The 72,089-nt window shown below is 40.6% G+C and overlaps 3 protein-coding genes across 5 annotated transcripts; 1 reads left to right on the forward strand and 2 right to left on the reverse strand.

Moving 5' to 3' along the window:
• Positions 1–4,347: 4,347 nt before the first annotated feature.
• On the reverse strand, positions 4,348–7,740 carry LOC148978361 (UDP-glucuronosyltransferase 1A1-like). Its single transcript, XM_089133299.1, has 2 exons — positions 6,624–7,740; positions 4,348–5,110 (listed from the first exon to the last, which is right to left on the reverse strand). Exons 1-2 carry the CDS (start codon positions 7,485–7,487, stop codon positions 5,093–5,095), a joined length of 882 nt encoding a protein of 293 aa, XP_088989425.1. The 5' UTR covers positions 7,488–7,740; the 3' UTR covers positions 4,348–5,092.
• Positions 7,741–23,035: 15,295 nt separating this feature from the next.
• On the forward strand, positions 23,036–39,398 carry nxph2a (neurexophilin 2a). Its single transcript, XM_039655777.2, has 3 exons — positions 23,036–23,472; positions 23,575–23,722; positions 36,420–39,398. Exons 2-3 carry the CDS (start codon positions 23,678–23,680, stop codon positions 37,170–37,172), a joined length of 798 nt encoding a protein of 265 aa, XP_039511711.1. The 5' UTR covers positions 23,036–23,472; positions 23,575–23,677; the 3' UTR covers positions 37,173–39,398.
• Positions 39,399–40,438: 1,040 nt separating this feature from the next.
• On the reverse strand, positions 40,439–49,934 carry spopla (speckle type BTB/POZ protein like a). 3 transcript variants are annotated; one of them, XM_039655776.2, is made up of 12 exons: positions 49,767–49,927; positions 48,945–49,075; positions 48,233–48,369; positions 46,196–46,317; positions 45,953–46,104; positions 45,665–45,792; positions 44,124–44,301; positions 43,628–43,683; positions 43,402–43,524; positions 42,302–42,444; positions 42,150–42,203; positions 40,439–41,729 (listed from the first exon to the last, which is right to left on the reverse strand). In XM_039655776.2, the coding sequence occupies exons 3-12, from the start codon at positions 48,308–48,310 to the stop codon at positions 41,585–41,587; spliced, it is 1,179 nt and encodes a 392-aa protein (XP_039511710.2). In that variant the 5' UTR covers positions 48,311–48,369; positions 48,945–49,075; positions 49,767–49,927; the 3' UTR covers positions 40,439–41,584. The 3 variants fall into 3 exon arrangements, with proteins under 3 accessions (XP_039511710.2, XP_039511709.2, XP_088989426.1); XM_039655775.2 differs by lacking the exon at positions 48,945–49,075 and having other exon boundaries at positions 49,767–49,931; XM_089133300.1 differs by lacking the exons at positions 45,665–45,792; positions 45,953–46,104; positions 46,196–46,317; positions 48,945–49,075 and having other exon boundaries at positions 49,767–49,934.
• Between the last annotated feature and the right edge of the window lie 22,155 nt (positions 49,935–72,089).

The following is a 72,089-nucleotide window of genomic DNA, read 5'->3' on the forward strand; positions in this document are numbered from 1 at the left end:
TGTTCTCTCCTCAGTTCACAGTAGGGCAACCGTGGATTAAAGGATTACTTTATCAGCGTTGCTGTATACTTCTGGGCTCAAACAGTAAGTAGAACAGGTGAGGATATTCACAGTACCCAGTACTCTCTCTTCAGTTCACTGTATCACTCTGGGCTTCTGACGGGGGCAGATATAATAACCTTCCACGAACGTGTAAGCATGGATAGGGCTACTTCTCAGCAAAGACACATCACACTCGTGTTCACTTCAATTCCACAGGCAAAAATCAATGTGTATTTATAAGGCAAAAACACTGCAATTCACTCACACTGTAGGGCTGATCAGAGGCCTCGCTCTGTTTGTTGTGCTCACTTTACATGGGGTTTCACTTCCAATTCCTCCTCCACACACTCTGAAACACATAGCTCCTCCAACAGTCAGATCCACCCTCACTGTATCCTCTTCAAGCGGTTTAAATGTTCATAAGATAAAATCAGTTCACTTATCTTTGCTCTTTCCTTTCCCAGCACAGATCCAGTCGATAGCTCAGACCAGCAGGCTTCCTACAAACAATCACTCTGATCCAGCAAGCTTAAATGGGCGTCTCTCCCTTTCCCCTGTCCTTCCCTGTCAGTGGGTCCTCCATCTGAGCCTTCCCCGTCTGTGTCTCCCCCGTCTGAGCCCTCCTCTCCCCTCTGTCTGTCTCCTTTTATCTTGTTTATCTTGACTCGTCAAACAGGAAACCTGTGTGAGTGCCGCTCCTCTCTCTCTCGCACCTGCAGTGCATTAGCGCTAATCAGTGCGGGCATGATTCCATCACGCCCGGAACCGCAGTGGTGTGTTGCACACAATCCGCTCCCCTAGGAAACTCGGGACTCTCAAGAAGGTTCCGTTTACTGAGCAATTTTTGTCACCCGTGACACTTGCGCACACTAAGAAGCAAGCAACCTAGCCCCAGTAGTGGAGAGGCCAAGGTCATAAAATCTGACAAATGTATGCAGAGAGGGCATCCTGCCGCATTACAAATATCGAGAAGGGAAACACTCGGAATAAAGGCCGTAGAGGCCGCCATACTTCTAGTAGAATGGGCCCGAACAGCCATAGGTGAAAGCTGTTCAGCCACTTCATAAGCAAATGATATAGCCTCGACTATCCATTTGCTCATAACCTGTTTAGATGCAGGGGACTCTTTCTTGAGTGACCCAAAGCAGACAAATAATTGTTCAGGCTTAAGCCACAGGGCAGCTCTGTGAACGTAGGCATCTAATGCCCGAACTGGACATAACAGGTTCAATAGTTCCTGATCTGGGGTATTAAAAGGTGGAGGATAAAAGGCCTGCAGCACTATAAGGCCCCCCAAAATAAACTGGGACCTAAGGAGTATAACCCGGTCTAGGGTATAGAAATGCTTTCACCATACCCGGTGCAGATTCCAGGCATAAAGGAGCAACCGACAGGGCATGCAAGTCTCCTAATCTCCGGTAAATGAAACAGCAGGGAGAAATGTTTTTAAAGTGAGGAATTTTTCTGAAACCTCTTCAAAGGGCTCAAAGGGAGCCAAAGCCAGACCCTCAAGTACAATGGCCAAATCCCAAGCCGGTGCTCTGAGTGCAGTGCAGGTTTCAACCTCATGTACCACCGAGAAAAACTAGTAATTAGAGGATCTCTCCTGATAGAAGTACCCCCAGAGTCCTTATTTGTATCCAGCTCACACTACATCACATTCCAACCAATACTATATCAACCAAAAAAAAAAAAAAAAAATAGTGTTACAGGACAGAAAACCTCCAAACCAAGGAGATGTGAAAAAAAAACTACACCCAGCAGTAGTGAGGTATTTATCAATATATACAATATTGCAAATCTTACATGTGAAATATTAAAACTTTATTATTATTTTCCATTTTATAATGAAGGAACTCCTAACAATCAAACACATGCTTCTAACTGTGCAATGAATACATTGGCTGTGCAATGAATACATTCAACAGACGTGATCATTGGCTCCATGGAAGAGCTTCTAACTATACACAGAGGACTGGTATATGTCAATAGATCTTAAGGACACGTATTTCCAAATACAAATAGCGTCACGTCACAGGTTAATCTTGAGATTCATCTTTCAGGGGCCCCAGAGCCCCAGAGTGGAACAACTCAGTAGTCTCTCTCACTATTCCTCTAAAGTTTGTACAGTAGACAGCAACTGGAGACACGATACATTTCAGATGCCTGAATGTTTTCAAATGAGGAAGTGCTTCTAAACAAGACAAAAGGGGAGTGTGTTGATCTCTGGCTCCATGTGAGTACAGCACAACTAATAAGCTCAGACTTGTATGCTACGTCACTGCACTGTGGTTTAAAGTCTATGGGTTGAATGTGGCTCTGGGTTAATATTTCAAGAAAGTACAAGCATTAAGCAATTTTACAGTTATCTAGATAGCTTTGGTCATACAAAGTGTAAGGATACTGGGATATTAGCTCAGAATATAATTTTAATAACGAATTATGAAACATGATCACCTACAAATTATAAAATTACCCGTAAGGGAATAAGTTGCCAATGTTCTGTATGAACGACTGAATGCAATGAACAATTGCACTATCAATAATCAGTCACAAGAATTATAATTAAATATTAATATGTGAATTGTCAAATATTAATAGATCGATTGTCAGAATAACCGTCAAGGGGATTAATTTATTTATTGAATCATCTGCTTGTCCAGCAAAACTGATCATTTGATCTCCATCAAACCTCACAAAAATCATTGTCCTTTATAGTCTTTCAAGAGAAGCTATTCCTCTCCACAAGAATAAAATTTCCTGTTAAGGCCTTAACTCCGAACAATTGGCCAATGAACCAGCTGATAAAATCTTCCGTTGATTGCGATACGTGAAATCTTACAACTTGACACACCAAATTAACCTATCGCATTTTACTGATGCAAAAGAAGTGCAGTTAATCTAAAAGTTGATGAGTGTGTTGTGTTAACTATATTTAGGCCTATCAAAATAGTTTACCAAAGAAATAATTTACCAAATAAAAGAAAATGAAAAATCAAACAAGGTGAAGTTGCCTACTTTTCATTTCTAGAGTATTATTATTATTATTATTATTATTATTATTCAACGCATTCTCACCCCAAGGCGTCACCTTTGACCATGCTTCAATATTTGACGCTTTAGGTGCCCTTTAGCGTCACTTACATGACGCGATCCTACGGCGTCATCTAACTGACGCTAAAGGAAAGCGTCAGTTAGAGGACGCGGTTAGGTTTAGGTGTGGGGTGGGGGTAGGGTACACGCGATCCTAGGGCGTCATCTTACTGACGCTAAAGGGCGCCTAAAGCGTCAGATATTGAAGCATGTCCAAATGCTTCCCAAGGCGTCAGTTAAGTGGGATACAGTGGGATACAGTGCAAGCGGCATGGAATCACAGACCTGCATTGATGAGGTGATGTTATACAGCCCATTCTCACCCCCAAGGCGTCACTTAACTGACGCCTTGGGAAGCATTTGGACATGCTTCAATATCTGACGCTTTAGGCGCCCTTTAGCGTCAGCAAGATGACGCCCTAGGATCGCGTGTACCCTACCCCCACCCCACACCTAAACCTAACCGCGTCCTCTAACAGACGCTTTCCTTTAGCGTCAGTTAGATGATGCCGTAGGATCGCGTCATGTAAGTGACGCTAAAGGGCGCCTAAAACGTCAAATATTGAAGCATGGTCAAAGGTGACGCCTTGGGGTGAGAATGCGTTGTGTTATAAGATTGGTCATGATTTTTTGAACTTTCTGATCATTCACATGTTTGTCAATAATATGAAATATTTAATCCGGAAAGGACAAAACAAATGATAATGAATTAACCCAAAAGGTTCCGTATAGAACCTTTTTCCTGGTTACAAAGAACCCTAAAGGGTATTATTGAACCCTTAAAAAGGGTTCTGTATAGAACCTTTTAGGGGTTCCATATAAGTAGCGCTTTCCCAAGACAAGAGATATAATTTTTTCACGTTGTTTGTTGCGAGGGGGCTGTGGAGTCTGCATGGGGAGAGCAAGTGCGGAGAAGAGCAGTGAGAAGTGGGTCAAGTGCAAATCATTAACATGTCTTTCTCATAGAGCCTGCAATGGGGCAGACGTTGACTATACATTTTATGTTGTCGAAAGTTCGAACTAGTTGAAGGCACAGAAGCGCTACTTTTCATTTCGTTGAACAACAAAATACTCTGGGACCTCACTGACCTGATTTCTTTGTCTTTTTTAAAATTTTGTGAACATTGTTGAAGCACACTTGTTAAAGTGAGCAATGATACTGTTAGTGCAAATGTACATGCAAGCATGCAAATGTAATTATGGGAGCTTACTTGTGACAATGGTTTTGGTTTCTTGGTTGCCATTCCTCCAATCATAATCATGTTAGGCATCAACGGTCGTGGGATTTCCAAGGCAAAGTCGAATCGCATAAACCAGAGAGCTGCACGGCTCATGATCTCAACCATCGATGCCTTTCTCTGCAGTAGACGTGAGGCGATCTCATCTGCACAAGTAAACAAATGTCTGCAAGCCATGGCCTGCAGGAGAGTCCTTACCAGGTTCACACTCCTTTGCCAAAGACTCATGTGGTCAGTAAAGTGAGTTAAAGGCTGTGGAACATAAGAGGCTGGAACTGGACATTGACTGGCGAGAGCGTCCACACCACAAGGAAGGTTTATTTGCATATAAATAGCTGGAACTGAGAGATATTCGCCAGCTATAGCTCCAATGGGCTCAAATGGATCTGTGAGAATAGCATCAAAATTTTAATCTTGTAGTTTCTTCATCAAGTCCCTGTTGAAGAGCAGACCCTCTGCGTTCCTCACTATGAAGCTTTGAAGAATATCCAGTGAAATAATGAACACCTGGAACTTGGCCAGGTCTGTCGACATATCAATACTTAGAATTGTGTTTAATTGATCTGCTAAGTCTGCTTCTAATTCATCCTTAGTGTAGTTCACTGGATATGTCAGAGTGGTGGTATTCTGTGAAGGACCCATACTCAGACTCGCCTCTGGGATGACGACCACCACCTGGTTTCCTCTCCTCCCCAGCTCCTCCACAATAGGCTTCATCCCTAACCAGTGACTGCCATCTGATGGAATAACCAACAGTTTCCCAGCTTCAGCTGAACCCAAGAGGAAGAGACTCAGGAGCAACCACACAACAGCCATTTTATCAATGGTATAATAAAATCTCTCACGCTGGCTTTTGAACAAGAAACAACCAGGAAATGTGTAGCTTAAACTACTCCAATATCTCACAATGTGTCTGGTTTATGCAAGCAGAGGTGGAGATCCTTTTAGCTGGGTGGGACTTTATCTGTATAAGGTGAAGCAACCAATTTGGGTGAAAGTTTAAAAATGTGTTTAAAAGGGGAGATTGGGGGTAAGGAAAATTACTTTTTATAAATGATTCTGGTCAAATGCAAAACTCATGGCAAGCAGGAAATGTCATAAGCTGCAAAATAATGGATGTGTTGGTAGAGTAACTAAAGATTTTAAAATGGATGAGGATGTGTTAAAATGTGTTTTTACAATTTTACCTCAATATTACCTATTACCGGTAAATCTATTTATCACTAATCTATAGCCTATTAAACAAACACTAACCAAAACCCAAGTTACTTTAAAATTTGAAACAGACACTAAATTCTGTGAAACAATGTCTAATTAAAGTTCATTACACTCTAAAAAATGCTGGGTTGTTTTAACCATTTTGGGTCAAATATGGACAAATCCATACATGTGTTTAAAAATAAACCCATAAGTGTGGTTAAACATTGAAACATTTCTTTTTAAAGAGTGAATAATCAAACACAGCCTGTCTTCCAACATTAGCCTTTTATCTGCATCTGTGTTTATAGGGATAGAAGCATTGTTGACCTAAGCTTGCAAATTGAGATCATGTATGGCATGATTGGCTTATACAATAACTAATGGTCCAAAACCATGCATGGCCCACAGTTTCCACAGTGAGACTTCCCTCTGTAGGAACTCCAAGGTAACTGCATCAGTTTACAGTGAGATTGCACACTGCTGAATTCTTTCAGTTAAAAGCTGAAATTAAGGATTTGTTAAAAAAGATAAATAATAAAATGAAATGATGGTATGATTATAATATTAATGACATCTAGAGTGAGAATGTTTTTATATATTTATGTTGATAAATGCATTCATTGGAGGAGCCCCTTTGCCCCTGTACACAGAAACTTGAACAAGTTTGTAAAAAGATAAAATTCCAGAAAGCATCAAAAATATTTTAGATTTGTTGTTTTCTGTTCTTACACAGACCTGTGAAAATGCTCAGAGAGATTCTTCCTCTTACAACATTTTAATGCATGAATTACTTTATCCTACATACTGTGCTGAATTTTACAAGTCACTTAAAATCTCAAAGTTCCAAACAAACTGCAGACTGATCAGAATATTGAGAAGTATTTCATTCCAGTTGAAAATATGAATGAGTTTATTTATATTATTTCTGAAGTGTCTTTCTTTTGAAACTGTGATATTGGCAAATTTTACTTTAGATTTGAAGATGATAACAGAAAATAGCACAAGGAAAATCAGTAGTAGTGGCAAAATAAGAGCTATTGGATTACTAACCTGTGACAAAGGTTTTGCTTTCATGTTGTCCATTCCTCCGACTATGATCATGTTTGGCATCAACGGACGTGGAAATTCCAAAACAAAGTCTGAATGCATAAACCAGAGAGCTGCACGGCTCAAGATCTCCACCATCGATGTGTTTCTCTGCAGTACACGTGAAGCAATCTCATCTGCACGAGCAAACATACGTCTGCAAGCCATGGGCTGCAGGAGAGCCCTTACCAGGTTCACACTTCTTTGCCAAAGATTCATGTGGTCAGTAAAGTGAGTAAAAGGTTGTGGAACATAAGAGGCTGGAACTGGACATTGACTGGCGAGAGCGTCGACACCACACGGATGGGATGATTGTATATAAATGGCTGGAACTGAGAGATATTCACCAGCTATAGTTCCGACAGGCTCGAATGGATCTGTGAGAATAGCATCAAAGTTGTAATCTTGCAGTTTCTTCATCAAAGCTTCGTTGGAGAGCAATACCTCAACATTCCGGTTTATAAGAGCATTAAGCAGATCCATAGTTTTGAGGAAACTCTGATACCTGGCCAGATCTGTAGATAAATCTTCACTTGTCAGAGTAATAACACCTGCAGTCACATGCTCTTGTAGCTGAGTCTTGGTGTAGGGTACTGGATATGTCAGAGTAGTGGTGTGCTGTGAAGGACCCATACTCAGACTTGCTTCCGGGATGACGACCACCACCTGGTTTCCTCTGCGGCCAAGCTCTTCCACCAAAGGCTTCATACCTGTCCAGTGGCTGCCATCTGAAGGAACTACTAATAACTTTCCAGCCTCTGCTGATCCCAGGCAGAAAAGACACAAGAGCAACACAGAAGCAGCCATTCTAACAATCATATCATACATTATCAGCAATAACTACAAGCAGATGAGCTTGTAGTATTGGTGAGCTAAGAAGATTGTCTTGTAAGTCTGCAAGCACTTATGAATTTGCACATCCTGTGGCACTGGCTTTTATCCTGAAAGGGGAGTTTCAACAAACAACAATAGGCTGGGCCTGAAAAGTTGAAAATCTCGATTCTTAAAGGGATAGTTCACCCAAAAATGAAAAGTATTTCATCATTTACTCACCCTCAAGTTGTTCCAAATCTCTATGTGTTTATTTGTTCTGCTGAACACAAAGGAAGGTATTTGGAAGAATGTTTTAATCAAACAGATCTCAATCCCCATTAGTATTTTTTTATTTTCCTACTATGGTAGTCAATGGGGAATGATATCTGTTTGATTAAAACATTCTTCCAAATATCGTCCTTTGTGTTCAGAGAGGTTTGGAACAGCCTGAGGGTGAGTAAACAATGATAGAAGTTTCATTTTTGGGTGAACAATCTCTTTAAGCAGCAAAGAATGCCCTTAGTAGAAGAGTGAGAAAAGTATCCAGATCTCATAAATGAAAAAAAGCATAAAAAAGTTATATTGTAAGCATATTTATCTAGATTGCAATTTGACTGAACATTAAAGGGGTGATGAACTGACACATTTTCCTTGAGCTTTTGACATGTAAGAGGTCATCATATTATAAAAATATCCTGTAAGTTTCAGAACTGAAAACGTTGTTAGTCTAATAAAAGCTTTTATTGACACCAGCCTCAGCAAACGACTCCTTTTTCAAAGTGGGGAACTATGATGACAAAGAGGATAAAACACCAGCCCCGCAGAAGAAGATCAACTACTTCAACACGGCCGGTTTAGCCCCTGTAATAGAAACGTCTCGGTTACGGATGTAACCCTCGTTCCCTGAGTAGGGAACGGAGACGTTACGTCAGAAGTGACGGAGATTGGGGGTTTCGCATAGAAAGCCAATCCTCTTAGAGTATTTAAAAACGAGCCAATGGCGTGCAATGCCTTGGGGCTGCGGAAATTTGCATAGCGTACTCCGCCCTACTCCGTGAGTATAAAAGGAGGAAGTGAACGCAACCGCAGTATGTCTTCGCTGAGGAGCCAAGATTGAACTCGGCGTCTACCCAGCGATACAGCAGAAGTGGCAGGGAGACGTAATGTCTCCGTTCCCTACTCAGGGAACGAGGGTTACATCCGTAACCGAGACGTTCCCTTTCGTAGTCACTTCGAGTTACGTCAGAAGTGACGGAGATTGGGGGTCTGTGCCATCACGCCATCTTCAAGCTGTCTACCAGTGCCCTGCGAAAGTCTGGACCCCTCTCTTTTTTTTTTTTTTTTTTAGGGATCCCACTTTAACACAGGATTACCAAGGTACACTGGGAAACATATCCCGGGAGGGACATGCTACCAGCTGCCTACCAAGGGGAGGACTTACAAATACACATATGGCCACATAGGAATGCATATGGAAACACTGTAGCACCAACCGTGGTGGCTACTAAAATTTAACTCCAGGGGTGGCAGATGGCTTGCCAAGGAAAGACACATGCTCAGAGAGGCTTACAGTGGAAAATACACATGAGACGGTTACCATGGGGAACCGTGCACATGGAGGCACCTTGCCAGCATCCAGAGCAACAGCAGTGGTGCCCGCATCGTCGGTGCTGGAGGACTCAAGACTTCAATGGAAGAACTGAGGAAATATCACACTTATCCAGTCCGGGGAGTGGAGTGGCGAGCAAGCGAAGACACCTGAGCGGGTCCAGTACTGGCGGAAGCGAGTACGTGAGAGGACACCGGCTCAATTCGCAGATTATAGAATCTGGCGAAGGTGTTGGGTGTCACCCAGCCTGCAGCTCTGCAGATGTCTGTTAGCGAGGCGCCGTGCGCTAGAGCCCAAGAGGAGGCCACACTCCGAGTGGAATGGGCCGTCACACCAAGGGGGCACGGACGGCCTTGCTGCTGGTAAGACAAAGCAATGGCATCCACTATCCAGTGGGACAGCCGTTGCTTTGAGAGAGCCCTTCCCTTCTGGCTCCCCCCATGACAGACAAAGAGCTGGTCTGAGGTCCTGAAACACCGCGTTCTGTCGACATAGGTGCGGAGAGCACGTACCGGACAGAGCAGTGCCAAGGCTGGGTCTGCCTCCTCCAGGGGCAGCGCTTGCAGGTTCACCACCTGGTCCCGGAAGGGAGTGGTAGGAACCTTGGGCACATATCCAGGCCGGGGTCTCAGGATCACGTGAGAGTAAGCCGGCCCGATCTCCAGGCACGCTTCGTCAACGGAGAATGCGTGCAGGTCCCTCACCCTCTTGATGGAGGCCAATGCAACCAGGAGTGCTGTCTTCATGGACAGAAACTTTAACTCTACCGATTGCAAAGGCTCAAAGGGATGCCTCTGCAGTGTACTTAAAACTACCGAGAGGTCCCAAGAGGGTACGAGGGGAGGACGAGGCGGATGTAGCCTCCTCGCTCCCCTCAGGAACCTGATGACCAGGTCGTGCTTCCCTAAGGACTTACCTTCCACTGCTTCATGAGAAGCGGCAATGGCCGCGACGTAAACCTTAAGGGTGGAGGGCGACAGCCTGCACTCCAACCCTTCTTGCAGGAAGGAAAGCACGACCGCGATCGAACATCTCCGGGGGTCTTCTCCGCGAGAAGAACACCAATTGACGAAGAGGTTCCACTTCAACGCATAAAGGTGTCTCGTGGACGACGCTCTTGCGGAAGTGATGGTTGCCGCCACCGCAGGTGGCAGCGAACTCAAACCTGCCTCGTCCCATCCAGGAGCCACACGTGCAGCCTCCAAAGATCGGAATGAGGGTGCCACAGAGTGCCCCGTCTCTGAGAGAGTAGGTCCTGTCTCAGAGGAATAGGCCAAGGAGGTGCTGTCGCGAGGAGCATGAGTTCAGAGAACCACGTCTTGGTGGGCCAATAGGGGGCTACCAGCAAGACCTGCTCCTCGTCCTCCTTGATCTTGCACAACACCCGTGCAAAGAGGCTCACTGGGGGAAACGCATACTTGCGTGGGCCCCGTGGCCAGCTGTGCGCCAGTGCATCTGAGCCAAGTGTACCCTCGGTCAGGGAATAAAACTGGGCGCAGTGGGATGAGTCCCGAGAGGCGAACAGATCTATCTGTGCCTCCCCGATCTGGTCCCAAATCAGCTGGACCGACTGGGGATGGAGTCGCCATTCGCCGGAGATGGGACGGACCCGTGACAGTTCGTCGGCTGCCAGGTTCCGGTCTCCAGGAATGTATACTGCACGAAGGGACCTCAGGTGCTTCTGACTCCATAACAAGAGGTGGCTGGCGAGCTGCGACAACCGGCGTGAGCGTAGACCCCCCTGGTGGTTGATGTACGCTACTGCCGTAGTGTTGTCTGAACGGACAAGCACATGCTGGCCCGTGAGCAACGCTCGGAAGCGGTGCAGGGCGAGCCGTACTGCCAGCAGCTCGAGGCAATTGATGTGCATGAGGCGCTGGGTTCCTGTCCAGGAACCCGCGGCTGCATGCCCATTGCACATGGCACCCCAACCCGTGGTAGACGCATCCGTGGAGACAACGAGATGCCTGGAAACTCGCTGAATAGGGACGCCGGTCCGTAAGAAGCTGAGGTTCGACCACGGGAAGAAGGTTCGGCGGCATGCTGGAGTCACTGGAACTCGGAGCGAACCGCGATGCCATGCCCACCTCGGGACTCGATCGCGAAGCCACAGCTGAAGCGGTCTCATATGAAGCAAACCGAGCGGCGTTGCCGCGGCCGCGGATGCCATATGCCCCAGGAGCCTCTGAAATAGTTTCAGTGGAACCGCACTCTTGCCCTCGAACTGTCGAAGACAAGTCAGCAGTGAGTACGCGCGCTCATTCGTGAGCTGCGCGGACATGGCGACCGAGTCTATCTCCATGCCGAGAAAAGAGATCCTCAGCACGGGGCAAAGTTTGCTCTTTTCCCGGTTGACCCGAAGGCCCAGACGGGCTAGGTGCCGGAGCAAAACCTGATCTCTGTGAAAATCTCTGTGTTCAAAAACCTGAGCTCGAGAGTGTGCTAGTATCAGCCAGTCGTCGAGATAGTTCAGGATGCGAACCACGTGCTCGAGAAGGGGAACAAGGGCTGCCTCGACGATCTTCGTGAAGACACGAGGGGACAGAGCTAACCCGAATGGGAGAACCGTGTACTGATATGCCTGGCCCTCGAAAGCAAACCGAAGAAACGGTCTGTGTCGAGGCAAAATGGAGACATGAAAGTACGCGTCCTTCAGGTCGATCGCTGCAAACCAATCCTGAAACCGAACGCATTCGAGAATGCGTTTGGCTGTGAGCATTTTGAACGGTAGTCGATGGAGAGAACGGTTCAAAATGCGCAGGTCCAGGATCGGTCGTAACCCACCGGTCTTTTTGGGGACAATGAAGTAGGGGCTGTAAAACCCGGACCTCATCTCGGCTGGAGGGACCGTCTCGATTGCACCCTTCACCAGCAGGGTCGCAATCTCTGCTCTCATGACCGGGGCATAGCCACCGACCATCGTGGAGCGAACTCCCCCGAAACGGGGAGGAGACCGTGCGAACTGAATCGCGTAGCCGAATCTGATCGTTCTGATGAACCAGCGGGACAGCCCGGGCAGCTCTAGCCAGGCTTCCAGGAAGTGAACCAGCGGGGTCATCCGAACCACAGACGTCCCCCCGGAGGGGCAGCGAGGCGGGTCGACCGGCATGCGCGCAGGAGTTAGCCCGCTCCCCGACAGAAGAGACCAGGGAAGGCAGAGCGTTCCACGGGGGTCTGTTCTGCCGGGGGTCTGGCGATAGAGGGGGAAGGGAGGGGCGTAGCCCGGGGACGACACACGCTCCCTTCCGCGCCCTCAGAGACAGAGAGGAATGAGTGGGCTGACGCACTGGGACGTCGAGCGCACCCAATCCTGTCTGTGTGCTCAGTGATGATGTCAAGTCTCTCTTTAACCAACTCAGGGTGCTGCCCACCTGTGGGTGAGCAGCGGGGAGCTGAGAACAAAAGATTCTCCCCCGGCCCTCCACCGGGGGAAGGAGGGGGCCTGCTACCGCCTCCTGGGAAAAACTCAACTTCATCACTGAGCATCCCGTGTCAGGAACGTTGCTTAGCCTGGCGTTTAGCGGGGCGTGCGGCCTGAGGGGGCTGTGACGCCTGCCTGCGGCCTCCTCCACGCCGTGGCCCGGATGAAGGCTGCTACTGGGGCCGGGCGGGAGGGAGGGGAGCTGCGGGGGGGCGTCCTCGGCGGCGAGCAGCGGGAGGCATCTGTGCCGACGACTGGGTGGAGGCAGCAGCTGGTCGTCGGGGCAGAATATGTTTGATTGCCTCCGTCTGCTTCTGGGCAGAGGAGAACTGCTGGGCAAAGTCCTCGACTGCACCGCCGAAAAGGCCAACCTGGGAGAGTGGGGCGTCGAGCAGACGAGTCCGCTCAGCGCTCCGAGTGTCTGCCAGGTTGAGCCAGAGATGACGCTCCTGGACCACACTGGTGGCCATCACCTGACCAACGGCGCGAGCGGCCACTTTCGTCGCCCGGAGAGCAAGGTCAGTGGCGGACCGCAAATCTTTGAATGCCGTTGGATCAGTCCCGCCCTCGTGCATATCTCTGAGCAGCTTCGCTTGGAAGACCTGCAAAGTGCTCATCGCATGCAAAGCGGTGGCCGCCTGTCCCGCCGCTCTATAGGAACGCGCCGCCATAGCAGACGAGAACCTACAGGCTTTGGATGGGTGCTTAGGAGGACCCCGGGAGGAGGCGCTCTGTGGACACAGCTGCATCGCAACAGAGCGCTCCAGCGGGGGCATCCCAGTGTACCCACGGGCGGCCCCACTATTGAGGGGGGGAAAGGCGGGGGAGAGATCGCGCTCTCGAGTGGACAGGGGAGCCCCCCAAATTGCACTTCTCACAATTTAAAGGCCCACTGAATTGTCTTGAAATGTCCAGCATTATTCAGTGTTGACATAATTTCCACTGAAACAGGAAGAGGGGGTAGGACCTATCGAACAGCCCCTCCCCTTTAAAAAAAAAGCCAATACCTTTAAATATATATATCACAGCTCGGCCAGAGCCGTTCAAGTAGAGGTAACTGCAGGCTGGAGCCATGGGGGTGCCATAAGGTCGGAAAGGAATGGGGCGTGCCGTGAGGAATGGGGCGTGCCGTAAGGTCTTTACAATTGGACATGAAAGCTTCCTGATCCGCATAAAACGGAGCCATAAACTTAATCACTACTGACCTACAAATAATTATACAAGACCAAATACATTTATTTCATTGTAAAAATAGCAATAATGATATTGAGAATACATTCAAAAGTACGTTACTTTTCAAACTTTCTATATGGTGTGGGTGACATGATGTCATCACATCCACGACGTTCAGTGCCTCCAAAATGGCTGACTTCCGGATTGATGATGTGTTGTGAACACCCTCTATCCACAAGGTTCCGGGGGCCGCTCCTGTAAAAAATAAAGTGGGTGAAACTTCTGGTAAGGCGGCGGAAGTGGCATTCCAATGGTATTTTGTGTGTTAGTTAGCGAAGAGGCTAGCTGTTTTTCTGAAAATTATTTTACTATTTAAAGACGCAAATCTTTATGAGAGATGTCGTTACGGAGCTCAGGGACAACATGTGCTGTTCGCGGTTGTATGTATAACCGGACTAAACTAATTCAGTGGCTTAAACGTGATTGTTTTGAACATAAGCCGAAAACGAAATCAGAGTGATCCTGCTAACTGTTACGAACTGCTCCGAGACTTGGAGATGAAGATCCAAATGCAGCTTTATTTAAGATTAGTCGTACAGGCAGGGTCGAGAATTAGCAGACAGGACAATGGAGAATACACAGTGGGAATCCGGGAAACAGGCAGAGGTCAGGGCAGGCAGCAGTAATCAAAATCCAAGAACAATCCAACGTCAAAAACCAGAAAACAAACACGGAAAACGCTCAGAAATGCAGTGTAACACTTAAACAAGACTTCGCGGTGAGTGACTGAATGAACAAGGTATATATAGCCAGACTAACAGGATGATGAGACAGGTGAATGCAATCAGTGAATGAGGTACAGGTGGATGTGATCAGTGATGATGAGTCCGGGCAGTGAGTTCTGGGAAACGTAGTTTGTGTGAAACATAGTCTTATCTGGAGTGCCCTCTGGTGGCTCAAGAGGGCACTCCAGCTGGTAACCGTTACATAGCCCCCCCTTTAAGGAGCGGATTCCAGACGCTCCTCAAAATGTCCAGGAGGGAGGCGGACCTGGGGGCGGGATGGAGGGCCAGGCCCGTGGAGCGGAAGAGGACCTGGAGACTGCGGCGGAGCTGGCTGTGGAGGCGACCAGGTCGGAGCAGGCTGTGCAGGCGGCCAGGGCGGAGCAGGTTGTAAGGGAGGCCAAGGCGGCGGAGACCCCTCGGGCGGCCACGCCGGCGAAGACCCCTCGGGAGGCCACGGCGGCGAAGACCCCTCGGGAGGCCACGGCGGCAAGGACCCCTCGGGCGGCCACGGCGGCGAAGACCCCTCGGGCGGCCACGGCGGCGAAGACCCCTCGGGCGGCCACGGCGGTGATGCCCTCTCAGGACCAGGCACTGGCTCAGGAACAGACACTACAACAGAAATGGTCACAAGGACAGACACAGAAACAAACACTGGATCGGGAGCAGACACTGGATCGGCCATCTTGTCCGGAGACAGTGGATCGGCCATCTTGTCCGGAGACACTGGATCGGCCATCTTGTCCGGAGACACTGGATCGGCCATCTTGTCCGGAGACACTGGATCGGCCATCTTGTCCGGAAACACTGGATCGGCCATCTTGTCCGGAGACACTGGATCGGCCATCTTGTCCGGAGACACTGGATCGGCCATCTTGTCCGGAGACACTGGATCGGCCATCTTGTCCGGAGACACTAGCTTGGAGGCGGCCATCTTGTCCGGAGACACTAGCTTGGAGGAGGCCATCTTGTCCGGAGACACTAGGTGTTTCTCAATGTCAAGGATACTTCCTTTGCAGGACGGGTCCTTCCAAGTCATTTCCTTCAGAGGCTAGGCAAGGGTCCTCTTTAGCGTTCGGAGAACATGTTTGGAACAGGCTAGCAAGTGCACGTCATTGCGTCATTCCATCAGTGAAAGGTCCGCTTCGGCGCTGCAAAAATCATAGTGCTGGTGTACTGCACTGTTTAAATACACTTGACAGTCCTTATTTTGTCTTGTCAGTCCTCATAGAAATAAATAAATAAAGGGATAATGTATAACCAGGCGGTTGTTATAGTGAATACAACCCCGCAAACTCTAAAGCAGAGGGGTCTTGATCAGCCGGTTGTATTCGCTGTAACAACCGCCTCGCTATACATTTTCCCACTTATAACATGGCTACCTACCAAATAAATCAATAATTTGACACAAAATATTGATTTAAAAAGGAGTTTATTCATTCAAAAACGATTATATTACCGGGGTTAACAGAACCTCCATAGCAACATGATCTAACGTTATAGCTGTTAAAACACATGCAAAATATGTGTAAAATATAAAATATGTGTGACCAACAAAAAAGGCTATGAAGTAAAAATTAAAAAGTTAATCACCAGTAAAAGGGAACAGCTTTAAATCCCCTCAGCAAATTTGAGCCGATATGTTAAATAGTTTAACAAACATTAAATAAATGGCTAAACTGAAATTATACTTGCTTACATTTGAAAGATATTGCCGTTATCACTCAGACTCCGCTAACGGTCGACATTTTTTAGTTTTTGAACAAGATAGCAAAGCTGCGCATAGGATTGTGGGTGATTTAAGAGCGCGAAGGCTACACATATGCATCCTTTCCTGTGTATGGGATATTTTCCGAACGAAGGACTCAGTCCTTGGTTGAAATTCTGAGGATCCTCGACATTGGAACAGTACTTCGACGGACATCGATGACGTAGCATCCTCGAAATTCCGGCTTCCGAGGATCCTTCCTTGACATTGAGAAACGCCTACTGGCTCGGAGGAGGCCATCTTGTCCGGAGACACTGGCTCGGAGGCAGCCATCTTGTCCGGAGACACTGGCTCGGAGGCGGCCATCTTGTCCGGAAACACTGGCTCGGAGGCGGCCATCTTGTCCGGAGACACTGGCTCGGAGGCGGCCATCTTGTCCGGAGACACTGGCTCGGAGGCGGCCATCTTGTCCGGAGACACTGGCTCGGAGGCGGCCATCTTGTCCGGAGACACTGGCTCGGAGGCGGCCATCTTGTCCGGAGACACTGGCTCGAAGGCTGTGACGTGAACAGAATCTGGATCAGCAGAAGTGATTTGAACAGTCTCTGAATCAGCCATCTTGTCTTTAGACACTGGCTTGGAAGAAATGACGTGAAGCATCTCTGGCTCGGCAGAAGTGACGTGAAGCGTCTCTGGCTCGGCAGAAGTGACGTGAAGCGTCTCTGGCTCGGCAGAAGTGACGTGGAGCGTCTCTGGCTCGGCAGAAGTGACGTGGAGCATCTCTGGCTCGGCAGAAGTGACGTGGAGCGTCTCTGGCTCGGCAGAAGTGACGTGGAGCGTCTCTGGCTCGGCAGAAGTGACGTGGAGCGTCTCTGGCTCGGCAGAAGTGACGTGGAGCGTCTCTGGCTCGGCAGAAGTGACGTGGAGCGTCTCTGGCTCGGCAGAAGTGACGTGGAGCGTCTCGGGCTCAGCAGAAGTGACGTGGAGCGTCTCTGTCTCGGCAGGGCTGACATGGAACTCTGGCTGGGCTGTCTCGGCGGGACGAGACTCTGGCTGGGCTGTCTCGGCGGGACGAGACTCTGGCTGGGCTGTCTCGGCGGGACGAGACTCTGGCTGGGCTGTCTCGGCGGGTCGAGACTCTGGCTGGGCTGTCTCGGCGGCACGAGACTCTGGCTGGGCTGTCTCGGCGGGACGAGACTCTGGCTGGAAGGTGAGCGCAGGCTCGGCAGGGCTGACGGTGAGCGCGGGCTCGGCAGGGCTGACGGTGAGCGCGGGCTCGGCAGGGCTGACGGTGAGCGCGGGCTCGGCAGGGCTGACGGTGAGCGCGGGCTCGGCATGAAGCTCTGGCATAACGTGAAGCTCTGGTTGAGTAGATACCACGGGTTCATGGAGCTCCTTCTCTACAACGCCCACAGTAAACAAGGAACCGCTTAGCAAAAGGGCCTGGTTAATATAGTCCTCTAATGTCCCGTGACGATTGTGTAAGGGCATGAGTGAACTGAGTGGTTCAGAGAGTCCGCCTCGGAAAAAGATCATTAAACACTCTGTGCTCATTGAGGCGAAATGGGCCAGTTCAATGAACTCAGAAACATAGTCCTCGACGGACCGATTCTCCTGACGGAGACGCAAGATCTGGACGTCTGGGCTTCTTGTTGGCATGGCTGCTGGATCTCGGTGTGGCGAAGTCTTCTGTTACGGACTGCTCCGAGACTTGGAGATGAAGATCCAAATGCAGCTTTATTTAAGATTAGTCGTACAGGCAGGGTCGAGAATTAGCAGACAGGACAATGGAGAATACACAGTGGGAATCCGGGAAACAGGCAGAGGTCAGGGCAGGCAGCAGTAATCAAAATCCAAGAACAATCCAACGTCAAAAACCAGAAAACAAACACGGAAAACGCTCAGAAATGCAGTGTAACACTTAAACAAGACTTCGCGGTGAGTGACTAAATGAACAAGGTATATATAGCCAGACTAACAGGATGATGAGACAGGTGAATGCAATCAGTGAATTAGGTACAGGTGGATGTGATCAGTGATGATGAGTCCGGGCAGTGAGTTCTGGGAAACGTAGTTTGTGTGAAACATAGTCTTATCTGGAGTGCCCTCTGGTGGCTCAAGAGGGCACTCCAGCTGGTAACCGTTACACTAACAACTGTAGTTTCCATCACCTCCCAAAAGACGACGGATATTCCTGTGTACATTAGTTTAAATTCTTAATATTCTATAAACTCTCTCAGCATGTGATTGGCTGTTCTCTGATGTTACACCTAACTCATGATCAAAGCCTGAGTTGACAGAAAACCAAATGTGCCAGTTAATGTATTCAAGTAGCACATTCATTTACAATTTTGAATAAACTCCAAAGCACAATGACTAAGTGTGTATTTTTTATTTTAATTGTTTGTCAGCTCACACAACTGCCTGTCACCATGCCTTGATGAGTATTGATTATTAATAATGTTATTATAATACTCCAAACCAACTACTGCGGAGGGTAAAGGTACTGTTATTTCACCCTTTTTAATTTCGTTGAGGTTGTGTTCCCACATCGTTAGCTATTTGGATCGCTATAACTTGAATGACTGTCAACTGTTGAATGAACGAATGTCAAGCATGTCAAGTCGCGCTTGTTTACTTCCAACCGGAAGATGCGCCCACTTTTGACGCAAGGCCTCATGGGGCGTAGGGAACTTGCAACGCGTTCTCATCAGTGATGCGCGGGTCAATGTATAAACAAACCGCAACCGACCGACGTTTTCAGCTACCCGCCCGCAACTCGGACCGCAAAAAAAAAGTAAAAAAAAACATTGTACCCGACCCGCTTCCTGGCCGCATTTTTTAAAAGTAGTAAATGCTCATCGGAGCGTTATTGGGCCATAGACGTGTAACAACACAGCGTCACAAGAAGACGTAGGCCTACACATAACAAAGGCAAAGCCAGCACTTTGGTCATCATCTTTCATTATTTCAGCAAATGTCTCCCACACTTTTACTCTTTCTATTTGTGTATTTGCGGAGCTTCCACTCCCCAGTCTTCACCTTTTCTCTTGCCGCCTCCATCTCTCTGCAGACTGTAGTGATCGTAGACATGGCCGGTTCGTGAACGAATCGTTCTTTTGAACCGGTTCTTTTTAGTGAACCGGTCGAACCAGTACACTTGAACTGAATCGTTCGAAACAGTTCGCGTCTTGCGTCAGTGCTGATCCACAAGTTACTAAAGTTACTCACTTTCAGACATGCCTGACAGTCGCCTCCGAATCGAAATAAATCAATATCCAGAATTATATTTTACTCCAGTTATATTTTACTCCAACAGTTCACTGAACCGAGACATGTTGGTGCCACTGTTGAGAGAAGTGATGAACACGAGCAGCTGATACTGCGCATAGATTCTGCGTATACCGAACGCACAGGGACAGCGGTTCTCCAATCACTAATAAAGAACCGAGAACTGTTTAGACGAGCTTGTGTGTTATCTTCGTGCCAGTTATTCAGCGTAGGGCTGTATATTTCATCAAAAAATTGTGTCTACATATACAAATGTTTAATTGGCATCTTTTTTCAAACGACCCGACCGACCGCGACCCGAATATCATTAAAAACATTTTTGGATGACCCGTAACTGCGGGTAACCGCGGGTGACCGCAGGCACCCGCTCATTTCGGATCAACCCGCGCATCACTGGTTCTCATCCCAAAGCGCCATATAGGACGCTTTTGCAAAAGCGTAAATATCCAACGCACATGGCACCCTTTAACGTCTAATGAGACGCTTCGGTTAATGGTTAAGTTTAGGTATGGTGTAGGGTAAGGGTTAGACCACTAGGGGGCGCCTTCTGCCCAAATATATCTGAGTCTCATTTCACGTTAAAGGTTAGGTTTAGGTGTGGGGTGGGGGTAGGGTACACGCGATCCTAGGGCGTCATCTAACTGACGCTAAAGGGCGCCTAAAGCGTCAGATTTTGAAGCATGAAGTCAGTTAGGTGATGCCTTGGGGGTGAGAATGGGCTGAATTATTAGACCTATAACAACAGAAAAGTGGAGTGATTTGTTCACGTTAACATAATGTTTGTGTCTTGTGGCTAAGGAGGCTATATTTTGAAATACACTACAGTATAAGGCTATATATTGTTTCACTTCCATTTTAAAAGCTTGTAGACTGTAACTAAACCCCTTCCAGGCAGAGGGTGGACATGAGCTGAAAAGACTAGTAGGCTACTCCAGTCATGACACACGCCCGTTTCACACATACTCCGTTTGCAGTGCGTATGCGGTCCGTATTTTTTTCCGTACCCATGTTAACAGGTTAGAGCTTTCACACTGCACGCGGATGCAGTCCGTCGATCCGTTCCAGTTGCGGTGCGTATACAGCAGTGCAGAGATCGTTTCCGTACCGAGTCTATTTCTGCTGTGCTGCAAACGCAGAAATAAAGTGACAGCGCACGGTTCGTGGTCAAAATGAACTCAGATTGACCTCGAAATGTAGTAGTTTCACCATAAATGCATTTAATTCAATAAAATGTAATAATCTCTCCATAAAGGTATTTAATTGTTTCATATTTTTACTTTAAGACATCTTAATATATAAGTAATGCATGGAATTGTATGCATCGTGTTTAAACGAGCATGCGTCCATTCAAGTTTGTTATAAAGAGAATCGCAAAGCCATGGCAAAACTTTTATTTTAATAAAAGTTGCTGCATATGGTGAACATATTTTGATTACCAAAAACCAGGACACATGGCCCAGAAAACAAATGATACTCGAAGTTTACTCAAAGATGCCTTATTAATTTCAATACAATTAAAATAGGCTATGCCCCCTCTGTGGAGAAAATTGTTGTATTAAGACACAAATTCAGATAGGCTTCTCAGGGGATACTCAACATGTTTTATTATGACAGGTTGGTTTAAAAAATAATGAATGAAATAATGATTAAAAAATAATGTCTCTTCTGTATTAGAAAAATAAATATATAATATTAATTAACTAAAAGAAATACCTTCAAATTGAACAAAAATACCTCTCACAAACGTACATAAACGAACTAGTTTCCTTCCTCTTTATCCTGTTTTTCTTCCTCATCCTTCTTGTTTGCTCATCTCCTATATTTTGCTGTAAAGCTGATCTTTTCCAGCGTTTTTTTTTTTTATCTTTGAAAACCAGGACATCACTTTATAAAAAACGGCCAGGAAGGACGTGAAAACAGGACTGGGATAACAGGACTGGTCACTGGTCACGCTATTGCTGCATAACTTCTGATTTTGAAATAAAAATAGCGAGTGTTTGTGGTACAGCTCACGCACTGCAAACGCAGCATATGTGAAAGCACTTTAGCGCGTGCGGCTCCTGTACCGGATACGCACCGCAACACTCACCGCATACGCACTGTAAACGGAGTATGTGTGAAACGGGCGTAAGCCTCCTAAAACCTCTCACCCTTTTCTGTTTGCACGCATTTATCTGACCTGCCTAAATCTTTCAAAGCACATCGACCACATGTAGCTTACATACTATGTATCTTTAGTATACGCATGGTCATGCTTGCACTGCAGTATTCTAAATATTTTCAATCAACATGAAAATGTATAAAGCTGCACAGTACAATTTATTGTAAAGTCATGGTGGAGCAGAACCACAAACAATACCATCACTGTGGCTTATGCAGCCATTTTTAACATTTACAACATTATGGTATTATTAAAATGTATTATTTTACTATGCCATAATGTTATAAATATTAAAAATGGTATGTATTTGTGACATATTTCCAACTAACACCTGATGGTTTGTACTACTGTGACAGTTTATTGTTTGTTTGTAACTAAAGTAGTAAGAAGTTAAGTAGTGAGCCTGAAATGGTTGAACTGCTCTTCTGTTTGAGCACTAAAAATACTGTTCTGGCAGGAGATGGGATTTGTAAAATGATATGATAAGAGAATATTCAGTTCAGTTCAGTAATCATCTGGTGTCACTAGCCAGGAGGACACTGAGAAAAAAATAAACAGTGCTTTACAAGCTTCAGTGTAAAGTCTCCCCCATCTTTTTTCATTTTTTTAAAAAAGCTAAGTGTGTTATACATTTGAATACTAACATAATGGTTATCTATGGTTGATCCTATATCATTTGAAACATTTTCATTTCACTCCATTTATTTTTTGGTTTGGATAGGCCAGAAATGTAAATACTTCAATTTGACATTCAAAATAGATGATAGGCTACTCTACATTCAGAATCAGTAGGCCTAGCCTTTAAAAAATGAACTAGCCTAATTGAAAGAACGGTTGAAAATTTCTAATTGGAAATGATAAAATATTAAAGCACCATAACTATATTATTTTGAAGCAGTCTGCACACATGATGGCGCAATAGGACTGTACAAACTAGATTGTGTTCACTGCATTAAAGTTGCACTAGTCATCAATGTTTAACTGCATACAACTCCAGTCCTCCAGACGCGCTCATTGCACACTAACAATTTTTGCAATGTTAATTTTAATCTAATGTGTGGGTGTAGCTTATATGTTGTTATTGCACAATATTTCACCTTGGGTAAAACGCATTAGGCTATACCCCCTCTCTAATGCTATTACTGTGGCTTATGCAGCCTTCAGTATAATAATTAAATAATAACCCTATTAAACTAGACTACACGCGTACAATAATTAGCCTAGCCAACTTTATGGACGGGTTTGGCACTAACTTTTAAAACACACCTGCATTATAAGCGAATTACTTAGTAATACTGACGGTATGTTATGTCTTATGTCAGATAAAGACAAGAAAAAAACAGACAAGTGTCTACAATGGGTTAATCTACAGTTGACGTCTCTCGGTTGAGAGTCCCTCACAGGCGCTAAATCTGAAGAGCACTTCAAAGAGGGATTCACATCACTACACACATACACGTTCACAAATCAAACTACAGACGAACCAACTAAGATATTGAGGTTTTGGTAAAAGATCGACCCTACTTTAGAGCTGTATAAAACTTTAATCAGAACAAACTGCCATAAACAAGAAGACACACGGCGGACTGCGCGAGCGAGCAGTCACATCAATCACGGAAAATGCTGCGAGGCTTCACACCGTCTCACTGATCGGACTCGGCGCGTTCCAAGTCATAGCTGCGTTCCGTCGCCACTCGGACACTACTTTTCAAAACAAATCTATCTAAAACTAGCCTTTCCTTCCCGAGCACATTTATTAGTATCACTGAAGCCTGTGGGACCTTCTCCAGCTGTGCCATCATATACCCCGCTGCTTACCGTCACTTTTCAACATGATCAACACCTTTTGCCAAGGGTAAGCAAACAGTTTGCTTTATGGAATGATGCCATTCAACACTTCAGACTGCAATCTTCTGATAAACGCATTAATTTTCGTGTCATTTTTTTTTTAATCCAGGTAGTTGAGAGCAATGGCACTTTCTTGGAAACCCTGTGAATTGGATATTTGCTTCTCCCACCCCAAGTAGGCTAAGAGTCAACGACAATTTTCTGTAGTCAAGATGCAGATTGTTTCGGCTGTTTTGCTGCTGTTCTGTTTTCACAAGGTGAGTAGCCTACCATTCTCTCCATTTTCGCACAGGCTATATGAAAACTGTATGCAATTATGTGCAAACTTTAAGCAAATGTACTGAACGTGATACTTGTATAATTTTCAGTTAAATACTTTTAGAGTTTTCAGTTAAACTAGTTAATTTAAATAACATATTAGCCTACAGTATCTGCTTAATTCTGGTGGACGATTAGATCATTATCCATAGTCTTTTTAATCTCTTTTAATTATATTTGCCTTTCTTGGTAGAAAGTAGAAATACACATTTACAACTTTTTATTTCTCTCATGCATACTTTTGCATTAAAATATAGTTATTGGACTCACATAACAGCATACTTTTGTTTCAGCTGATGTGATAGATTGTAATTTGATTTAACTATGCATTGAAGTCAATACAATGTTGAAAATAAATGTTAACTACACAAAACAAGAATTTTATTATATATTTATTTTATTTATTATACTTAAAATTACATGTAGCTGATAAACCATCTTATTCTCAACTGAGTGTAACTTTGCATATTAAATATTTTTGCACAGAGAAAAAGCAAGGATGTGTGTTATTATGTAGCCTATTATTCATTCTTCAATTTTGGTCTTATTTTTATATAAATCACACACTTTTATAATTAACACTATCAATTATAGGAAAATAATTAATCTTTTTATTGCATAAAACTCTGACTGGTAATATGGTAGATGGTTTCTAAAATACTTCTAAACTGCATACAAACATCCTTTCTGCATTCCAACCTTGCACATAATAATTTTTCAAATTTGGCTGTCCATTGCATTTGATGTACCTATGGGAATGGCTTCTGTCTTTGAGTACATCCACTTCTGTACAATCCTCCAAAGGCAGCGTCCCAATGGATTAGAGTCCCCAAAGTGTCTCTCTCTCTCTCTCTCTCTCTCTCTCTCTCTCTCTCTCTTACTACACACACACACACACACACACACACACACACACACACACACACACACACACACACACACACACACACACACACACACACAGTGATTCAAATACTGGAAAAGTAGCCCAGCATCTGTGCAGCTCCCTGGGGACAGATAAGAGGGTCAGAGCCTACACACTAGTAACTATTCATTCCATGACATCTGCTGCAGTCAACCTCTGAGAGCAGGACAGAGAACAATGTGATCAGCACTAAATCCACTTGAGCACAACGGCATGACTCTATTGTTTAGACACATTTGCTTTCATTCCTCATCTTTGTATAATGATTGTTCTCTGCATGGCTGAAGTTCAGCGCAGTTGGCCTTTGCTGCCAGAGTGCCGCTCTCTTCAACACCCCCTTCTGCTGCTCGCCGTTGTGCTTTGCTCTTGTTCATAGATAAGATGCGTATAACAGCCATCAATCTGTGCTCAAGATTTTCCAGAGCATTGCTTTGCTGATTGAAAGAAGAGATGATGAGTAATTTAGGAAGGTGGTGTGTGATGTCCATACAACTAACTCCAACAGCACACAGATGTTTGTTCACTCAAACGCTTATATGATGTTGGTCTGTAAGAATACCACAGAAATGTCTGTCAGTTTAATGTCCTCACAGTTATTTCAATATGAAACTCTGCCTCAGCCGAAATCTGAACTCAGAGGGCGCGTTTGAATACGCAGACTTCAATGGTTTATGGAGAGCAAATTTAAAGCTGGAATAATGATTCGCATTGAATTCCCTATCGCGAGGTCGTCCAGCTCTCCCGCTGTCTTTGTGCGCAATTAGCTTTGATTTCATTATTTATTTACTGGAGGAAAACTAGCGGTGGAGAATTTACAAAAAATTTTACAGTGCTCGGATTAGGAGCCACGCTTTAATCTTATGCCTCTGATAATGCTGCATGGCCTGATTGATTAGTTTTTCAGGAAGCTTATGTCAGAAAAACTAATCCGTCTTTGGATTGTGCCAGCCGTGTAAGGTTCTCCTCTCTGGTGCTGTATCATGGAGGCGAATTACAGAGCTGCTGGGCTGTGATAAGGCCCTCGTCTCTTTCACACACCCGTCCCCCTGGACAATAAAAACGCTGTTTATATTCTTCAGAACCTGCTGCAGCCCGAGTCTTCACATCAAGCCCTCGCTGGATTTGCCATGTGAGGGGAGACCGTACATCGGGCTCTCAAAATTGGGCTGAGGACACCAAATGAGAGGGGGGAAAAAGCATAACCAGAATGGAGTCGTGAAATGTGTTTGTAGGTCCAGTAACCCAGAAATTCCTGCCGAGAGAGATTACATGAGGGTTTCAGTGAGTGTGTCTGTAAATATGAGCGTTTCACTTTAGATTGGCATTATCAGTGCTGGGCTTATACACCAGTGATGTGTATCTGTGTCTATATTGGGGTCATTGTTGCTTTCCAGAAGACTGGCCTCAGTAATCCCTAATAAACAATGTTGTCTGTGACATTTACCGTTTGTTGGGTGCTGTGCACTTTCTCGTGTTTGTTAATTTCATGTGGAAAAACACAGGAATATCTGTCACACCTAAGAGCAGGTGCCATTTACATGTCGCCATCGTTTTTAGTTTGCTGGTGGTTTTCAAGTTATCTACTTTTCATCTAGACACATTTATTGTGAATGAATAATAACAGATTTTAATTGATAGATTTTCTTGACAGAACACATATGGAAACACATATCAAACTCAGTGATTTAGGATGACTGTTATTTTTTATCGATTTACGTAGAAAGACTGCAAGAATTAGCCTGCAGTGCATTTAGTATTCTACATGTTAAAAATGTACTTTCATAAATTGGTTTTCATTTATTACTATAGAAATCTAAAAATGAAAGTTGTTGTTTTGGCTCATTGGTCACTTGAACTGCAGATAGTTACTCTAAAAGGTTTACAAGTGCAATCTTTAATGTGTGTCTCACACATTAGACAGTTTATGTTAATGTCATTTGTCAAAGTTCTGACTTTTATTTTTGCCATGAAAGTAATGCCAGGGTCATCCATTACCTGAGATATAAAATCAATGCTTTTCCACTTATGGGCTGGAAACTGTGATTTCGGAGTGTTCCAGAGCTGAAGGACAGGCCTGTATATTTCAGGCTTTATATCATGATAGATGTGTTGTGTTGCGATTCTCTGTCCTTCCAAAGCTGTATTATGACTTTCTTTCTTCTGCCGAATGCAAAAGATGTTTAACAACGCTCTTTAGCTTTCACTGTATGGACAAAAAAAAAAAAGAAAAAAAAACACTAAGACATTTAACACAAGTTTTTTGAAAGAAACCATACAGGTTTGGAAGAACATGAGAGTGATTAAATTATGACAAATTTAAAATTTTCGTTTTGGGTGAACTATCCCTTTAAGTCTGCAGATTTAGTATTTTTTTAATTTTGTTAAAAGATAAAATAGTTTTACTCATTTCAATGAATGTCTATTTGAGCTTTCAGCTACTTCTTGTCTCCGTCATATTTTCTTTACCTTTATTTTTTTAATTCATCCTGTTGTCTCTCGTTTTGTCTCTCTGATGTGAGGATTTCAGCCCCGCTTGTATGAAATATCATATCTATAAGAAACCAAAAAAAGGCTTCTTCTTTTTTTCTGCTGCTGCTTCATTATATTCAAAAGAGACTGGTATGTCTGAAAACAGGTAGGATTCATCCTAATCAAAGAACAGAGATAACTGTACTGTCAGTTGTAATGCTGCGCTGACAGGAAGGGCTGCTGCTGCATATGATTCTCACTATTTATATTTGCATGTTCTTCATCCAAAGCAAAGAGGGAAATTAAGATGGAACATCAGAAGTGCTTCCAATGAGAAAGCTTGAAGTGCCGCGAACACATTTTCATGCACGTTTTTTCCCTATACTTTCTCGCCAGTCCAGTGTTGTCTTTGCATGTGAAACTTGTGATCATAGCTGTTATTCTTGCTGAGGAAATGTCAAACACATTTGTGGGAACAAAGATCAGACAGATGGGTATAATGGGATTGTAGAGGTGTTGATGGGATGATAGTTAGTGCACCAGCAGAGTGTGGAACAAAGAACCGACATGTATTAAAGGGGGAAGAAAGAATAAGAATCACTTCTCACCTAACAGACCTGATCTTATTAACAGGTTATGATGTACGGTAAAATGCAATACAATAGCACCTTGTCTGACTCCATTTTTGTTGGTCCTTAATGTTTTTTCACTTTTTTTTTTTAGCAGCTTGATCCCAAAGTTTTTGACATATTTAGGGTGTTAACACATGCAAATAATTAACCATGTTTAAAGCTGTTAACACATTGATTCAATTTGACATTATAACTGTTTCATTTTGTTAATGCGCTAAGAACTAGGAACTGTATGCACTCCAAAATCGTATTTTGCCTATAGATAGAAATACGTTTTTTGTTGGAAATAAGGAGCGTGGAAAGCCGCAATGGCAGCCACGTACACCTGAAATAAATAATTCAAGTAATAATTTCCTGTGTTTGAATTTATCAATAAATTCAAACACAGGGAATTATTACACATCAATCAGTAATACAACCAGAAAGAAAATCAACTCATCTGGTTTTGAACGTATATAGATTTGTGTATCGTCGATCTCAAGAGATAGCCAAGTGGTGATAGATATGTTAAAAGTAAAGGGCCCAGAACTGACCCCTGAGGAACACCAGTGATAACAGAGCTAATCTCAGACCTATGGTCACCCTTTGAGATGAACTGGGAACGGTCAGCAAAGTAGGATCGAAACCACTTCAAAACTGTCCCAGACATACCAGACACTCTTTCAAGACGTGTGAGCATTAGACTGTGATCAACAGTGTCAAAAGCATCTCTTAAATCTAAAAGAATTAGACTAGATGTTACACCAGAGTCAGAAGCCATCGACAGATTATTGGTGACTTTAACCAGAGCCAGCTACCTGCCCGGTTGGCTTCAGCTGCTGGAGTTCTTTCAAGATCGCTTATTGGCTCATCTTACCCCGTTCACACTCAAGGTGTACGTGGATGCCATTGCAGCTTTCCACTCTCCTCTGGGTGATGAGCTTTTGGGAGACATCAGCTGGTCGTATGTTTCCTCTGTGGGGCTCGGAGGATGAGACCTGCGGCACATACTAGAGGTCCCACATGGGACCTGGTAGTGGTTCTCGAAGGGCTGGTTGGGGCCCCCTTCGAACCTCTGGAGTCGGCTGAGCTCGTTGTGGCATAGTGGGTACTCGTAGTGGACGCAATTGGAGTTCCCTCGAGAGGGAACTTCTCAGATTATGACTGTAACCCTTGTTCCCTGAGAAGGAAACGAAACACTGCATCCCTCCGCCACACCTTCTCTTGCCTGGGAGCGACTTGCTTCATTGCAGAAGCTAACTCTGTTCTGTGCCGTCGTCCCTTTGTAGCTTCCGCGTATGCTATTACCTCATGACGCAGAACCAATCAGGATTGGAATAGTTTCATTTATACTTCAGATGCGTTACGCTAAGGGCGTTCCCCAAGCGTTGTAGTCAACGCAGTGTCTCGTTCCCTTGTCAGGATACAAGGGTTACAGTTGTAACCCGAGACATTTTTATAATTCATCAGCTGGAAAGTGATTCCTCTGATATTGTTTATATATATATATATATATATATATAATCTACTATGTATGATGCATATATATGATGTATAATCACAAAGTTACTCCCTTACCATGTCACCCAGCAGAGAAAGTGAAAGTACTGAAATACTACTGGCACATCTGTGGGTTTTCTTATTATTATTTAATTTATTTGATCTAAATCCTGTGTAGAAAAGATTGGAGTTTTGACATTTTCTGAATTAAAATTTAAATGCAGTTATGTTAATACAGCATACAAATGTTAAAGGACACATTTCATTGGCCTCACATCACTTTAATTGGAAGTCATTGAAAGCGACCGTACCTCTGATTGGCTACAGGTCTGACCAGATGATTTAAGGGTCCGATGCCTAAGGCAGCCATGCATGAGCGTTTGGCTCTGTAAGGGTCAGGTGCTAATGACAGCGGGGATTATATGGCATTAGACATGCAGCACAGCGAACAGTTCAGCGATCAGTCCCGGCTGAGGGTGAGATTTCTCTCTTTGATCCTCTCTGCTGAAAACCTGCCATTTGTTAGCTGCTCGGCTCTTGATTAAGAGTGATGGGTTTCGGGTTTGCGGCTGTTTCACCCATCAGGGTAGCAATCTATTCTGCGGCCGTGTGTAGACTCAGGACCCCACCTGCCTCCTCAAGGCCTTTGGGGCCTTCTCTTGAAACTGCTCTTTGTGTGAATCATTACAAATGAAATGCCCTGTAACACCACACAGGAGAAACAGTGGGGAGACAAAGAGAGAGAGGCAAAGAAAGGAATAAAGCGACAGAGACTTCGGGGAGGAACAGGAGGCTGGAAAGGTGTAATGGAGAGGCAGCTGAGGCCATTTTCAGTACTGTTTAACAAGAAACTGCTGTTCGATTACATTATGGGTGCCTTGGCTTAAACAAAATGCTCTTATATTTGTGTAGTATATACATTTTGGTTTGGATAATTGTGTGGTGTGTATTTGATGACACTGCATGCTTAGAAGTGTTTTATTACAGAACATCATGAGTAGGTTTAGATGATCTCAAATGGTTGACCCACAAAACCCACATGGTTCAGGTTTGAATCGGATCCCATATCCCCCCTCTCTCTCTCCCTTCATTTTTTGCCTGTTCTTTACAGTAATATAGAAAAAAAAAGCCTATAAATAAATTAAAATGTTATCCCACTTGAACTATGCATTTAAACAATACAATAATAATAATAATAATTAAAAGAACAAAAACAATAAGACATATGATGTAATAAATATTATATAATTATAACATTATAACAATATAGCGTATTCCACTGAATCCATGTTCAAGGAACAGACGGAAATGTGTTTGCATCTAGATTTAAAAGGCTAGCATTTTTTTATATGAACATGCCCTAGATTTTGTTGAGAGAACTACGGTATTATTATTATTAGTGTAAAGACTTAAACTTCAGTTTCTCACACAAAACTATCATATGACATACGAGAAAACATGAAATATGGTGCATAAGACTTATATGTGCATTGTTATTTTTTGGACCTTGACAGGCATGGTCACTATTAACTTTTTTTTTTTTTATGTTAAAAAAAGTATCCTTTTATTTTTCAAGAAAAAAAAAATGCTTTGGTAGAATGGAATGGGTGAATAAGGATGATCTGGTATACACTGGTCTTTTAAAATCAGATTATAAACCACTATAGGCTTTTTACATTGCCAACTTAAAAATAAATAAATAAATAAATAAAAAAGATACAAACAACTGAGGATCACATGCTACCCGACTTTTAAATCGTCTACAAACACAACTAACCCACGCAAAAAAAGTGTGCCTCATCATTAAAGAAAAAATTGTTCTGAAATCAGCTCAAAATATCTGTTTATTCGAGTCTGTGCCCAACATATACTACACAATTCACTGTGAAATCTGTCAACTGTGTCAAATGTCCAATATCTGCAGACTGGCTCTGACTTTCAGCAACTGGCATCAACTCGTCCAGACTGCAAAACAGGGAAAAAATCTAGACAGAAGTCGTGTAGTGTATTCCAGCCTTAGTAAAGTAAAGTTTCAAGAAAGTAAATTCTAAAAATGAGGTACAAATCACAGCTCCACTACCATGCTGTACAAACATGGGGCTCTGGGGCTGAGAAATAGGGAGACGGCACAAGAAAGAGAAATGGACGGGAAATGACAAGAAGGTACAGGTCTGACAACCAAACAGATTCATGCCCCGGGGCTGGAGAGCCATCACAGCCATCAGAGGTGTGCTACCACCAGACGAAGCAAATGCATTTTAACAGCATCCTCATCCATGATCCGCCACTGAGATGTCCCTGACTTCTTAATAACTTTCTAGAGGGCTAGTTCTGGTCACCACGGCAATTACCTTTATGTCAAGCCGTAAAAGATATGTCCACCCCAGGGACTGGCAGACAGCTTGCTCCATAATGCTCATTACAGATGGACATCTAGACTGATTCTTTTCTCACTTTGTGGATGTCATATTATGATGCTGTCACTATGAAAATCGGCCAGCTATCGGTGTGGGTGACTGACACATTGTACAATACATTACCAAATTACAGATATTTATCAGAGGTTTAAACCATTTAATGTCTGCTTTTATGATATACGGTAGATATACCTGTATCTATATATCTGTTCATATATATATATATATATATATATATATATATATATATTAATTCTTTAATTCAGAAAATATGTATTAAATTGATCAACATTTACAGATTTATATGTAAAAACTGCTGTTCTTTTGAACTTTCTATTTATCAAGGATTACTGAAAAAAACAACATTTACAACTAAGAATTTTAAAGCTGCAACTGTTTGATAAATGTTTCAGCATATTAGAATCATTTCTGAAGGATCATGTGACACTGAAGACTGGAGTAATGATGCTGAAAATTTAGCTTTGCCATCAAAGGAATAAATTATATTTTAAAATATATTCAAATAGAAAACAGTTAACACATCTTAAATTGTAATACTATTTCACAATATTACTGTTTTTACTGTATTTTTTTTTTATCAAATAAATGCAGCTTTGTTGAGTATAAGAGACTTCTTTCAAAAAAAAAAAAAAAAAATCGAGAAATCTAATTTTCATCCATCTTTTGGCATAAGAGGTTATGGTACTTTAAAAATGTCCTGTAAGTTTCAGAACCCAAAACTTCCTTGTTGGTCCAAAAACAGGATAATTCAGATTTTTTTAATTGATTCCACACATGTAATGGCAGACAAACGGGGACATCGAAAATTATCTTAATATGCAAAACCCTATCATAGCAGTGGGTGTTTAGTACATCAAAATGCTACACCTATCAAAATGCAGTGTTTGAAAGAGAGGGTCAAAACTAAAATACCTTTATTACTTCTAAATTAGGATGTTTTTTTATACAAAAATCTTGATGACAGTGGACCTCAGAGAACATTATAAAATAAAATGAAAATGCTGTTCTTGGCTCATTAAAAAAACAAAAAAAAAATCATACCACCTGTAATGTTCTGTACAAACACACACACTGGGTGTTCTTGTTTTATGGGAACTTACCATAGAGATGTATTTTTATATGTACTAACTGTATATTCTACCCCGTTACACTATAGCCCTACCCATCACAGAAGACTTTCTGCATTTTTTTTTTTAAATTTTCAAAAAAAAAAAAAAAAAACATTACTATTTTCCTCATGGGGACCAAAAATATATCCCAACAAGGTCAAAGAATTCTGGTAATACTATCCTAGTGAGAACATTTTGTTCCCTTAACATAAGGTTTTCCAGGATCACACACACACACATCACACCAACACGGTTCCATAGACACAATGATTTTATACTGTACAAACTGCACATTTGATCCCCTAACCCTACACCAAGCACTTATTATGTGGTTATTCTGATAGGACACTTGTATGAACTTGAGGCTTATTACTGTATACAACTGCTGTTTCTGAAAGAATAAAAGGTTAAAGGTAAATATCTGTCTATTACTCTGACTGTACAGCCTTCAGGACAGTACTGTACTAAAGTCTTAATTAACATCCTTAGATTTTCCCCTTAGCAAACCTTGTATGCCTTACCTCTACCAAAGTCACAGCTGTAGTCCGTCTCTTGAGTTAGACTTATTACCATAATATGTGTTGAATTACTGCCACCCTACATGTAGGAGAGGGGGGGGATTGGGGCTGATTGTCACCACAATCTTTTAAGTTTTCCTCTCAAGCCATAAAGCATTTTATTTTGCCTGTGATCCCTCCACTTGTCACAGCAATTTCCGAAGCTGTTCATCATCCTCTAACTGCTTCCACATTAGCATTATCATCTCCTTGCTGCTTCACCTGAAGTTGCCTCTCACCACATTTTCTCTAAATGTGAATGGTATTCATCTTCCCTTGTGAAGTCATTGAGGTCTGCAAAATGAAAAATGATGTCAATCACAACCAAGGCAAGAACAGAGATATGAGCGGTCTAGTTTACTGAACATTGTACAAGACCAAGGGGACTCGAAAGTGAATAAATGTTTCATCACAGACAAAAATCTCTATTTCTTTTTTCTCATTTCCATTGAGGCTTATCTTCCATCTTTGTTCATTGGACTTTCTGAAGATGCTGGAAAGTTTCACCTGCAGCCCATAAATGTACACCGTGTTCTCTCTCTCTCTCTCTATCTCTGTCTGTTTTTACGTGGAGGTATTGTCTTAATTAAGTTTTCTAAAGAAAGATAGATGAACAAACCCCCCAATCCATGGTAGACACATTGATTTCACATTATAAAAAGAACTTTCAAATTACTGGGCTATTACTGGCTGTTTGCATCATTTATAATGTTGTGCATGTTTTTTACACTCTTTGACAACAACATTTTACACCCATCTAAAAGTTTACCCAGTCAGTCAGAAATGAATTTGAACCATATTTGATAAAGCACAGCCTCTAAAATACTAATATGCTCTGGACCATTTTGGATGGAAATGTCTTCATGAACATAGTCCTTTGCTGACTGAGTTCTCATATGCTGCTGTTAAGCTTACAGCAAGATTAGTAATTATAGAGAAAATACAGGGTTGCTCGTCTGTGCGATTTCAAACAGCCCTACTTTCACATCTGCTTCAGCAAATGATCCTCTCAGCCGTGCCTCAGGATGGCAGCCTGCGCTAATTACCAGCAAAACTAGTTTGGCTTATTTCTACAAATTATTAAGACTTTATCTTAAGTGGACCAGAACTCAATCCTGGAGCAAAAAGGTTATTTGGCACATAGGATCAAAACTGCAGTGTATTGGAGAAATAATTTTGTGTTTACACTTTCAAAAACCCGTTGCAGGAAATGTGAATGTTTTTTTTTTAAACACTAAGAGGTACACATATATTACCAAGACAAGCATCACATCAGTTTCCTTGGACTACTTAAATATTTGAATGCTAAATATATTGCTTCTATATAACCAACATCTTTCCATTTTATTGAAATTAAAGGCACACTATGCACTCTCTGGTTTTTTTGTAAAACAGTGACCTCTAGAGCCGCTGTGGTGTACTTGCACTGTCGTAAATAACCGTTATTCCCCTGTTACTGCATATACTGTCAAGTGCTAGACTGCTTTTTAATAATAAAGTTGCCTATCGCGTTTGCTGGCTTATAGCGTTTTTACATGATTTCTGCAAAATCAGAAGTAAATAGCCTATAGTGTATAGGCTACTGTATAATTTAATTCATGTTTTTTGATTGTAATGTTAAAATTACAAAATGTCAGATGACATCAATCAAGTTAAATGTACGTCGCATTATTTCATAACATTGGACGTTATGATTTAGACATGATTACAATTTATCATAATAGCAAATTGTGTTCAATTATTTACCATCTCTAGGCTTATATATGTCCTAATAATTATGAGAGATATTGACTATGTCCTCATGGTAATCGCAAGAATCAACATCAACAGCGTCAAGATTTGATTGATTCATAATCAACACAATTTGAAGTTACAGTCGGGAAGTGTACTGTTAGTCAGATAAACTTGATATAACAGTAACTTACACACGTCATAAGAAATCCGAACCAGACACAGGACTAAAGATACGTGATAAATACACATCACAACACCTGAGTTCAGCTGGCAAACTAGCTCTTGTGGCAAGCTCGGCAATACAACATAACGGAAAAAACAACAAGACTAAGAGAAACGACTGTTTTTAGGAAGTCTGCTTAAAGCTCTGGTAATCGAAAGCTATAGACATGTGAGAATTATTGAACTGGTCTTATTATCAACAACGGATGAATGAACAGCACCGTAAAAAATTACATACCACAAGCCAGTGCAGCAACATACAATATAGAAACAACTAGTATACAAATACAAACAAGTTTATAAATAAGAGATTTACTTACAAGTCCATCAACAAGATCGCCAGGTCAGCATCGCAGTTACAATCCAGTGCAGCTTTTAAGCTCGCGCCAACGAGTGAAAGCCCGACCGAGTGGACTCTTGTCCGGTTTCTAGCACGGTCCGATTCTCTTTCCCTGTTTCGAAAGTAGCTTCATACAGTATGATGTTGTTGATGCGTGTGACGTCGTTGCCGTAAACCATTTCGTGATTCTCACGCGCTGTGTCAGGGGCGCCACTCTCAAACTTGCATGGCTGGTTTTTCCGGCGGCGTCCCCCCCAAGCTTTCCTACCAGGATGATTCGCCCTACTATGACTTTGTTAACCACCAAAACGACTTTGAAGCTGTTATATTAAGGTACAGATCTTGCATAGAGTGCCTTTAAGTTTAATATTTCTTCATCATTTTTGATCCTCAATGCTTCAAGGCATTGTAGTTCTATCCCACATTAAAGCCGTTACGCATTCTCCAAAGTACACAGTCTTGTATTTTTGACTGATTTTTTTGCTTAAAATGTAAGTTTGTAATGATGCAATTCACTTCATAGCTGGTTGGTTTTGTTCATGGCTTATAACTCTTAAACAATGACTTTCTTTAAAAAATCCCTATGGGAAAAAGGAATGTGAAAAACAATTCAACCAAGGCAGCTGAAAAAGTGGACAGGTTTTGTTGCACTGTACTGTTTTATAATGAAGATTATAATGTTAATATGACACATGTACTATGATGTATTCTCATGTTTGTGTTTTTTGCAGTGTTGTTGGAAGGTCACATGCAGAAGAGTCCATATTCCAGAGGTGGGGCTTGTGGACTGGGGGGAAAATGAGATGAACCCTTCCCCCAAAAGCGCCAGTCCCAGGGTTCTCAACCCAATGCGCCTTTTCGCCCGGGGATCCCCTGGGTTCAAGAGCAACAGGAGGGAGATTACGTATTTGGAAAACATTGAGGACTCCTGGGACTGGTTATCTAACCAGACAGATGTCAGAGAGTCGCAGAGCAGGACTAAACGCAGACCCATCGTGAAAACGGGGAAGTTTAAAAAAATGTTCGGCTGGGGTGACTTCAACTCCAACATCAAGACTGTGAAACTAAATCTCCTAATTACAGGCAAGATAGTGGACCACGGCAACGGCACGTTCAGTGTATACTTCCGTCATAATTCAACAGGCCTGGGGAACGTCTCCGTAAGCCTGGTGCCACCTTCCAAAGTGGTGGAGTTTGAGATCGCCCAGCAGTCCACCCTGGAGACGAAAGACTCAAAATCTTTCAACTGTCGTATCGAGTACCAGAAAACGGACCGCAGCAAAAAGACTTCACACTGCAGCTATGACCCATCCAACGTGTGTTACCAAGAATCCACCCAGAGCCACGTGTCCTGGCTCTGCTCAAAGCCCTTCAAAGTCATATGCATCTACATCGCCTTTTACAGCACTGACTATAAACTGGTGCAGAAAATCTGCCCAGATTACAACTACCACAGTGACACGCCGTACGCTTCCACAGGTTAAGGTCCAGTCCATCCTCCATAGTGGGAAGGGTCGACCTCATTTTCACCATGTGTTTCATCTGATTTAGAAGCAATTAAAATAAATCCAGATGTTTCGCATTAGGCTACATTACTGGCATGTGCTTCAACCTCTGCCTTTGCCTTTTTGCCTCACACGACGTGTGATGGCAAAATAACCGATCAACGTTTTTATGGGGTTTTTTGGCTTTAGACGTCCCACATCCCATCTCATCTTGAGTTTTGTTGTTCGGGTAAGTTCTGTTGGGAATCTTTTCCAAAAACATCATTCGCTATTTGTCAAGCTAATAAATCACAGACCTACAGAGGATAGAATATAAGTGAAACACCTTTTTATTGTGAGGTTTATGTGTGTGTGTGTGCGTGTGTGTTTTGAGCTGTGTGTTGGCACTAAATTGTGGAAATCATTTATGCAGTTGTCAAGGTAAATGCGAACGAGTTAAATCATTCGGCAAAGACATCACATACAAATTACTCCTAGTCATTTTGCATTTCACAAAAGATCTATGTGTGAATTGAGATTTGTGTACAATTTCAAAGAGTAATTTGTGATGTCTCACGAGAGAACAATTCATCGGACAGGTGGATTTAGTGAATCTGGCAGCCGGTTAACAACCCTTTGTCATGGTCTCGCCACAGAGATCCACATTTCCAGGCTTTAATTAACATTAATTATAGTGGGAAATTTCACTTACAAACCATGACAGAGGGGACCGAAGCCAAAAACTGAAATTTAGCATGTCAATCATGTCTCAAACCTCTATTCATGCCAGTGACTTTGGACTGGAATCACACTTTTTCCTGTCCTCCATTCCTTGAAAAGTAAAGATGTGTTGGGAGTAAATACAGACATTTATGCAAACGCATATGAAATGCATTATGTGAGTCTGCCTTGTAATGTCTATTATCATTTAAAAACGTAGCTGGAGATCCCTTTTTTGTTTGCACATTATGTCAGTGTGTTATTATGAACCAGTTGAAATGCCATAGTCTGATAATCAGAACTTGAATTCTCAGGTTCCATATGTGTTTTTGTGTGTGTGCCAAACAGATTATGGCCATTTATTTCATTCTTCTCATATCAGGACGACTGATCTGGATCACAGTTCTGCTCGAAGTGAAGAATCAGATGGATTATTAATTGTACTGATACTCTAATTGTCTTGCCACACCACATGAACATTAGCATTAAGAAGATGTCGATAAAAAGATAGCTGTTTATAATTGTATTTAGTTTATAAGATTCAAATAGCTTTATAATCCCATGTGCAATTTTGTGAATAGTGTATAAATGTGACTAAACCGTGTGTATTTTGCCTTTTAATGATGAATTAGTTTCTTTATTCTCTCAATACAGCATAAACAATTTTCCTACTTTTGGTGTTTGACAGTTATATCAAGTAGATGTAGATTTTAGTCATCTGGCTTATCACCGCTTTAGTTTCACAACTGCAAATTGTACGCTTTATGTTTGTCCTCAATATCTGTAATAAACAAACAAACAAAAAAACGCTCAAGGAAAAGAGCTTTATATTAGCCCTCTATGGTAGGCATTTACACTAAAAAGGTGGTGTAGGATTTCCTTTGAAACAATTTTCACAGATATTACAAAGAAACTGCAAATAGCACATTCAATTAAACATAAATGTTGAACTCGAAGGCCAAAATTGTAATTTCTTGTAAAACATACCACATTTTTTGTACAACTTTTTGATTTAATTTATTTATAGTTCACTATTTCACTAAAAAGAGCAAGTTCATTCTCATTCAATAAAAGCTATTTATAGAGCACTTCAATGCATTTTTTTTTTCAAATGTCAAGTGGCTTAAAACCAGCATTTATTGGTTTCTTTTTCAAATGTCCTTTTATTTCCAACATTGTAGCAGTTATTTTTTTCCACTAAAGGATAATGATGCTGCCACATAACATTGTACCATAGAGGGTTAATTTATTCCTTTTTTTAAATTCAATATGACTGTCACAAAGAAAACCATGAAGCATATCTAGACAATAGATGTGAGATTTGTAGTAAAAAATATGCATATTCTCCTTAATTTGTATGACCACATAAATCAATGGTTCTTCAATCAGTGAAAATTTGTGCAAAATCACATTACCTCTGGATAAAAAAACCTTACATCCTGTGATATGTGCTTCATTTCTTCAAGCTTCAATACATGATCATATTCAATAAAACGCTTTCTGATGTATAGACTTGTGTTACATTAGTTTATATGCACATGCAAACAATGGACTCTTCCACAAGTGTTAACCTTTTGTTTCTTTCAGAATGGATTGTCATGTTTTTTTTTTGGCTTTGAACATAGACGGCCTCCTACCGCTCGATTCACACCGAAGAAAAGAACAAAAGACAAAACTGAATTGTACTATGATGGAAAAAGAACTGTATGAATCCGCAACGTCTCATTAGCTCAGTGGTGCACTTAAAAATTGTCTTCCAGACAGACAGGAGTGGGAGAGAGGGTTTCTAATAGTGGTATGTTATCACAGTTCCCTAGGAGCCGCGGAAAACGGTCGGCATGAAGCGGCATGTTGGCAAGGGAAAAAGATGTGTGTTTGATAGCTCAGATTACGGACTACATGCTGTTCTCTTTAATTAGCCCTGATTTCCCCCATCATGAAGGATGCGAGAACAATACGTTGAGACTTCTGCAAAGATTATAATGGTCATGGCACCACAACTTGTGCTGCAGTTATAGCATAACACTGCAATGTTTAATCAATCACTAAATGCCTATATTTAGCAAAATGCAATCTGAAATTCAGCTGTATGTCCGGTTGTTTTTATTGCTCTTTTTGACCATTCCATCACCGCTTTTGAAATCTGTTATTCACAAATAGCCAAAGCAAAATGTCAAAACATTAGTCATTTTGCAGATGGCATTTCACTTCCTGCGAAACTTTATAACTCTAACAAGCTACTCAGGATGAGATCATGAAATACACAGTATTACCCTGTACAAGGACTGAATTAAACACCAAGTAGTACATAATCCAAACAAAAAGGAGAGAAAAAAAAAATCAGACTGTAATTGTTAAGAAACTGCGACTGCCAATCTAGAAATTACTCATAAACACAACATATTACAATACATCAAATAAAATGTTCTAAAGTTTGGGCTCAGTAAGATTTAAATAGGAAGTGTAATATTTCACAATATATTTATTTCCTATCTAATAAATGCATGAAACTTGAATGGAAGTAGAGAATATCATAACACACTGAATGCTGAAAAACTTTTTTTAATGAGTTAATGCAGGCAATCTCTCAGACAATATTTAATTTTTTTTTTTTTAAAAAGATGGAACAAATTCCAGAATCTTCACAAAACATGTCCTTTAACAGAACAAGTCAGTGTAGCATGACACAATGTACAGACTGCTCACTGTCAGTTTGACTAACACCAAAGCTCAAAACAAAACCGTGATAGATCGATGACAATCAATCTATCTGTATTTCCCACTCACACATTCATAAATCCATCCAAATGACATACATAGCAATGTCACACTCTGATGCTCAGCATCGAAATATTTCCTGATCACAGAGGACAGCGTGTTCGGAGATGGATTGTCTTGACTAGTTCAATCAGGTTACACAAATGAGATTATGGCCAATAACTTCCCACTACTTGTCTGTGTTTGGTAGACCAATTCAATGGAAGCAACACTATGGAGCCAAAAAATTTAGTCGTTGGTAAAATTGTGACTAGATGACAATGTTTTCACAGGTTAAGGGGCAGGACAAAAACAATTCATTTTGGTACACATCAAAATACAAATCTCTGAAATGCATATCATTTTCTGACAATATGGAATAGTACTAGTATTCTCTCCTCCCCACGTGGTTAAACTGTGTCTTTACATAGAAATTGTGCCATCAATATGGGGCATATCTATCTTTTCAAAAAGTATAAAGAAATAACCTTGCACTCATCGTGTTAACGTTTATTTAATGTCTAGTTGCACAACTAAACATTAAGAATATATACTATTTCATGTGGATCAAACTCCTGACACATTCCTAGAGAGCTCCATATCAAAACAGCGAGACTTTGGGAACTAGTGCAACAGGGAAGAGGCCTGGTCTCATGGGACAAGGCAGGCACAGAGTAGAACTGAGAGAATTCAAACACTCCACACAAGAGTCATGGCAGATAGTTTAAGGCTGTTTGAAGTGACAGATTTGCAACATAAAGCTCAGATGCCGGTCCCATTGCTCGAGAAGGGTGCGAACAGCTTTCGCTGTCGTTTAGAAGCCAGTCTGTCCCAGTCACGTGCTGTTGGGTCAGATGACAATGGGAGTGAGACGAAACTCTGCAGTGTTCTGGCTTTTGCCCCAGGACAGGCCCAAGAGAGCAGCAGAAATGTCGTCACGACTGTTTTAGGCGCTTCCTGGGCAAGCCGAAGTGGGGGCACTGTGCTGACGCAAGCGCACGGAAAGCCTCCGCCACTAAGTGAGGATGAGACTGGATCATTGACTTCCAGCCTGCGGTCTCCATTATGTCCGTGGCATGACTGTCAGGAGAGGGTGAAGACATTTCAGTATTAGCACAAGACATTAAAAATCGAGAGGCTCAATTCAATGGTGCGTACGGGAGATTCGAGCAACTCTATTTATACAAAAGGCCGTTTTCCTCCGAATGAGCATGCACTAATGCAGGAGTTATTGCCATTCTGAAGAGTACGATCAGCAGGGCGTCGGGGATCTATAATAGAGACTTTGTGATACGTTTATAATGCACAAATGTTCCCTTCATTGATGTTTCAGACAGTCAGAGTCTATTAATAACCTGTATCAGGAGATGTGCGGGCTGCGGATACCAACCAAGCAGCTCGGGCTGCCCAGAAACTAAAACAATGCATTCTAATGCATCTAAGAGTGCAGATAAGAGCTTGGTATTAATCTTGTGTCACACATATCAGCTAATTACATACTTGCTATTCCAGTTTTTCCCATCTTTACAGCCCAGCTGTCGGAGGACACTGCACCTATGGATAAGATAGAAGAAAAACGCTCTCATTCTCAGGCTGGTAAACAGCCATGGCAGCAGGAATTTATCAAGCAGAGTTTCTTTGGCAGCGCTTGCCTGTTGATAAAATCTATGGCCTGTGCTTTGAGCTGCTCGGCGCTGTGCAAGTCGGCCAGGATGAGGGTGTCTGCCACGTTTTCAACCGAGAGGCTGTTGCAAAGGGCTTCCTCACACATGACCTTTAAGCGCTCCAGAGCGTACTGAGAGAATGACACACATGACTTAGAACAAAACTCAAAGGTTTTTGATGCCATTTTAAGCATTAGCTCACCCAAAAAATGACTATTCTGGCATCATTTATTCACCCTCATGTTGTTCCAAACCTGTATGACTTTCTTCCATCTATGAAACACAAAATAATACATTTTTTGTAATCATGTACTCTGTATTCTGAAGCTTTGAAGCTGCAAAAAGAAAAAACAAAAAGCACCCCAACGAAATAGTCCATATGACTAGATTGAGACAGAGCAAATTCTTTATTCACTGTAAAACTCAACGTTCGCCCTAGCTCACCATGATACATTCATGAAAGTAGTAGTGATGCTTAAATTGTTCTTTTGAGTCTGGTCTTCTTCAATAAATCACTTCGCTTTAGTGATCAGAACAACATTTCTTCCCACAGAAGAAAGTCATATGGGTTTGAAACAACTTAAGGTTGAGTACATGATAGGTTTCACTTCTGGTTGAACTAATCTTTTACACAAACTGGTCACTTCCTTTAAAAAAAAAAAAAAAAAAAAAAATCAAAAACATAAGTTTTTTAATCTTCTGCCAGGTTCACAAAAAAGGTAACCCACATAAACACATCCATATACAAATATACAAACAATCAGCATTATATATACATACACACACACTTATATACTTATTATCAATGTTGAAAACAGTTGTGTAGCTAAATATTTTTGTGAAAGGAGAATTTTTTTTATATACCAGTGTAAATGCATTCAATGTCACTTTTTAAATTCAAATTAATGCATACTTGCTGGATAATAGTACCGACTCCATACTTTTGAATGGTAGTGTATGCCCTGACAGCACACATTTCTCTTATTACTTAAGTAGATGCTTAAAACATATGCATATAAAATATGCATATTAAATATATGCATTAATAAGCATAATTATCTAAAGTTTTTCATAAAACAGCCACTTACTTTGTCAGCTGCGGCTAATAAACTATCAGCCATTCTCTCTAAATTTGGTGCTTTTCCTGTGTATATGAAGCCCATCATTTCTTTAAAAACCTCTGGTTCAACATCACTGATGTCCACTCGATTCTGGAAGAAAACAAAGCAGCTTATGAACACATACACTGTATAACGGCAAAAGTCTCTGAAACTATATTGCTATTGCAATATAAGAAGTGCATCAAATGCATACCTTTTTACTCTCCTCCATTTCATGTTCAAACATGGCATTAAAGACCGGTGATCTCGCTGTCAAAAAAGCAATAAATCTGTCAGTCACATTATATGAGCATCTCTCAAGGCTCAGAGTCAAAAACAAATGAAACAAGTGTCCAGTTTTTTTATTTTTTATTTTATTTTTTTATTAAATTATCCCCGACCTGTGAATCTACACATGCAAAAAGAAACCAAAAGGCAAAAGTCACATTCATGGACCCAGTCGACCTTTGAGGACATTAGTAGTGGATCACTCTCTGGATTTTCAATGATGAATCTAAAACTGTCATATTGAAGAATTACAACCCCAGAAAGAAAAAAATATATACTGTCAAGGTCACACAAACTGTCTCCCGACACACATGCACAACCCCCCTCAGAAGGGTGGGTGCTGCTGAGCTAGCGTCGCTGGGATGAGAGGAGAACATGGAGGTGATGTCGTCAGCAGGGCTGGGGGTCTGGATTAGACTCACCTGCCAGGATGGATTTGTGGGCTTTGAACTCCTGCCCCCCCACATATAGAGCGCAGTCCGTGAAGCGTGAGCATTCCCACAAGTTACCCAGGTCATCAGACAGCTGGCACTCCGGAACCTTCAACGTGTTCATGTTGGACTGTCCGGAAATGTTCACGGAGTCCTGGACAACACTTACCTAATTAACACATTAAATTACTAGTCAAATTAAACCACTTGGTCTGGTAATGCAATGTGATGTACTGAAATGTCTTCACACTGTCCTCTTACATTTTATTATAACAACAACATTAAGCATATTTTTATGCATGTTACTTGGCAATCTTCATTTACTTCTTAGAACCCTGTAAAAGTAATAGAGCACCCAAGGTAACGCGTTATAGCGAATTTGACTGCAAAGTGCAAACATATCAAAGCTACTGTATGTCATCCAAGTGCTACACGGCTCCAAGGAATTGTTTCGAGGGAACTATTTCTTTAATTACGTGATTGCAACAGCAATTGAGATTGGGCAGGGAAAATGCAGCTCCTATTAACTAAGTACTAACTGACTCAGTGTTCCTATATATTCTATCTCTGTATACAATGTTGACAAACTCATTAAGAGTACTAGCAACCTCGCCTGCTTTGAAAATATTTCAGTGTTGATAAAAATAAAGGTGAATGCAAGAAAAAAGAAAAAACCTTTCATGCAAAATTGCAAAATGAAAACCAACTGCAGCTATCAGAAACACAGCTGATGAAAGCATCCTGCAGTTTTTTAATAGTTTGTCTGGCAATAATCATCTACAAAAACTGTCCAATTAATGAGGGGAAACATTATCTGCAATTTGCATTTAGTTTCAAGTTTGTCTTGTGATATTGCCAATTTCCCTGCAAATATTAAACCCTGCAGCAGATCTCAACAGGCATGTCGGCTATTTTTCAAGCAAGACTCATAATTGTGTTACAGTAAATTCATTTGACAACCCATTTCATTTGCCGCTCTAGGTGATGTCTCTATCCTGCTACGTTCTGAAGAGAAGGGTGATCTGTCAGACTGCTACTAGCGTATTCATACAAACAGATCAGAGCGCGGAGGAAATTTCATCTGCAATCTACTTGCAGGAGAAAGCCTACAATTTTGCAAGTTCCACATTTTCATGTTTTGTAAATTACCAACAGTGTAACTAAAAGAAAGAAATTACAAATGGAGAAAAAAAAAAAAAAACGTCAAGCAAATAGGTCAAAGACAAATAAATATATCCAAGTTGATAAAAGGAGAATTTGTTTAAAATCTAGTTCAAAAAAGCAAGCGTCAAGTTTAAGACATTTAATACAATGATAGATTGTTTTGTGCAAATTTTAGATATCCAAGACTCATGCGAAGTACATCATCTATGTATTAGATTTTCTAGATTTTAGATTTTTTTTCAGTTGATTTCTAAAAATGCAACTGATTTACCTAAATTTAATTTAGTTACATCACTAAATAAATACAATTTTAAAGAGATTAATCAGCTGCGGCTGACCCAAAACAAAAAGTATAAATGCATACTTGCCTCACAAAATAATGTGAGTTTATCATCTGGTAGCAGCCCATTTGCTTCATCGAGAAGAAAATCTCTCCTAATAAATTTTTTGAAGCCCCAGTCTTTGCCTTGGACAAACCGATAGGCTCTTTGGCTTTCTGCATTTGGAAAATAAGTAAGAGTCAAGTTAGAAACGTTTTGTTCAAGAGCACCAAAAGCAATCAGCTGATACCGAATTACAAATCTATGTAGCATTTAAAACAACAGGACTCCCATAAATAAATAAAAATCTCGAATTAAGGGTGTTTTTTTTCTTACCCATAGCTTTTGTCTCCTCCCGTTTAGCGTTCAATAAAGAAAATTTGAACTTGGCTCTGACCTCACTTTTTGGACAACTAACTAATAGCAAATATAGCGAAAGATAATCTTTACTTTCATCATCGAGTCCCTTCGGATTGACCCGCAAGCACCTGAAGATAGACAAAGATGCAGAGTGATTGAGATTATGAGCCTGAAACTATTACAACACACACACACAAACACATTGATTGGACTCCTCACCATTTCATCTTATCATTAGGCCCTGATGAGAAGGTAGAGCTCTTTAAAACTTCACCCATCTCTTCTCGACAGAAGCTGAAGTTGTTTATGGTCCACATGTAGGAAAATTTCACTACCTTGACCTACAAGATCACCAAAAATTGGCATCAATGAAAATGGATAACATCAACAACACACATACCAATGTGTAGTCATTCCTAGTCAACAACACATCATATGCTCTGAGAACACATGCACTTCCTGTAGCTTCAAATATTTTTACCAACATCTGATTCACTTCCTAGGCAACTACATAGCTCCTATTCAACTTTGCATTGCATCAGCCTGAGGTTAAGTCTTACTGAGACAAATTTCCGATGGTATCATTTTACCATATCTGATAAACCAGCATGACCACATTATGATGACTGCTTGAGTTTCATTATCACTTGCACAATAATGTGTCATTCTATCTACTTTAATGCACTGATTACCCTTCATTAGATCAAACTGTGCACAGCGCCGAAACAAGCAAGAGATCAAAACATATGCAATTGCTCAAGCTACACTTGTCATTAAAATAAAAAAAAATAAAAAAAAGTGGTAAAATTTCTGGACAAATTTATTTGTTTAGCGCTTTTCACAATGCACATTGTTTCAAAGCAGCTTTGCAGAAAATCATGATGTTAATGTTTATACTATCTTTATGCCTGACACCATATGTCCTAACCGGACACCATTCCATACGATTCCAGTGATAAGCATTTTGTCTGTCCACACCAGACGTGAGAACGGCCGGATGCAAAATAAATAAATAAATAAATAATAATAAGCCAATCAGAATAACATGGGGACTGGCTCTCTCTGCAAGCGCAGTGCACTCGCAATGGAATGGACACACCATTTTAAACATACAGTATGTCATTTTTGGTCACCAGGGGTCACTCATTTAAAATAATAACAAAAGACGTACTTTGATGACGTCGGGAAAGAGCGTGGGCTCACATGACAACCAGCTCAGCTCATGACATGATATCATCGTTTCACAAAATATACGGATATACGGCATCTCTTTGTAGATTTAGCTTGTCACAAAGCTTTAAATGCAACCCCAATGTCTACATGTGTCATGCTTTTTCTCCTGTCCCAAACCCTTCTCGGGTCATATTTTTCACCCGTACGTTTGAGCTTTACTGAGCTGGCTGTAGCAGCAGAACGTGCAGGCAAAGCGTAATCATGGTCCATAACTATAATACAGACAAATATAAATACTTATATTACGCCCATTCAATGAATGACCTATTTTAGAACATTTTTCATATATAGGGCGCACCGGATAAGATACTGCAGTCAAACGTTTGACTGGGTTTGGGTTATGCATCCACTAGATGTGCTAAAGGCTAAAGGGAATGTAGCGAGTGCGTTTTTTTTAGTAAGCATGAGCGCGCTGGGGAGGGCACGTAACTTACATTCGCAGCCTGACTCATATGAGTATTCAATGTGCGCGGCTCGCTGACAGCAACAGCTGGCTGTTTTGAATGAGATTAAATCACCTTTCTTTCCCAGTCTGACATTCAGTTTGGAGTTCAGGGGATTGTCTTGACCTAATAATTAAATTGTTAAATTAAATTATTAAATTAATAATTAAATCCTAATAATTCTTTAGGTGAGTGTATGTCCAACTTTATATAAAGAGCAGGGCAATAATATAATTACAATTTGCAAAAAACATATATAGGCCTATCTATAACTTCTGTGCTAATTATGTGATAATATAAACAGGGGAGCACATAAGTGCGTGGTAAAAATAAATGATGTCTAGCAGAAAATTGGAATTGTGCGCTGTTATCTGTGTGCACAGACAGTGCTCATGTTTGAGACAGTGCTCGAACACAGAATTGATTCCTCTTTCTTGTTTACTTGCATTCGAACGAACACATACACACAAAAAACACATACTACACCGGGATATGCATAATTAGGCAGCTATTTAAATGGCTTCCAAAAATTCTTCAGCATAGTCTGTACATGATCGCTTGAGCAATTGGTCCATCTCACCTGGGTATAGCACCAGCTCTCTGCCACAGGCCCACTGGACATCTCCCCTGGAGGAGGAGGGGTTTGGACCCCTGACATCGCCAGCTCACTCCTCACTGCAAGAAGCGCTGACGGTCCCAAAGCTTTCACCACTTGACCTTTATGGAAAAAGAGAGCAAAGACATCATATAAGAAAAAAAAAAAAAAAAAAAACGGCAGCAATTTCTGCCTCTCCTCCTGACCTGAAAATAACAAATCTTTGACTTTGTCATCAGCAAGCCATTTTGTGGTCAAATGAGTCATTGCAAACCCCAACTCAGGGCACAAAATCTATCAAAATTGGAGGAAGGAAATGAAAGAATGAGCCTTATGAAAACCTTAACAACAGAAGCGTGCAATATCACAATCCAGTCTGTAGTGTGACAGAACATAACCACAAAAATCCATGAAAATGCTTACGAGAAACCATCATTGTAAATTTAGCTGTGCTTGAGGAGAAACATCAGAATCAGTTAAGTCCAATGTATGTAGTGACTAAATGGCTTGTTGGCACAGGCCTGATAGGCAGGTCTGAACTTGCCCTTGTTGACAAGGTACAGTCAAGGGCACATTAGTTGCATTTTGGTAAACCAACGGACAAATCCACCTATATTTCACTCTAGACCAAACTATTTTGACTTTACAGAACCAAATTCAAGTTGAAATAATGACTGCACAACACCCTCCAACTCACCTAAGCCTTAGTAAATATCTTGAAATTCATTTCTTGATGCCATTGTACACATGTATCAGGTAAACACTGCAGAAACAAGCTTAAGCTTTACTGTGACATTACAGCATGATCCAAAGGCTCCTCATCCCAACCTGTAAATATAAATAAATACACTTTCATACAATAAACTTTGCCATTTGAATCCACTCATAAGCATTTATCAGGCACTAAGTAAAATAAGATCAATATCGTGATTATACTGATAACCACATTTAATACAAAACATATAACGTAATAAAACATAACCAACATCCACAGCTCAATGGTTTTAGAATAACATTAACGTTAATTGAACCCTAACGTTACTGGACTGTCTGTAAACTTCATTACGCTATTTACAATTTAACTTCAGTTGATCGAGTTAAAATCCGGATTGACTGCCCCTAAAATTGAGCTGACAACCAATTTAACTTAGGCCAATAAAATGTAAATGTTTAGAACACGAATAACAGTTTTTTGTCTTCTCTGTTTTGGGCTTCTGTTTTTTAAATGTCAAATTGTTTTCTGGGCTTGGTCAATGTGGGAAGAAACTGGTTAGCCTGCAAATACCAAATCTAATTGAAATCAATGTGTGGTCAGCGATTGTTGAATTCTATATTAGCCACACATCATTAACTTAAAACCTAGTGTCTAAAAGAGGCATTATTGTCTCACATGGACAAAAAGGAATCAAGTCTTTTGTTTGAGCTAGTCAGATTCTTGTTGGCTAGTTGGCTATGTTATGTTGTTAGCAAGCTAAACTATCCACAACATTGACAAAAGTAGATCAGTTAAAGCACAAACCTTTCCTCGCCATTCTGTAAACACTGTTAAATTCAAGGTTCGATGGGTCCTTGTGGATCTGCTAAGTTTAATCGCCACTAAATATTGAAGTGTATTTGTGTTTCTTCAAGTGCAGCCCACCACAGTAGCTTGCAGTGTGTGCTGCTTATCCTGCCAATGAAGGAAGCGAAAGCAAACCACAGGAGTGAGCAGACAGGGCCGCGCTCATCTCAATTCTGTGGCTGTACGTTATTCCGCCAACCGGGGGCGCGCCTTGGCCAAAAAAAAATTACAGTGTCGATGAAAGATTGTCTTATTATACCCAATACAGGAATCTGGGATATTACGAATTTCTAGTAATAATTGTTGCACAAGAAACATGCAAAAATAAATAAAAAAATAAAAAAATAAAAATAAGCAGGCGATTACATGGAATTTACATTTGGGTCACATGATCTCACATCTGTCCGTAAAATGTTCAAAAGAAAGTATGACTGTGGAACACAAAAACGGAAACACAAAGGTTAAAAAACTAACAATGTGACCATTAGCCTAATGAAAAAAATCCCCAAATACAAAAATGCGCTGCAAAAGTTCATAACGCAACCAAATACAGAGCGCTGTAGTAACACAGACCACAACAGAAATGTTTTCAGGGGACCAGGTAACCTTCCATTTGACTTTTCAGTAAGACTTAAAAAGAAAAACAATTATTTAAGACAAAAATAATTTGTGTAGCCTAACTACAAGTTGATACGATAGAAAAAATGGGGGGGGGGGGGGGGGTGTTGTAGGCTCTTTCTCTTGTTTATGCTGTTGGCTCATCTAATCAATCATATTTTTAATCATGTAAGATCTATTCTTGGATTCATTATTATCTGAAGTATCAGTTTAGTGTTTATTATAAAGAGTGTTTTTTTTAGCTATCTTGTTGACTGATGTTGACCTTTTGTTCTTTCTGTAGACATGTGCAAGAGTATAAAATGAAACTACATAGAACTACATGAAAATACAAACTACATGAAACTATATGAAATCGAACTTGAGCATGCAAAAGACGTGCGCAGTCCTTTTCATGCTGACTCAATAGATTGTGTTTTCTTAATGTTTTCGTTTTTATTCGTACACTTTACGCATTTGAAAATAGCAAAAATTTGATTTAAACAATTTAAAATTTGAAGTGAACTATTCCTTTAATCACCTGTATAATGATGTCCTTGAACATGTATCATCTGTGTTCGAAAGCAAAACACACAACATAAACGATCTCTACTTGTGTGGCATGTTTTCTTTTGATTGCCAGTAGTTGAGTGCAGATAACTCTTCTGTCACACTGTCCTCCGCAGTGCTCTAATGTTATTCTCCTGACAAACAAAAAGGAGCTTTGGGTAAGCCACTCTGAAACAATGTGCTGTGATTATACCCTGGAGGCCTGTGATAACTAATTCCCATTTACATCAGCATGGAAGTGTTTCACTGCTGAAATGATACACCATTTTCACCTGAGTGTCATGGTCTCATCTGCTAGTGTTTCATGGTTAATATATACCATCATCATGAGGAGAGTTCTTTGTTAACTGTGAAAGACATTACATTTTGAGAGTGAGCCGGAAGTTAGAGACGTCTGTTCTACATGGCTGATAAAGCCCTATAATAAAATTGCCAGCTGAATGCAAAGACGTTGAGTTGATTCCACATTTTATCAGGAAAAATTAAAGGTGAGATAAACATCAAATATGTGTAACATCACATGACATGAGTGGGCCAGCAAAGAGCATTTAGCCAGATGGATTCCAACTGTGGGCTCTCCTCAGCCACAACCATTTTGAGCTAGTCTCGGCTGCCAGGGCTATCTCCCTGGTGGTTTTCTTGAGAAAGTTTTGGATCTGTCTTAGGAAATAGCACAAAGATGTTGCCGGGAAACCATGACAGCCAACTTTGATGGGAAACATGGCTGCATGCCATCCTTTGGTAAGAGCGTCATCGATCAAGTCCCGGTACTTAGCCTTCTTGATTTGATGCGAGATAGCTAGCCTGTCCTCCCATTCCACCGTAAGTTCAGCTACTAAGATGGTCTTGATGCTCCTGGAAATCAGGACCAGATCCGGACAGAGTGAGGTTACTGCAATGTCTTGTGGGAAGGCAAGCCTACTTCCCATGTCCACTTGCATCTCCTAATCAAAAGCTTGCTGTATGGATGCCGGGTGCTTGGCCGCTGCCTGTACCATGGGAGTATGGTTGCCATCACACTGGAAGTTGATGAATTTTGGAGACTGTGGTACCAAGTTGTTGTTGGCATTGACCCTCAGCATTGACTTCTATCAGTACCTTGTCTTGTACAGTACAGTACCTGTGTCAACCATCTCCCAGTGCTTTGGGGCATGCCGTCAAGATATTCAGTGTACACAGCACTGCTTAATCCATACTGCTTGCATGATGGCTGTTCTGCCTTGCCCCAGATCTTTAAATTACTTGACGTCAACTTGCCTTGGTCGGTTTCCCAAAGTTCCTTCCAGGACAGTGATCGTTCAAGTGCCTGAGAGTCCAGACCTACCCCTTTAACATGGCAGTGTTCATCTTCTGCCTCTCGGACCCTCTGCACCACAGGCTCTCTCTTGCCTTTTGGTGTTGGCCATAGTGAAAGCATCATACAATGAACCTCCCAAGCAACTAGCTGGTGTCAATCGCCTCAAGCCAGATGCTCAGTTGGACTTTGGTCTTTGAGACTGCCAACGTCCTTCATGGAGTAGACATAGTTGTTTTTTTTCCAAGACATTGCATCCCTTGGTCTTGGAATACTGGGATTTCTGAGCCTTGGATGCTGAAGGTGTTTCTTATCAACATTCCTTTGTGGATACTGAGGCTCCTGGATTTCTCCACTTAGGATCTGCTGTGTTCCTTGAATTGCTTGGGTCATCACAGTCACATCGTCCATGAAAGCCTGGCTAGCAGGATGCCTTGTTCCGTCGTCTCCTTTAAGACCTCTACACCGCATCTCTCCTGCTTTCAGAAAAAGATTCATAGCAGCTATGAACAGGACCCCTGTAATAGTGCATCCTGCCATGATGTCCTTGCTGATGAGGTACACTCGGGTAGGCTTTAGCGAGATCTAGCCAGATGACAGCGAGCGCGTTTTTATTACTCTTTGCTTCTTTGATGATCTGGCTAATCACTGATATATGTTCCAGGCATCCGGAATATCCTGGAACTCCTCCTTTTTGGACACTGGGGTCGATGTACTCATTGTTGAGAAGATATGATGTAAGCCTTTTAGCAACAATAGACCAAAATATTTTACCCTCAATGTCCAATAGAGAGATCTCTCTGAACTCTTTGAGTTCTGTAGAGTTTTGTCCTTTAGGTATAAAGCAGCGGTCAGCGAGTATCCAGAGCTTGTTCCAGAATTTTTTACCAGAGTGTCTGCTAGAGCTTGGCTAAGCTCTTCAGTAGCAGAGGACGGTTTTTGTATATCTTGTATGTTGTGCCTGATGGTCCTGGAGCGGATCCTGCTCAAGCTTTTCCAACAACTGTTATCCATGATGAAGTCTGCCATGCTGAATGGAAATTGTGACATGGGCCTCAGCAGCTGGAACGGGCATTCCCCTAATGGCGTGTCTCTGCAGGGGTCACCGTGTGCTGCTGCCATGGTCTTCTCCACATCCTCCTTGGAACACCTAAGTTGCCGCTCTTAGGCTTTCCTAGAACATCAGCTGTAAATTGGAAGGAGTTGTATAAAAAGGCATTCCTCTTACAATGCTTTTCTCGCTGTTTCTTGCGGAGTGACTCTGCTTTGCGGATAAGGATTAAGTTTTTACGCACCACCTGTATTTGGTTAAATCCTGATTTCTCCTCATCATTCACCTTCTGACAAGTTTTCCTGAGTGTTCTACTGGTTGGACCAGCTGCCTCCTGGTTGGACCAGCTCTTGGTCTAACAACATTGCATTCCTTTATGCCAAAGGTGTCCAGACATAGGTAAAAGAAAGTTTTCACCATGGTTTTGATATTCTTGGTTGCATCACACTTGAGGGTATTGTCCAAGGTGCTGTCCAGGTCTCTATCCAACTGGGCCCATCTGCGGCCTGTAGCTGGTGGTAAATATAACCATGGCTTTCTCTCAAAGTCCTCTAGCATTTCAGATTTCTCTTCTTGTGCTCAGAGCAGGTTGAGAAGAAAGGTCCGGTGCACTGTGGTGTGCCTCCTGGCTCCGGGTTTCCTCTGAATGACAAGCAACTGTGATATACTCAAATGGATCTCTGGGTATTACCAGGTGCTTCACATCGCTGCATCTGCTTTTTGCACTTGGGTTTAACTTGGTGAATTTTAACACCATGTTCGTAGTGGCTGTTTTAAATACTGTAGTGCACATTAGCTATTACATTACCTGTGAATATTAAACATTCTTTAAACTTTAAATATAGTCAAGACATGCAAGAGAGAAACCTTTTTTTTCAACACCTTCAGAATGATGGTTACTCAATATCCGCAAATACTGTAAAGTTGGAAACTGAAAACAAGTGCAAATCAGAGCAATAGAAATGAAGAACAATGTCTTAATTGCGCAGAACAGCCATTCTCTGTTCAACACTTTAAAATGAAGATCATCTGCTGACAAGGGCCAAGGTCACAATGGATGTGAATACAGTTAAATGATCATTATACATTTTGACAGGCACCGAAGTGCCTAATTGTCTGTCTTATTCTTGGATGTTGCTTTTAAATGTGCTGTGGTAATTATAGACAAGGAAAGTAATCTATCTGTTCTATCTACTGGAGCTGCTTAAAAAAAGCTTAATATACAGTCAACAGATGTTTTGAGTGGATGTTTTTAGCAGGTCACCCAACAAATATTATAGAAATATAGAAATTAGTGCTGTCAAATTTTAACATGTTAACGCACGCAATTATTTTTGTCAGTTTAACGCGTTCAAAATATTTTAAAAATATTTCCTGTCATCCTTTGGCTACCATTACAGTATATGATTACGCTTTTATTCAAGCAAATGCTTTAAAGCAATCAGTGTATGACTGAATAATGTTTGTAGCTTTAAGAAAGATTAATATTGAACTATGCAGTGATGACTGCATAAAGCTGCTTTGGATACTTGACCTATTATAGGTTTGTAATTAATGTGAATTGTAATGCATTTAATTATTCTAAAGTGAAATAGTAATGACTCAAGTATTACTACATCTTCATAAAAAGACTAAATTACTAATTACTTGGATGAGTATTCTAAAGCGAAGATCATTGTAATGACACAACTTTTACCAAATCAAATGCTAACTCTCTTGCATGTTTGTCCTCTTATGTTGCTATTATAATAAAATAGAGGCCAACTATAATATATATATATATATATATATATATATATATATATATATATAACATTTAACCAACTAAAATGAAATAATCGATTTCATTGAATATTCGGCAGACAGGTCACATTATTTTCAGTAAGAAAAACAATCAGTGAAAGATATTTAGAATGACAACTCTAAATAAAAAGTACATCTAACATGTGCCACATCTAGATGTCAGTGCCATCAAGACATTGCTATTATTATTTTTGATATGTTGCAAAAGTCTCTTGGCTGAATGGCAAGACATGTAATGATGACCATGGAAAATAAAAAGTGTGTAAGCCAAGACTGACCCTGAACTGACCTAATCAAGACACTGACAGACATCAGATGACAGAAAAGTACAGGCTTTCTATCAGTTTTCTAAGCCAGCTGAATGAACATTGATGAACTCTGAATGCTTTTTCTCTCCCTGTCTTTTTTATAATTGCAATCTCTCTGTGAGCCACTATGATGAATAATTTTAGTTATTCCTAAAGAAAAAAAAAAAAAAAAAAAAAAACAATACTACTACTACTCTGTAACAAAGTTCAGTGAAGAAGGAGGCAGGAACCGGATCATAATAATAAAATAAACCTTTATTTAAATAAAATAAACAAACAAATTACCTGCCAGCAGCCCCTCCCGGGGCCTGTTTCAGAAAGGAGGTTAAGTGAAAACTCTGAGTATGTTAACCCTGAAATGAGGGAAACTCTGGGTTTTCTGTTTCAGAAAGGGAGGTAAGTTAAACCTGAGACAGCAGAGTAAGTCAAGCCCATTTCTGAAAGAGAGGTAACTTATACTCAGAGTCAGTTACCATGGTAACTTACTCCGTGAACCTAACCTGGTCGGGAGCAGGTTTTCTTCAGTAAACTCAGAGTTTCTTGCGGTCTCCTCCCCTTTTTTAAAGAGGAAGTGCTGTTAAACACCAACAATAATACTAAAATGTATTTACACATTCTTTAAGGAATATATATTGTTTGTCCATGGTTTAATTGACTAAATCTGTTTTGTAGCACTTTGCCAAAAAATAAAAGGATTTAAAACGTTTGCTAAACTTTTATTTGATTACCACCGTTTTTGATAATATATTCCTATTAAATCATTAAAAAAATTGGAATAAAAAACATTTAATAGAACTCACTTATTTTTCAAACATAATTTAATAAGTTATTAATGATAAAAAATAAGATGTTAATCTTATTCATAATCAATTATTGAAGTTAGTTGATATGTTTTATTGAACAAATGTTTAATTTATTTAACTGTCATTTTAACTGATGATAATAATAACCGTAATTTAAGAATGCAGTTTATATATTTAATAATTGTTTAATACCATAAACCGTGATATTTTCTGAGATGTTTCTCAACTCTCCCCACATGGGGGAGTCCCCCACCCCACCCCCACAAGTTACTCAGCAACTTTTACTCATGTTTTAAATTAACTACTTTTTACTTGAGTGGATTTTTAGACTGGTATTTTTACTTTAACTTAGGTAAAATTTTATCAAAGTAATAGTAGCCTACTTTAGGTTGAATAACAGTAAGTTTACTATATTATAACAGTAAGTTACTCTAAAATAGTTATGAATTATTAACTGACATCTTCAACGGTGTAGTTAGATTAATGTAATAATCAGGCTACTATCTCTAGAAAGTATTGGTCTACATACTGTATTACTAATTGCTAAATCTCAACCTCAACCACTTGATTAATACAAAGAGGAGAGACAAGAAACTGCTCTTTTAATTCTTTCAAATTCACAATGTACAATTGCATGAATTATTCTTGAATTGATCAAAGTGTGTAGAGGGAGAAGGTTACATAAAAAATATACCTTTTAAAAATGTATGTTAAATCCACTATTGTTTTATACTTAATTGGTTTATGTAGTAGCCTATTTAATGTAATTGCATCATATTTTATTTTAAATTACAGAAGAATTAAGAGTAATCCCTTTAATTAAATTACAATATTTAGATTACTTGGTAATTAATAAACACCTCTTTTTGTCTGGCGCTGTTGCCATGGTGACTCATAATATCTGTGCTCCATTGATAATGGCTTTTTATAGTTGTGGTGCAAGCGCTTAACTCAGAGTCGGTCAACTCAGAGTTGATTGAACTAACTCATTTCAGCTGTTCTGTAACCGAAAACTCAGAGTTTCCCATCTCAGGGTAAGTCAACTCTGAGTTCAAGCTTTAACTCAGAGTTGGTTGAACCTCCTTATTGAAACGGGCCCCCGGACGACTGCTGGCTACCCAAAATAAAACATAAATACCGGCCAGCAGCCCCTCACGGACGACTGCTGGCTTACCAAATAAAGTATAAACTACAAACAAAAGCAGGCCTGTTCCTCTCTCGATCATCCACTCCGTCGCTCCCCCTTTATGGCTCCGCTCCTTCGTGAGAGATGCGAGACCGGTGTGCTTCACAGGTGCTGCTCATTAGCAATCGCACCACCGGCCTCGCGACTTTCTCTCACGTCCCTCGGCCATCCTGCTCACCACATACTCCTACTACTATAACTGAACTGCAAATCTCTAAATCACATGATTTTTACCTTAAAAGGTTAGTTCACTCAAAAATGAAAATTCCGTCATCATTTACTTATAAGTTGCTCCAAACCTGTGAATTGTTTTCTTCTACTGAACACAATATAAGATATTTTGAAGAAAGTGTTGTAATGCTGCTAATAATAATGGTGGTACAATAAAAAAAAAAAAAAAAAAAAAAAAAAAAAAAAAACACACATGATGAATCAGAGTTTACTGTAAGTCAAGCCCAATAGTTGCATTAGTGCAGGTCATATACACAGAAAGAAAGAAAAAAAAACACCATGGCAAAATTCATGACTCTAAATTAAAAACATTAACTAAATGACATAAAATGCAACACAAAACATTAAAATGAGAAGAAAAAAAACTATTTAAAGAAAATATATTTCATATACAGTAAGTCATTTGTCACCAAGGAACTTCTGGGATTTTTTTCTCCACAAATTAAAAACATAATGTTTTAACAGTGTTTTTATTATTATTTTTACAGCGCAAAACACCCCACACCCCACGATTTGTATTGCATATTATGCAATAATTTTATAATTTGATTAATTAATCTGCATATCATGTAATTATAACTTACATAATTGACAGCCCTAAATATAGTCAGATTCATTACAGTACATCTGTACAGCAAGTCTTACTCCAGACTCCAGTGCAGATGTCATGACAGGTAACCTTACAGGAAAATGAGTTGCTCTGCTTATTGGATGGAACATTTCATTGTCCTTGACTTCAACAATTTTCCTTTGGAAAGTAAGTTGAATTTAATTTAAATGCATTTCAGGGAAGTTTCAAAACTCTAGACTAAATAAAGACTAAAGATGAAGGACACAAACAGTTTTTTTTTTCTCTAAGTCTTTGTTAGAGAAAATATTTACTGCTGATATATTTATCCAATACACACACATCTAATTTAGACCGTAGTCTCCATGCATCCATCATTATATGCAAATAAAGCAGCAATATGTTTCTTTTTCGGTGTGGACAGGCAGTGATGTGCACAGCTGGATCAGTGGGAGCCTTGCAGCCTCTCAGAGCCACACAGAACATTTCACACCCGAGCTAGCAGAGCTACACGCACACACGCATATACTAACAGCTCCCTGCATGTATAATGAGCTTGATCCTGCTAAATCTATCATTTCCAGAGTCCGTGCATGCAGCCCCTTTAATCTCTTTAACAACTGTGTTGGCTGCGTAGAAGCATGGCAGCATCATCTGAGTTTCCCTTCTCTCCCTAATCCACCGACTCCTCAGTTGAGCCCAGGCATAGAAACATTTACAGATGTTTTATAACAAATCAAGTGCTTAAGCCACTGAACAAACATTAGATGTCATTTTAAACAGTAAGAAAATGCAAGGTGTGCTAAAGAAAACACACATTAAATACATTTGGATGGATGAACACAGACTTTAGCAATCATAACGCACCGGAAATGACAGAGAACTGTGCACATAACCAGTCTTTAATTTACTGGATTCGTTTGTACATTGTATCTTTAAAGACCCCTGTCAGTGTTAAATAAGAATTGGATTTAAATGGAAACAATGATTGTATGGATCGTGCATTCAGCGGTGATTTCTTTAGAAATCTGAATAGAAATAGAATAGAAATAGAATCTGCTGGTTTTGACACAGAAGACTCAAAAGATTTGACAGAAAAGACTGTGCGGTTGCCAGAAAAAGCACCATTTTTTTCCCCCAAATGCTCAGATTTTAAATAGAAATTTGAAATGGAAATTTGAAAGAAAGGTTACATTAAGGAAATGTTTCATTTAAGTTCTGTTGTCCTCTGGTGTTTCACAAACCGTTTTCATCTGCATGTCTCCCCTGTCAACATGTTAGCTCTTTTGGGCTATAACAGGGCTGATAGCATTAAGAGCCAGAGCAGATGCTCTATCAAGATGAGATGTCCACTGACAATTACAATCATTTTCCATAGCTCATTTCCCATAGAATGATGAGACATATGCAAATATTGCTCCCTATTATTAATAGATCTTCACAAGGGAATTTGATACTAATTTTACTAGAATGCAGAAAAGAGAATGTTTCCCCCAGTTCATATTAGCAGAGAAGTAGCACTTCAGAAAAACTTCAGCAAAACAAATTTGGTTGTCAAATTTGTCACCATGTCCATTATAAAATGTTTTGCATTTTGATGCATACAGTATTGTTTTTTAACAAGCAACATAACTAAATTGAGGTTTAATTTAACCATCTATTATCTCTTGATCAAATTCAAAGGGATTAAAAAAAAATCCAACAATTAATTACTGTGTCATGAAGATGGGGAAATTCTGTTAGTTAGCCATCTGGAAAATTGAAAGTCTCTCAACATTTCCGCACTTAGGGGAGCAAGAATGTGAGCGGTTCAAGAGGAGAAGATGGTATATCAGAGCCATGGCAGGTGTATATTTTATTACTGAAGGAGTCGAAAGATAGCGTTCCTTTCTTCTGGTCCAACTCATGTAGCTGCTTTCTGCTAGGCTGACTACACTCTGACAAGCTCCTGTCGGCTCCTCTCTCCCTCTAATCTCACACTATGACAGGTTAGCTCAGAGCCTGTATTTTATTTGTGTCTAAATCTGTATTTCCACCCTGGAGTGAAGCGAACATGGGTATAAAGTGTACTGTATATGCCATTAATGCTGTTTACCATTTTCTGCTACTTGATGCTGGGTAGGTAAGAGTAAGAATCAGTTCTCCTCTTAACCCTTTGATGCGTAAGCTATGGATACCCTTTCTAATGCACAACATGGGTCTAAAAAGACCCGTATTCATTTCCTCTTATTCTTGTCATTTTTTATTGTTTCACCTTTTGAAATAATTTTATTTGAGCATTTATGATTTCATGATCTATAAATTTCATGATTTATGAATATTCAAAATATATCACAAATTCAAAAGTATATAGATTTTCAACGCATTCTCACCCCAAGGCGTCACCTTTGACCATGCTTCAATATTTGACGTTTTAGGCGCCCTTTAGCGTCACTTACATGACGCGATCCTACGGCGTCATCTAACTGACGCTAAAGGAAAGGGTCAGTTAGAGGACGCGGTTAGGTTTAGGTGTGGGGTGGGGGTAGGGTACATGCGATCCTATGGCGTCATCTAACTGACGCTAAAGGGCGCCTAAAGCGTCAGATATTGAAGCATGTCCAAATGCTTCCCAAGGCGTCAGTTAGGTGACGCCTTGGGAGTGAGAATGGGCTGATATTTTTAAATATTTCCTAGGTTTTGGTTTAATACATCAAGTTTACACACGAGTCCAAAATGACCCATCTATGCAAGCATGATAAAACAAAATAAAATAATAAATGATGTAGAAAGAAAGAAAGGAAAAATAAACATGATTTGTGGAAATCAAAAGCAAGATACATGTAATGAATACCTGGATTCATAAATGATAAAATACATTCCTTTCAAATATTCAGCAAAGAAACAAACTGTATATGATATATGTAAACAAATAAATAATAAAATCAAATAAAACAAACCTGGGTCCATATTCACAAAGTAGCTATTGTATCTTACCACGACTAGGCTACTCCTAAATCGCACTAAAATATTTTAGCGAGAAGTTTTCTCTTAAAAGTTATTCACAACGATTTTCAGACCTACTCTTAGTAAGGAAAAGTGACAACTCCTAAACTAAGAGTGAGTCTTCGTTGCTATGGATGTCGTCAATTCTCATGCACGAGCTTCCTCGCAATGATCACAGTGATTGCTTGTTTGATAACAGGGCCATCATGCGGAACATAACATAACACAGAAGCAACAAATAGTGGAATTACGACTATCTAAATATGGCTGTGTCCTACACAAAATAATAATAATGTCATCGAAATGCATATATAAAGACATGTTTTTTCAGGCCCCGGTGAAGTGTAATTCTAAAAAGGAAGAGAGAGAGAGAGAGGCGGTGGTATGCACAATCCTTCGTGAATATGGTCTTAGTGAGTTAGGAATCCTCTCGACTTCTTTTAAGCTGTCCCAGACTTAGGTGCAACTTTTATGGCTGACATTGTGAATTACTCTTAGTGAAAAAAAAAAAAAAAAAAAAAAAAGAGGAGTCCTAAAGTTAGGAGTGAGTGACACGCCCATTATTTTTAGGAGTTGCTCCTAAATTCGCCAGTTAGGAGATACTTTAAGCCTTAACATGCTTTGTGAATACGGCCCCAGAACTCAATTATGTTAAACAGTTGTTGTTGTTGTTGTTTTTTTGTCATAACTGGTAGCCTGCATTGTGTGGCATTGCTGTAATGCCATATTGTCTTATCAGCATCCAGAACTGCAAATATACATCTTAAGCACTTGTAATCCACTAGCTTTCAAGATTTACCTTTCAATTCCAGATTCACATGTATGAATGTGCTTTGCTGAATTTGCCCAGAATTGGCCTTATCAGAGAGCTGACACTTATAAAACAGTCCTCTTCGCAACAGCTACCGTGTTGGACTTTTCCTATTGTATTTTCTGCGCTTTGGGAGGACCGTGGACAGCTCTTCAGACGGGATGCATTAATGTGAGAGTAGTCAGTGAGCGATTGCTGATCCTGCAGAGTGATAAAGAGCAGGAGCCGACTGCAGAGCTGAATAACCAGGAGCGGCTGTGCAGCGCAGGAGACAGATCTGGAGGACACAGCCTGCAGAGAGAGGTCAGTGACTGTCTCCGCTGCACCCTTTACTGATAGCGAGTTACCACGGCCAATGTCATTTTAAGCCAAACAAAGTTATTCTGAGGTCAAATTGAAACAAGAAGTTTTAGTTGGTGCTTATCTAAGCTTTCATAAAGTATTAAAGAAGAGTACTATACAACGTAAAAATGTAAACATATTCAATAAAAACTTAACTATAACAATATATTTTTTAAACATTTTCATGGTCTAATCATTAAAAGCAATAAGCTGTGAGACGATGAAACCTTTCTGAGAACATGTTTATTTAAATATTTAAATCAATATAGAACAACATTCCATATTTATTGTTTGTTTGTGAAATAATCGGCTGTAACAAAATAATCCCTTTCAGGATGATAGAAGACGCCCCCACTTTTCCGTGGGATTCTGGGATTCCACTGGGATTATTTTGAGATAATGACCAGCTGACTGGACAGAATTTGCATGTTTGTGAAGTATGAGCATAGTGTGGATGAACTTTCCCGAAACCAAGCAAATCAATTAATCCACACTATATCTTCATTATGGCCTTATAATGTCCTGTACATTCAGTGTTTGAACCGGATGGGCTTATATCTTCCTAGTCACGACATCACCCACCCATGACGCTTAATTCATTCCATTGGACTAGTTGACAGTAGTGCTTCAGACTCAGTCACGCAAAGGCGTTCCCAAAACGTCATCGACACATCGCGAGTTCCCTCGAAAGGGAACTAGTCTGACCAATAGCAGTTAACCAAGAGGCAGTTTTACTTTTCAGTATCAAATTGGACCAACCTACATTTTTATGTAACTGAATTTTTATGTAACTTGTAAGACTATAGTCTTATGCAACTGGCCCCTGAATTACAGTACTTCTTTAATCGACATTTTATCAATATATTGTCCAGTCTTTTATTTTATCAATATTAGCATTTATATTTAATTGAAATGAAAATACCCTAAACATCTAAATTAATTAATGTCCACATTAAGAAATATACACAGACTTTTAAAACACATATAGAATATCAGTTTTTCATCTTAAAAGAGACAAAAGTCATGCAAGGGACACAACATGTTTCTTGTGTATCATTTATAAATGGCATTGATAAGTCATCTGTTGAAGTTTTTAACAGGTGAAGTTTTGCCCTGCTCTGAAAACCATTCTCCACATCCAGCTTATCACACTTATGGGCAGGTGCACGACTGCCCTCTGCAAATTAAATGTGGGCTAATTTCATATTGATTAATGCAGATGCCTTCTTTTTGGCCCATATTTACTACCTGGAGCCTATTTTGGCGAAAATTACCGGTGCCATTTCAGTGCACAAGGCAGCCTTTTCCAATAAGGTACTGGCTCATGTGTCAACTGGGGCTCCAAAAGTACCGCTCTGCCTGCAGGAAGCACTAAAGCTTTTAATTGCCTTCTGTGCAAATGGTCCTTTTGTATTTTATCAAGTGTCAGAAAACTTGGGCATGCCTGGAGTCGCTCTCCCTCTCTCTCACACACAATGTATATGTCTACACGAAAATGGCTCAATGGAAGACAGACAGAAAAGTACGTTTTCATATAAAAAAAATAAGTTTTCATTATTCTTTTATACATTTCGACTACTAGCTTGCCACACTAGCGATATGCATCCTGAAATAAACAGGCTCTCCTCACCTTTTATATATATTTTTTTGCTTTCTCTTTTTAAGCGTTTACTCCAGTACTGTGGCACGATAACCTGGGGTGAAGCGATAAACAATCAAAGTGCAGCTTCAGTAGAAACGATTGCGGCCAGTATCCCAGCCTGAGATGGGAGCCATTATTAACGCCAGCCCTGTCCTGACAATGCTATTTTCTGGAAGGTAATTGCAGATTCAGATCTCTGAGAGAGCCTGACTGGGAGTAAATGCCACCTCTTTAATTATTGTCTCCTCTACGTCCCCTCTATTGAGTGTCAGAGATGTCTATCGGCCAGCGGGATCTTGGGGAAAATGACTCTAATGGGAAATGACCAGTGTCTGGGAGGCTGTCACAGATTAGAAGCGACAATTCTAATTGATAACAGCAGAATTCCCTGGATGGATGAATGGGAAAGTCACTTTGGAGCAAACCTAATTGGACTGATTTGTTTCTAAATGAGGAATAATCCCCTCTGATCCATACCTCAGTTGTATTTAAAATCCTTTCAGTTAAATATTCCTTCTGCTCTTTGGTAAACGATAAACAATTCAGATATTTGTATGTAATTCATCATGGAGCATTTAGGTCATTGGGGTAACAATTGGACATTGAGATGACTTACACTCACCCTACACTGACTGCATAATGATTTCAGTATTTTCAATTAAACATTTTTACAAAATATATCTTTCTTGTTCTGTTTTCTTTGTAGAATTAGGTGTTCTTTGTTCTCTTTTATTTTATTGACACTATCATAGTTTTTTTTAATAGTAATGTCCAAATATTTTGTCCTAACTAATATCTGTAATACAAATAAAATGCCCAAGAACAGTTATTACAGTATTATTTGCTTTGAAAATAATTTTAGTTGATTTGATAATAATAATCATAATAATAATAAAGCAATGACTTAGGAAATTATACATTTTATTGATTTGTTAAATTAATTTTGATTATGGTACAGTTCACAATTTTTTATTCGAAAATATGCATATATGAAAATGAGAATAACATATTCTAGTAATTGTAGATGGATGGATGGATGGATGGATGCATGGATGGATGGATGGATGGCTAGATGGCTAGATGGATAGATGGATAGATGGATAGATGGATGGATAGATGGATAGATAGATAGATAGATAGATAGATAGATAGATAGATAGATAGATAGATAGATAGATAGATAGATAGATAGATAGATAGATAGATAGATAGATAGATAGATAGATAGATAGATAGATAGATTTTACATTCCCTATTGTTTTGTAATGGAGAGAGCCATTTAATTTATTATGCAACTTGAGAATGTGTGTGTGTTTTCTGCATAGTTAGTCAATTACATATCACGCAATAGTGCACAGTTAAGCAAATCAATAGCACAACACACTGAAGTACTTCAGCATAATGGCTGTTCAATAGAGCGCATGTCTGATGCTCAATATTTGTGCACTATGTTTCTATTACTTAAACTGGTCTGAAACGCTAACATCATCTCGCTGTCCATAGTGTTAGCTTTAGCTTTCCAGAAGTTCCATTGGCAATGTTTAGAATCAATCATTTCTGTTTGTCACTTGTAAGAAATATGGTGCTCTTTTCTGAGTGTCCTCATATTAGCCGACATTCTTTTCCTGCTGAGACAGGCACTGCAGATCCCAAATCTCCAGCTAATGTTAAAATGACAAAACAATAACAACATTTGTCTTCTGTCAGTAGGTATTGACATAGCATTACAGGTGCCAAATTGTTTTGTGTTGTGAAGTGTGTCTTGGAGAGCTCATGAGTTACCAGGGTTCCTTTACCGACGTGCTTTCGGTGATTTCTTTACAAATGTTTGACTCAGAGAGTCTACTACAAAAGATGATGGACAGAATTCATAAAGTCGGCAGCAGATACGTTACTTGATGGAGCTTCCTTACACTTTGCTTCAGAACCTGAAAATGTTGCCGCTTCATAATAATAATGGGTTTCACTTTTCATAAAGTAGGACTCTACAATTTACTTCCATGATGATAATCAATAAACAATTTAAAAAACAATTCAAGTCTAAAGCATCTGTATGTGCTCAGTTTAAAAGTCAATCCCATAAGCCTGTTGTGTGTTCACAATCGGAATTAAAGACTTATTTTAACTCCTGCCTTCAAAGGTCAACATTCACCTCCTATTCAATAAAATTTACTGACCTTGTCACCTACTTTGTATAGTATGTGGAAGAGCAAATTAAGATTCAGGGCCAGGGTAATGGGAAAGTGTTTTAATTTCCGTGTGACATTAAGATGTTTGTGCCCCACAGGCATGTGGTGGAGCGGGGAGCCGGCGTACCCTCCCCCGTCTGCATGTTTTACTTTAACACCTCAGTTTTTAAAGGGAAACATCAAACGAGCTGTTAAACTAATCAAGGGGAGACACTGGAAATATAACATTAACTGTACCTCTTTTACTTTTTCTGCATAGAAATGCTCTTTTTAGTAACTCTATCCACAAAGGAGTCGTGGGCTCAATTGTCTGTGACATTTCGCAACAAATGATCATGGCGAGTGTTTTTTTTTTGTTTTTTTTTTTTGCCAAAACATATAAGATGTCAGCGCAGTCTCATCCCAAGACGTCATATAACTGACGTCTTGGGACGTCTTTTGACCATTGGATCCTAACCCTGCCCCGTCACCTAACCGACGTTAAAGGTAAAGGTACATATTGTACTTTTTTTTTTTTTTTTTTTTTACAAAATGTGCATTAATTTGTCTGCATTACTAAAAAAAAAATACTAACATTATTGTATAGGCTACTGCTATAACACTGCATCCCCCTCATAACAGGGCTTGTGCATCTCATTTACATAACCCTTTTCTCCAATATCAGGGGATTTATGATTCTTTCAACAGCATATGAAAAACCATACACCACATGAAGCCAGAACAATGCTCAATGTACACATCATAGTACCGAAAAAAAAAAGTTCAGGTCCAGTATGATTCCCTTCAAACCATTTCTTGAAATAAGACCCTTTCCCTCTGCACATGACTGAGGGGCAGCTAAGCATTATCTTGTTACCAGGCAACAACAATATGGTATATAGTGAAAGGTCACAAGGTGATCTACCACTCATTTTCTACCATTACTCTCAGCGTCATTGGCGCAAACTTCAAATAAAGCAGTACTTAGGACATATAGAACGACTCCATACATGACCCAATTTTTCTTTTTTTTCACAAAATATAAGAAAGGAAACCTGATGCATAGGAGCATACAAAAAGATGTTTTGTTCACCATACAATTACTTTCAATGAGATAGCGTAATGTACTGGAAAGGAGGTTAATTTGATAAGATTTAGCATTTTATTGGTAATTAACTGAAGGTTTCAGATGGGCATGATTGTTGAAAAAGAACGAAAGAACAAAAAACTAAATTGATCGCTGAAAACGTATTCCAGGACTAAAATAAACAAAAGCAACATTACTGAAATGATGCAATTAGTCATCAATGACAGCAACTCATTACTCTAATGGGACAATCAGGGCGCTAGTGACTGTTTAATAATGGAACAACCGTGGACACAAGTGTCTGTTAATCTAAATGATTTGGTAACACTTTACAATAAGGTTCTTTAGTTAACATTAGTTAACTATTAGTTAATATGAACCAATAATGAACTAGACTTACAGCATTTATTCATCTTAATGTTAATTTCAACATTTACTAATGCTTTATTAAAATTGTGTTAACATTAGTTAATACACTGTGAACTAACATGAACAAACAATGAACAGCTGTATTTTTATTAACTGACATTAACAAAGATTAACAAATGCAGTAACAAATGAATTGCTCATGGTTAGTTCATGTTAGTTAAAACATCAACTAATGTTAACTAATGAACCTCAATGTAAAGTGTTTCCAATGATTTCCTTGTAGTTAAAAACAGAATAAGTCTGTTTGTTTAGACAAGTGCATTGTGATCACATTATATGTGATCACCCAAATATAGCACTTAACACTATGTAGTTTTTTTCCATAAAAAGGAAGATTTCTGTATCCTCATTTTCTTTCTCAGTCTGTATATCTCTCACATCTATATGTGCGTTTGCAGCATAATAAAAACATACTCATGCTGGAGAGAAGCAAATAAGAGAAAGTTTCAATCTAATTAATATGGAAGGCTTGGTGGCACATCAGCTCTTCCCGAGTCTGCTTTGACTTTCTCTATGTCAGTCCTTCCAACAGGAAGTTAATGATCCTGGCAACAAGATGAATCACTCCAGACATGGCGCAGAGCAGCTTTGACAAGCCAGCGAGACGGCTTCTGACACCTGCATGTGTCGAGCTGAGAGAGAGTGAGAGAGAGAGAGAAAGAGAGAAAGAGAGAAAGGCTTACCTGTTGGAGTTGAGCTATGTCTGATCTAGAACAATCATTTCAGTTTGGAATGAGGAAAAAAAATGCTTTGAGATAAAAGTGCTCTGGTAGAACATAAAAGTGCGTTTAACAAGAAAGCATGTTATTGCTGTTTTTTGTGAATTTTTTGTAATCCTGCTAGGAATAAAGTGTCACAATCAGAGAAAACATCTGAAGCAAAAAAAAAAAAAAAAAAAAAAACCTGATAATTTGTTATGAGATAACAAGGGCGTTGATGTGAGTGGCATATTCAAGATGAAGGAACACTGGCCCTCTGAAGAATAATTGCATCGTTCACAGGTTTGCTAAATACAGAATATGGTGGATTAGCCTGGTAATACCAGACTCTGCTACTTCACTTTGCTTCGTAGACAGAGTCTGGAATGGCATAATAGAGAAGTGTTTTCTCTCTCGCTAGGGGGCACTTGTCTGAAGTTTAAAATCATTGGTTACCCGTAAGCCAATCAGATAAGTTCATTTATGACGTATGTTATGCACCGAAACAGCCGCATCGAACCAAGAGGGTAATCCATCAGCCGGAAGTTGAAGCCTCGCGGGAGCCGCCATTGTAGCAGTTAGCATCCCATTGACTCCCATTCATTTTGACGTCACTTTGACAGCGAATAACTTTACATCTGAGGCGACCAAAGACTTAATTCGTCCATTATTTATCTCTAAAGAAACACGAAAATGACTACGTTTACATGCAGCCAATAACCCGTTCAAAACCGGGATATTAGCAATACCGTATTTTAAAAAATGTATTTTATTATACCTGGGGTACCCCTTTTCTAACCCGAATTTTTGGTCATGTAAACACGCATCGGCATATCCCCATAGTGATTTGTGTTCTGCGCATGTTCTATTCGCAAGGAATCTTGGTCTTTTGAGTAGAGAAACTTCTCGGCGCATACAAAAATCCGCGTGCAGTATACCGGAAGTAACCATGGCGAGACCAGGCGAGACACAGCACAGCATACTTTTGGAGCGAGGTCAGTAACGTTAACAGCATCAAAGCGCAAAAAAGGCGATCACTATCTGCCCCGAACTATTCATTATCCGCATGCTGCTGTTATTGTTGTTATTGGACACAGGAAGAATAATCGTAAATGACGCATATTGCGTTTTAAGGTTGTCCGTACGTCTAGACGCTAACCGAGCATCGCCGTTTACATCGGGATATTGCAATTCCATGTGTACAGGAGAAACTCTCTCTGCTCACGCACAAATTGGTTATTCCTAACGTTTCAGAAACCCGAATAGTGACCTTAACCTGACCATAACCCGAAAATTGGCTACATGTAAACGTAGTCAGAATGCCCCATTACTTTATACGTTACGGCCCTGTAGAAGCCGTTTTGTAAAAATAGGCTAAAGATTGCATCATAACCAAGACTTTCTGCCGCACAATAGAGACATTCCCGTATAGACAGGAGGATAAGCGCACAGGCAATCTTTTACCATCTATGAAGCAATCAGGGGGACATGAAAGCACAAAGTCAAGGTAGAAGCCCATAAATAGAGAGTCCATAAAAGCAATGGGACAAAATATTTCAACAATTTTTTTGAGCAATTAGGTGATTCAGATTTGTCTTGGCACAGCTACTAGAAGATTTTCAACTGTCAGACAGTCGTCACGCTCAGTTTGAGCCTGCGCAGTCACTCAGACATCAGGCTGGAAGTGCAATAATCGGGCTTCAGTCTTCTCTGTTGAAATCAATGGGGTCGCTGTGTCCATTTCTTTTACTCTCTATGTATCGAACCACAGACATCATGCATTGAACTCAAATATATGATTGAACGTCCACCGTAAACCATAGCTGTCAACATTGAACATTGAAAATAAGGGAGATCCGGAATCCATCCCCAAAATGAGGGATTTTTTTTTACACGATTCTTACCCACAAACTTTAAAAATAAAGCACTAATCATTAAAAGTCTAAATAGTTTACAAATAGCCTACATGTGTGTGAGAGAGAAAGAGACATTGCGTTATTAAAAAAAAAAACCAAAAAACATAGAGAATGTTTAAATACTCTATCAGCTTATGAGGGAAACCGATGGGCTTTGGGGAAACGGAGGTGCTTTGGAGGCCGAGTGCTGGAGATGATTAGGAGAGGTCTGTGCAAGCAATCAAAGTGCGCGCTGACACGGAGTAAAGCCTTTATACTTGGCACATCCGTACGAGCACGGCAAAAATGACAAGTTGGGTGCACAAGACCACTTTTCGCATTGCTGTGTACAGCTTTTTTTGTGACAGCACGGCGGCGCCGTGTCCGAGGATGAACGACTTCAAGCCGAATCTGTCCGCGCTTGTACGTCTCACACAGTCAGAGCGTAAAAATACGGGATATTTTACGAGAAAATACTAAAACGGGAAGACAGCAGGAAAAGAGCTAAAATATGTGAGAAACCCGGAAAAAATAACAGCTAAGCTGTAAACCTGCTGTAAACACTTGATGATGCGAGCAAAATACCGGAGTAAACATGGCTGTAAATGACTTTTGCAGATTTGTGTTAATCTACGCATCCACGGTACAATCACGGCCTCTAAACCCTTTTTTTGCCAGAGTGAAACAAGAAAATATTTGTAGCCAACTCTCAAATTTAGGATTAGATCTTTTAAACACAGCTCTTTGTTCCTCACGAGTCTGTCGGAAATGCTGCAACTTAATTTCAAGATTACAGCATGACATGGAAATATTTAAGGACTGGGAGGCACTGGCCTGTCAAAAGGTAGCCAGTTCAAACTCGGCCGATAAAAGAGACCGACATACACCATCTAAAACTCCAAGGACCATAAAAAAGCAGAGGAAGTCCATGGAATTGCGATCACGGAACAGTGTCACCGAGGTGGGTTAAACACTGATTTACAACTACCTGTTCTACTAAATTTAGTAGAAAGTACTAAAGTTCTACCAAATCTACTAAATTTAAAATTAGCATTTGTTTTCCGTCACTTTTTTTATATGAGAATGTTTGAAAAACCCTGGAATGTTCTCCAAAACAGAGCGAATTGCATCCCGTGTCTCGTTTCCCATTTCCGCGGTCATTTCGGTTTTTCGATTTCTCTAACCTACAATGTAAAACTCGGCACTTAGCGTCTCTGTTCGTTGATTGACCGGCCGTCAGAAGGCCACTGAAAAGCTGAAAGATAGGCTGCTATCTCAGACTGACTACAGGAGCGAAATGAAATTAGCGTAAGTAGGAAGTCTGACGTAGTCAATGGTGGATAATTGGAGAAAATAATTTCAATGGTAGTCATGCCTATTTAAATTATATATTTAAAATAATGAATTTACAAATTATTTATATATTTTTTTATATATTAATAAATGTAATATAATCTTCAGTTGTCCATGAAATTTTTTACCATACCTGGCATGTTTTCCAGTGACTGGTCCCAGAGAGGATTTTACCATTTTTGTGGGGTAGGTGCTAGTTAACAACGGTTCTGGATTCTCCATTTGCCCAGCAGAGGACATCGACTGCCCCACTCCGGACCTAGAGCCCAGCCAGCCACCACCCACACACTGCATGGAACGAACGCACCACCAAAATGTATCCTGTGAGTATTAAACTAAGTTATCTTTCTCTTGTCAAACACACACAAGGTTATGTCAAAAACACACAAAGTTCATATAAACACAGTCGGTCACGTCAACAAAACACAACGTAAAATTAGGCCTGTTCCTCTCTCGACCT

Source organism: Pimephales promelas, chromosome 7 (assembly GCF_988280905.1).
Source record: "Pimephales promelas chromosome 7, fPimPro1.hap1.1, whole genome shotgun sequence".
NCBI classification, from domain to species: domain Eukaryota; kingdom Metazoa; phylum Chordata; class Actinopteri; order Cypriniformes; family Leuciscidae; genus Pimephales; species Pimephales promelas.

Coding starts and splice junctions, on each gene's coding strand:
- nxph2a (XM_039655777.2), top strand. CDS start 23,678: ATGCAGATTGTTTCGGCTGTTTTGCTGCTGTTCTGTTTTCACAAG. Junction 23,723..36,419: donor TGCTGTTCTGTTTTCACAAG/GTGAGTAGCCTA, acceptor TGTTTTTTGCAG/TGTTGTTGGAAGGTCACATG.
- spopla (XM_039655775.2), bottom strand. Junction 45,793..45,952: donor GGAGGAGACAAAAGCTATGG/GTAAGAAAAAAA, acceptor TTCCAAATGCAG/AAAGCCAAAGAGCCTATCGG. Junction 42,204..42,301: donor GCCATAGATTTTATCAACAG/GCAAGCGCTGCC, acceptor TCTTATCCATAG/GTGCAGTGTCCTCCGACAGC.
- LOC148978361 (XM_089133299.1), bottom strand. CDS start 7,487: ATGTATGATATGATTGTTAGAATGGCTGCTTCTGTGTTGCTCTTGTGT.